This window comes from Phalacrocorax aristotelis, chromosome 11, assembly GCF_949628215.1.
Source record: "Phalacrocorax aristotelis chromosome 11, bGulAri2.1, whole genome shotgun sequence".
Classification (NCBI taxonomy): Eukaryota; Metazoa; Chordata; class Aves; order Suliformes; family Phalacrocoracidae; genus Phalacrocorax; species Phalacrocorax aristotelis.
Window position 1 is genome coordinate 15,735,270 of NC_134286.1, and position 70,642 is coordinate 15,805,911.

The window sequence follows — 70,642 nt, forward strand, 5'->3', positions numbered from 1 at the left end:
GTTTCATGAGAATCTGGTTCTTCTCCGTAGGGCACTTAAATACTGCAGCTCTGCTTTTTGACTCGTGCTTGTGTTGCTCGAAGTTCTGCTGGTGGGAATTAATCCCCGTTCTTAAGAGCCAATTGATTCTATGTGCGGATTGTGGTTTTTACTGTCTGTGAGTATTCGTTTATTACCGCACATTTGTTCTTAATACGCGGTGGCGCTTTCCTGGTTCTCTGCATTCACACGTCGCGTATAGTTAATGAGTAAGGTGAGCCGCTGGGCGCTTTTGCAACTTCAGCTGGAAAGGCTAATGTGCTGTAGCCAGCCTTACAAGTCCGCTGTGCAGTGCACGGTATTTCAACATGTCCTTTTTATTCTAGTGAATGCTTTTTATAGTAGGTACTCACCTACAAGAACAAAGTTTAGGAAGGCTTGCGATGTTGCATCTTGTAATCAACGTCAGGCTTTTTATAAATAGATGAAAGATGTTTTCCTGTAAAAATGGTTCTGCTGAACAGTTACGCAAGCAGTGAATTCTACATTGCCAAAATATGTTGAGCTGGTACTGAATTAAACTCTTCCATACTTTGGATTTCCTTGACATTTTAACTGTATATTAAAGCAAAGCACATTATCTCTAAAATGCAGTGCTAAAGAAAATCTTTTGAAGTTTTCCTCTTTATTGCTCCTAATAATCACAACATTTTCTCTATAATTATTGTAAAAGTGACGACTGGATTAGCTTGGGCATTCTGAGATTTTTAAAGCTTAGATTCCTAGAGCTAAACTCTGAGAATTCATTTTTACATAGAAGAATACCAGTTACTTCAACTGACTGGCTGTTTATCCACAAGTTTCAACATAGCTCAGTGCGTCGTCTTTGATCTGAAGGGGGAGCGCTGGGGGAGGGGTCCCGCCGCAATCTTTGTGAGCGCAAGGGATGGTTTTCTATGGACTTAGCATGGAAATTTCCAAAGGTATTATATAGCTCATATGTGCTAGCTAAAGCATAGTTTCATATTGAAGAGGTGGCTGTCTTTGTACTCAGTCTGACTCCTGATAATCAGATTTTTTCCTATTGATGTAACAACTAATTCTATCATTATTTTTTAATAAGACTGCATTGAGCTGGTTGAGCAGAAGCCTGTTCCCTGTCTGATGCACCTTGGACAGAACTATTAACTTCTGATTCAAATGCTGGATCTGCTTTTGCTTTGGTTTTTGGTTTTGACTCTGCTAAGTATAAAGACAATGTGCAAAGACAGCAAGCAGTTAAATTTGACCTGTAGGATTTTTCTGCTGTCCCAGAATGGGCTGAAGCCTTGGTAACCAACTGAAATATTTTTTGATTTTAAAGGAAGTTAAGTCAATCATCAGCATCAGGCACTTTGCCATTTTAGTCCTGTTTCAGAGCTGAATTATACTTTTTCCTTCCTTGTAAATAAAAGTAATTTTTTTGTTGTTTCATTAAAATGGAAGAAGGCTTTTAGAGCTGGTACACACTCCTATCTGCCTGGTTTTGATCCGCACAGAGGCAGCCTTCCTCACAAGGAGTCAAAGCTTTAAACAAGAAGTGTTTGATTTTTCTCTTATTTTCCAGAAAAGGTGTATTAATTCATATACTGTGTGCAGTGACACCAGCAATGGCTGGTTCTCTAAAAGCTGGAAATAAGGGATCACCAATGCCCAGTCACTGAGTCCCACAGCAGAGTAAAATGGGCAATTTAGAGTGTTCCCCATGTGAAATATTTATGTTAAAAAGCAAAAAGGAATGTCCATTTGCTGAGAGTTCACATCTGCTGAACTACGCGGGTGCCACATTAATCTTTTCACTGCCAGGTCTCGTGCAGTTGGGAAGAAAGAACTTTATTTCTACAAGATGTATGAGTCAGAATTAGCTAGTCTGAAGTATAAACTACTGTTTTTGACTGTGAGGCTATGCACCATCATTACACATTATACAAAGGTCAAAAGCTTAGTCTGCACGGCACAGGAGAGTCACCTACTGGATGTGAAAATCTGAAGAAAAGTGCAGGAAACCTAGGGCAGCGAAAAGGCCCAAACCCAGCCGGGCTGAGGGCAGCCAGGGGCGCGGGCGCTGCCTGGGGCCTAGCTGCCGAGTGACTTGCGGAGGGTGCGCGTGTGGGCAAATACTGCATTTTTACCCTAAAATTAAAGTGTTCATAATGATATTGTTTTCTCACAGAGTCCAGTTTGTTTTGTTTTTTAAAACAAAGTCTTTAGTGCAGTTACAGGAGAGGGGATGTACCATAAGGATATAGCCCACCCTTCGCAGTTTACTTTCAACGTGAACAAAACCCACAAAAACTCAAGTCTAAAATGTCTAACTAGTCTACTTGTTTTATTTGGTGTTTTCCAATGTTAGCCAGATTCTGATGTTTACCCCGCGATCCTTACATACACATCAGCAAAATGGACCTTATTTTCTTACAACAAAACATTCAGCATTTGGTACAAATCGCTTCTGCATCGGCAAACACTACGCCTTGCTTTTAAGTAAGGACTTCACTCGAAAGGATTCTCTAATTTCACAATACTGTTGTTTCTAACTTCATTTGTCCCTGAACCTCCTTTGTTGCAGAAGCAGATTTTTAAAGCCTTAGCCTCTCGACTCATCTTACTTTTTCAGAAGTTGAAATGGTATTATGGGCTAATTCCACTTTTGTCACAACAAATGAGTAGTTAAGAATGACAATATAGCACTTGTAAGGGTTCATTAGTGGGGCTGCGTGAAAATGACGGAGTTTATAAGCCAAAATATCTGAAATTCATGTCAGAGTATTCTCAACTGAAGAATCAAAAACAAAGAAACAGCTACAGTATTGCCAAATCTCAAAACAAGAAACTGCTACAGTATTGCCAAAGTAATTGATAGAATAAACAGCAGGAAAACAGCTAGTTAAATTCTTTTAAGTCTCTGTTTTCTCTGTAATTGAGAAACCTTTTCTGAATCATTTTATTAAAAATAGCTTAAGTTAAGCTGAAGAAGTGAGGTGTGATGAGAGCTCACGGCACAGGTACTACGTACACTCTCAGGGCAGTTGTATATACAGTTTTTGGACTCATTAAAAAAAATCCTAGTTTTCCAGTGTTTTATGGCCTTTTTTAATAAAGGATGAGAAAGTTCATACCACATATACAGAACCTAAAGTGCAGGATTTTAAAAAATTCCGTATCCAGATTTAAAGAGAACAGATACTAACCAAATGGAAGTAGAGAGTGCTGGGTCAGTTGTGCCAGAACTTGGATCACTGCTAAGGCAATGCACAGGAATCCTCGCAGTTTCTACAAATCCTAAAGGATAGCTGATGTATAAACGCCCTATTTCTCAGAGACTGGTCTGACAGTTCGGATGGAGGAGACAGACTGCAATAAAAAGCCATCTGAGCCTTTACTGCCATTTAGCACATTAAGACTTTGACTTTTGTCCAGTTTTGAAGAGAAAACCAAGTTTCACTTCTTTGCTGTGGTATTTGTCAATATTTTCCTATTTGAAATCCTAGAGAACGAGATCTTGAATTGCGTTACTGCAAATTTTTGAAAAAGTGCTCCCTTTCACTGTGCATTTATGGTTTTCCACATACCTAGAAATTACACGAAGGTGTAAGTATTCACCAAAGTCATAGAAAACGCCTTGGGGAAAGGAGCAACTCCTGACATCTAAAAAATGGGTGGTTTTTTTCAGTGAAACAGCTTTTTTTTAAACTGCAGTAAATTCAAATTAAACACATGTTTCTCATATGTTCTAGTGTAAGAGTTTCCCAAAGCAGAGGTAGGTGCTATATTCTTGAAGCAATGCTGGACACGCCATTGCACTGTCCACGAGACAACAGGGAGGGCACGGCAACAGAAACGCAATAAACCCAATGATCTGCATCTACAGGAAACGTGGTCGTCGGCAAAAGGAGAAATGGAACCACGGCCACTTGATCTAAGCGAGGAAAACGGCCCCTAGTTATCATCAATGCCGTGTTGCAACACTTCAGCTACAATAACTTTCTAAACAATTTCTCATGCTACGGCTTACAAATGGGTTTGGCTAAGAAAGAAAAACAGGCGACGGTGTTTGGGAATGGAGATGCACAAACTCAGCCGCGTGGCTTCATCGGCATCTGAGCTGCTGCACGTGATGGTCCGAATCCCGCAGCCCACGCTGCCGCCGTGAAAAGCCTTCTCCAGAAGTAAGCAAACACAGAGCGCCCCCCGCCCCGCTGTCCTCTGCTTCCACTCTCCGAGCAGCCAATAATTAAATATTGTTTTCTAATCCAAACACATTCATAAAACAAGGCAGCAGTAGTTCGTAGCAGTATTGGTGTAGCATAAATGTTCTTAATACACGTGAGGCACCACATAGCCCTAGAACTTGCCTCCCGTTATAAAACGCTGTAACTGTTCTGCTAGAGCTAGCATAAGGCTTTAAAAATGCAAGTGTTAAAAGGAGCATAAAGAATTGTGCAGCTATTGCAAAATACTTAACCATGTTACTAGGCAATTCCCTTCCAAATAGAGCTGTTAGGCAGCAATGCTCCTAGGCTGATTCACCTCCTGGCAAGGCCTCCTCTAAGTCGAGTCTACCTGAAAGCCGTGAATTTGTACATCAAACTAAAAAAGGTGCTTTTTTAATATACATTCACAAAATACGGGATTTGCAAAACAGTACAAAATGCACACATCTCGTGTTTATACATAAATAGTGAGTACCTCTTACACCACATAAAGTGAATTTCCCCTCATCTGAGAGCATGCCTTTTAAACAATCATTAATTTGGATAAAGGTATCAGAAAGTGGTAGCATCCACATTTTAGCAGTGATAAAAAAGGGTTGGGGAGGGATTAGAAATATAAATACAAATTCTTGGAACATAGTGAAGGTCAGGTCTTGACGCCAGTGCCACAACAACGACGGGGGTTGCGTGGGGTCGGGGCGCTGTCGTGGTGCTGGCCCAGTGTCCTGCTGAGCACTGCTCCCAGCCCGATGCTGCCCGGGAAGCTGCAGGAGCCCCGTGCAGGACCCATCCTCTCAGGAGATTCTGCCTTTTTTAAAGGTTAGTTGGTGACAGAACGGACAAAGCTTTAGATCCTTTTTCTCCCTTGGGTGCCAGGGAGCGCTCCCAATAGTTGCGTTAATGATTGGAGGAGAAGGTGGGGGACCACATCTTGCCAAGCTCGATGGCTGCTGTGGCAGTGAATGTTACAGGTTTCAACGGATGCCTACTTTGTTTATTTTCTTTTGGGTTAAATCTGTAATTTGTTCTAGTGTGAATGAGAGCTGAATCTGTCCTTGGAAGCACCCAAACACACAGTTTTCTTTTCAGTGACAATGTAGGTATCTCCTGTCACAGACAAACTATCGCTTGGCAGCTTCAGCTCCATTCTGATCGCTAGCATAGCCGAGCATTCAAATGCTATGTGCTAAAAGTGAACACTGCACACACTGCTATTACCTGTATTTATGACTTGGCATGAAAATCAGGTCCTTTTATGTGGTTAGAAGCCCAGCGCTGTGTGGCGGTGACAACCCAACTCTTCGGAGCAGGGAGTCACCTGCCTCAGCCTGAGGCCCCACCTGAGGACCTACCCATAGGCACTTTAGTTGTAGGTGTAGCTACGCGAAGGACCGCAATCTACCCTCAGGAAACGTGCAGTTTTCATCGCCGCCGTTGGAAGTGATGTGCCCACAGCTGATGGCAGAAGTTGGCTGGAGGTGCTTTACCAAGGGCTTTGAATGGTTTGCTTTGGATTGCTATTTACAGGCACTTCGCTTCCTCGTACATGAAAGCTCTTCTGCTCCTTGAAAAAGACCTTGTCCCTTAATTGAAAACTGACCACTACTGAAGCACCTTCTGTTGGTTTGCATACAACTGGACGTCAAACCTATAATATTACTTTGATGTAAACATATACCTCTTTTTACAAAAAAAAAAAACCACATACTACCACTCTAACCCTAAAGCCTAGAGCAATAAGAAGCCAGTTCAAGCCAAAGTACACATTACATAGCTCTGGAATCAAATTAAATAAAAAGTTAAATTACAAGCATGTAAGATCTCCGTTTGCTGCTGACTGATTCTTTTCCAGACCCCGGTCATGCTTTACATCTTTGCACTGTCTTGTTTTGGTGGTTCTGCTGACTGTGTTTCCAGTACTGAATATTTAACTACGGAGAAAGAAAAAAAAAACTCATGAGTCCAACAGCACACGATGACCAGAGCGCAAGCAATGGGTGCCCAGTACTGGCTGGCTGTATGTGACATTGGAACAGCCTTTGCAGCAGCCTTGATTATCTGTCACTGAAATAAGGATCATGCTTTTCTTGTGTAAGACGCTCTCGACAGCTGAAAACATGAAAGGTAAATATTAACTACCACCATTTCCAGCACGAGCTCCTTGGTCTCTTACTGTGGCTTTCTTTTGTGTGCAACAAAGGGGGAAAAACCACTCTGGTGGGTGTTTTACAAAAAGCTGCAGCATCACCTAAGTGGCGTCTTCATCAAAGAGACATGGCAGCTCAGTACAGCACGAGGGACTTTCTTGAAGTCCCTCAGTAAAGCTGCTTTTTGTGGCAAGACGCAGACAGAGTAAGGAATGCAAGGTTCTCACCTTGGGGTTCCTCGCTTACGACAGCTTCCATATTTTCTCCTTTCACATATTCTGCGTTAAGTCCCTCTGAGAAGTAACAATAAAGACAGTGAGATGGGAGGGTAGAAAGTAAAAATCATTTGCTTTGATGCATTAAAAACTCTGGTGATGGGCCCATCTGCCGAAAAAGCTACGGTGCCTTTTTGCAACCTCCTCTGCATTAACAGCAGTATAGAAACAGCAGTAAACCATAAATAGTGCGGAGAAAGCATTGCTGGATTTTGAAGTGACAACAGAGGCTTGCCTAGAAGGCACAGCTTCTAGCAGCAGCCCTTTTTTTCTGAGTCTCTTGCTTCATCTTTATCATGCGAGGCAGCAAGGCTAATTACTGTGCTAAGGCGCTCAGCTAGGAGAAGTGCATGGAGCAGGCACGGCTTCCGGACAGGACTGCTGTGCAGCAGGGCTGCGGTAAGCGTAGATAGATGGTATCGGTCTTATTAAAAGCTAAGTTATGCAGAGCTGCAAGAAGCAGTTTAGAGCAGGGCTGTGTTGATGAAGCAGCATCCCAGTGGGGTGTCAAATCCCGCATAAGTCCCTTATTTAAATGCAAAGAAGTTTCCAATGTTTGCAACAAGTGCAGCCCAGGCCAAGGGGCGAGGCTGGGCGCTGCCAGGCCGGCGGGTGGCTGCGAGGTGCAGCAAGAGGGTGTGCAAGGGAAGGGGGTGGCACCACTTGCCGTGGTCCAGCTCTGAGCTGCAGAAGATTAAGACTGGCTGGGGTGTGCCAAGGTCCTCAGTCATCCTCTACAGCTCTTCCAAAGGACCTCTTTGAAGGGCAGAGACAGGAGTGCTGCGCTAACTGCCGTGCCCGCCTGGGAGGGACCAGGGAAGGGGAGGGGGCCGTGCCGGTTTGCAAAGGAAGGCTGAGGCAATCCACACTGCGGCCATGCAACACACAATTTTTAGGCATCTAAACTTTATATGCACCTAAATGCAGCAGGAAGTGTGGCAGGAACCCACTGTGCCTCACCACCAGGTTTGATGGGGCTCATTTGTACCTCACGGGGAAGGAGGGAGGCAGGGAGCAGAGCCAGGGCCGAGGCAAAGCAGCGCGGTGGGAGCCCTCATGCAGCAATGGGGCAGCCGCAGCCTCCAAGGTGTACGAGAGAAGAAAAGTTCCTACAGCTGGCTGAAAAAACCCCATAAAACCGTGTTGCAGCACAGACGCTGCAGTCTGTGGCTGGTCAAGCCATGGAGAGGAGCTGCCGAGCAGCGCCGGCAGCCCCCGTCCCGCCCAGGCTCAGGGCAGAGGGACACAAAGAGAGCGAGCACTAGCCCAGGGCATAGCTAGCGAGTGGAGACGCAGTGTAAGAAAACAAAGTGCAATACAGAATATTAGGCAGCGTTGTACGCATCCTTTAGCAGAATCAGCAAATGCTCATCAGAAGGGGCTCACAACCGAGAAACAGAGCCGCAGCCTCACCACCACAGGACAGCTGGGCAAGCAAAAAAGCCGAGCCTCTAACCTCCGTTCTTCAAGCAAGTGGTCATTACACACCACCACTGCCTCCCCCAAGACATGTGTTTTGCTGGGATAACAGCAAATGCAATTTATGTTTTTCAATAAAAAGCCACTTTTGCAGTGGCTGACAGCTCTTAGATTTCTGTCATGCATTGCAATGCATCTAAGGCCTGACATTAGCCCAGCATGCCATGTCTGATGGCTTAAATTAATCCTCCTTTACAATTAACTTTAATTTCCTGCTGCCTTTCTGGGGCTTTGTGTCTCTCAGCTTCCCCCTCATCAAAGCCTTTACTCTTTCTTTTTTTAATTATTTATTCTTGCCAAAATATCATTTAAGTGGGGAGAATATACAAGGGTGTTTCATTCCATCACATTCATTTGACTTTTCCTGCTGATCTAATTTATAAAAATGCTCCTGTTTGTTTCAGGCACAACTGGGAAAATAGATGGATTCCAGCAGAAATTTCCAACCCCGAACACCCTTCCCCCAGAGCAAGGGAGACTCAGAGGAAATTTCATTTGATTAATTTAAAAAGAGCTTTTTCCAGCTGTTTGCAGCCTCCCCATAACAGGTTGCAGGAGCCCACCACAGCCAGGCCGGTGCCGTGGGGCGAGGCTGCTGGAACACCTCCTGCAATGCTTACACCAAGCAACTTTATGGGGCAGCTCATGCAAAAGGCACTTTCTGGGAATAGGAAGCTTTGCTGCTTAATTTGCAATTAATTGCAGTGATTGCTGCACGCCTGTGGGAGGGCAGGGTGGGCTGTATCGCCCATAGCTGTGGCTGCTCGTGGCCCCACAGCCACTGTTGCAGATGTTTGCTGTGCCTCCCTCGCTGCTGCCTGGTGAGGCTTTACCTCTTGCTGAGATTTGGGTGGGGTTTTGGTTCGTTTGTTTTGGGGTGTGGTGGCTTTTTTTCCATATTTACCGTTTGGTGTCTGTGTTTTGGGCTTGGCTGTGACTGTCAGCGGGTGCATGCAAGGGGCTATGCGCATCCCCCAGGACGGCAGCAGGTCCTGGGGCTCTCGTTGCCAGGGTGTTCCTGCCTGTGCAATGCCTTGTTGGGCCGGGGGAGCCTCAATAACCCATAGCTGGGGCTGGGGGAAGGAAGGGCTCTGCTCTGCCAGCTCCGGGTCACTGGATGTCTGATACCCCCTCCTGTCTCCAGGCTGGAAAACAGCAGCAGGGTTCAGGGAGCAAAGAGGGGGGTGCTTGCTCTGCACCCCCGAGGTGGCTGGGGGAGACTTACGCTGGATGCTGAAGCAGAACTTTTTCTGCTGGTAGGAGATGTAGCTGGAGACAGCCCCGATGAGCGCCATGGCCAGGGCGCTGGCGATGCCGGCGATCGTCCCCGTCTCTGCCACGGTGCCTGTGGGGCCCAAAGAGAGTGGGGTGCTGTCTGGTGGGAGCACATGCACCACCCATCCCACCCCATCCCACCCCAACCGATCCCATCCCACTATCCCACTGCCGGCCCCACGGCCCCATCAGTACCTACCTCCACCGTAGTTGTTGTCATTGCTGCCCCCAGCACCTGCAAGAGACACGAGCCCCTCAGCCGCCCCGCACCCTCTGCTCTCCCCCGCTGCCATACTGGGCAGCCTGGGAGGGCGCAGGCATGCAGGGGGAGGGGCGGCAGCGCAGCCCCAGGGGCCCCCCTGGGCCAGGGGCGAGTGTATGCCCTGTGGGGTGCAGGGTCTCTGCTGCCCCACACCTCCGCCCGGGCTGCCCAGGGCGGCTCGTCGTTGCTTCTCAGCGGGGTCTGAAGCTGCTCCTGTCTCCCACTGTGCGTGCTTGGGGGCAGCTGTGGGGAGCGCCGCGGTGGGGACTCCTCTGCCTGCGCAACAGTTAACCTCACCTCTGCCCCACGCTGCTCTCGGTGTAAAGTGTGGATAAATCAAATGTCGTCAGATAGTCGCCCAGCACACTTGTGCCGTCTCAGGGGGGTGACTGACTAAGCTCCATAACGTCGGGGAATCTTCACTTGGCTTGAAGTCTATTTTAACATCACCTTCCCTGGAGAAACTGGGCTGGGAGGAGAAGCCGCCCCTGCTGGAAGCTGCAGCCCTTACCAAGCCACTTGCATCCTGAATTTATGGAAGCAGGTCAGTATTGTATTAATGCCTCTTATGTGGTTTGTCCTTGGCACAGGGATTCATTAAATGTTGATTGGGCTTGTGGTGTTCATCTCTTTACTCAACTGCTTTTAATATTTAATGCTGTGGATCCTTGCAAATGTGCAGGCTTATCTGATTGTTGCTGGTTTTCCTCCTTTTTTCAACCATTGGTGGTCACATAGTGGAAGGCAAATGAAGGCTTGTGCCCTCTCACAGCACAGGGGCAGGTGTCTGCTTTCAAAGTGGGAGGGGAGATGTGGGTCCCATCTGCTGTGGTGGCAGCTGGAGCTGCAGAGTCTCCACGGGATCAAAAATAAGCAGCTCCAACAGCTGGCACAAGGTGTGACCATGGAGCCAAAAATTATGTGTTCCCCTGAGACACCCCCTTTCCCAGCATGCACACCCCCGTCGAGAAGGCAAGAGCTGCTCTGCACAAGGCAGTTTCTAGGAAGTTGGCTGATAGGGTGGTTATCACCCAAGATGCAACTGCTAAGGCAAATGAACGTACATGGGTCACCACTTACCGGTCTTTTCCGGGCTGTAGCCATCATCCATGATGCTGGCCAGGTCATCGTCTGAAAGTGCTTTCAAAATAATAAGAACAAATGGTGGTTGGCACCCGAAGGGAGACATGGCCCCACCAAGAGGTTGTGGCCACAGGCTTCCCGTGGAGAGCTGGCACGGGATTCACGTGTGCTCCGTGGCAGCGGGGGACCTCATCCTCTCAACCTGCAAAAGCCAAATTCACCCAGCAAAACACCAAAGCCGCCTTCCTGGGAGGGCGAATGCAGCCAGAGCTGCCTAGAAAAGAAAGTAACGGGAAGGAAAACTAGCACGTGTCTTGCTTGGGATGAGAGCGATCCCAAAAACTGAGTGCAGGGCCTGGAAATGGGACTTTTGGGGGACTCTAGGCCAGGGTCACCTGTGACCATCACGCACCCAGGGTAGGACTCCGCCTCCTCCAAACCCCTGCTCCTCAGGAAATGTTTCTCTGCCAGGCAGATGGAGGCTGCTTTATTAATTTGAATATTTTCTGTAAAACTGTCTATTTTGAAGAGCCGTGTGGGGCCTTCTGTGCAGCAGGGCCCAGAGCAGGGCTTTGCACACCCATTTAAACCAGCGACTCCCAGTCAGCCGGCTACTCCACCCCCAGCGAGAACATGGACCAGTTAATAAGCAGTTCTGCTTCTCTTGCAATTACCAAACGTGAACAAAACGTTTAACCCTATTTATTTTAAGCTCATAAAAGAGGTAATAATTGACTTTAAGTCTAGCTTGAAAGAAATACCCCTGAATCAAAGTTTAAATATGACTATATTTTTTTTAACCAAAATGACTGACATATTTACAAGTTCATGAAACGTTTTGGCTGCTCAGCCTCAGCTGGCAGAGGAGAAGGGAGGAAGAGGCAGTGTGCGCAGTGGCCGTGCTGCTGGGGACCGGGGTGCCCTTGCCCTGCCTCCAGCGGGCCCCTGGCAGCACCAGCCTGGCCCAGGCTGCGGGCAGGGAGCTGACTCTCCTCCTTGCTGGAGGGACAGAGCAGCTCCGGCGGAAGAACTGAGCACCGGCACGGCTTGGTACAGGTGAAAAGTTATCTTGGGCACAGTTGTAGTGGGACTGTTTAATTCGTGCAGGATAGGCGCAGAGAAGCACGGTCTGGGAATCAGCAGCTGAATGAGTGGAGCTGTTGAACCCTTCGGCTCTGGTCCCAGAGGGAGCCTTGGGGCACACCAAGGTGTGTGATGGGAGAAGAGACCCAAAGCCGAGCCAGCAAAAGGCTCCTTCTCCAACGCTGCACCTTGGGAATGGTTACCTTTGCCTTAACATCCTTGAAGAGACTGCCTCATTCACCAGCTTACCACAGAAACCAGATTTATGAGCTTAGTAATGAGTGTAAAAAGAAAAAAATCCTGACTAAGCCAGAACCCAGGCAGTCAGGGTGCAGCAATGCCGGGGGAACACATGTGCTGGTTTGTGACTGGTGCCACGTTCCAGCAGTTCAACACCTCAACCTTTCCTGCAGGAGTCTGAAAACCTCAACAAGCCCAGAATATCAAAGTGCAGACAAGTCACCTAGTTAATACAATCTAATAAAATATCTGACTATTAATTACACATGTGAGCAGGGTATACGGCCATCTCGACATCAATAAACTAGCCGTGCAAAGTCTGTTTTCTAGCTCAAGTGCTCAAGGGAACAATCCTTGTAGACAAATGATTCATTCACCAGAGTATTTTAGAGATGGAAAAAAAGTCTCCCAGCCCATAGCGTATGTTATGCCAGGACTTAAGCCTGCTCTAGATTTATGTCTTGGCAATGAGTGCGAACCCCAACAGCACATGCCCTCAGTTAAAGAGCTGTCAGGTACGGGGACGAGGAGGAACTTAACACAATCACCACAATTTAATGGGTCAGAAGAGACCCTGGGAAAGAAACCTGCAGACAGGCAACAGGTCATTAGGCAGAGCCCCTCTCTGCCAAGGACCACCGAGGCGGGGGCTCCTTACCTCCCCATGGCCCCGGAGGCAGGGGCTGCGCTGCCTGTGGAAACATCTCCCTCCTCTGCACAGGCAGGGCAGGGGTGGCGGGGTGCTGGCTGCTGGCAGGAGCCTCGGACAAGGCAGCACCTCTGTTTCTCCTTACCCCATCTCTTCGTAGGGATGGTGTCGGGCAGTGAGAGCCTGTTCTCGGGAGGGGCTGGGCAGGACCTCCCGCAGGTCCCAGGGGACAGCATGGCTGGTGGCAAGAAAGACAGGGAGGGGAAGTCAACGTACCTCCACCTGGCTTTATGGTGGGCATCCCAGCATGTTTCCCATCGTTAGTATTATCAATGGCATCGGCCAAGTCCAACTCCATAGGATCCTTTGCTAGAAAACAACACAGGAGTTAGCAGTGCTGCCCACAGGCTGGGGAACTCTGCAATTAATTAAGTAATCAAGAAAATGCTCAGCTTTGCCAGGGAAAAGTGCCAGTGAAAGAGATGAAGACGCTGACACAAGCATCTCTGGTTTTGCTACGCAGTGTCATGGCAGATCTTCCAAACCCATCCTGTTTCATGCCCCTGCGCACTGTGGTGAGACATGTCATGTTCTTCCTGCAGAATCAGTCTCAGGCCGTCCTTGAGCACCAGGCAATTGGATAAATCAAGCCAGGTAGAAAAGGTCAGAGCCAAACAGGCGCTCCCGAGGGCCCAGCCAGTGGGGGGGAAGGAGGCGGCTGCGCCGCGCTGGCGTGCCCGCTGGAGCAGCCTGCGACTTGATTGCTTGGTGTTATTTTCCTCTGTGAATCACCCAGTTGGAACCCTGAGCAGCCCAGGTCTGACAGAGCAGCTATTGCCTTTGCTAAACAGCAGCTAAAACCACGGCACAGAGCCAACCTGAGCTCCTCACCCCCCCACCAGCTCACACCTTAGTTTATTCTGATTTATTAGTTGGTTTGATTTGGGTTTCTTTTTTAAGCCCGGGAGCACCTTTTGCCCAAACTCTGCCTGAGCAGGCAGCAAAGCGCCCAGCTGACAGGGTGTCCTGAGCTTGTGGGATGGGAGGGCCGGTGGAGCCCGGCATGGCCCTGCTGCGCCGTGCCGCACCGTGCCATGCCGGGGAGGACAGCAAGCCCACAGCCTTAAAACAGGTGGAGGAACACAAAATGGTCCAGGAGCCACTGAGGTCCCCAGGGAAGTGCAGGGTAATGCCATGATACCCTGCCTGCCACGTGGTTTTTTTGGTTTTTGCCTAGGTGTCTCATGTGAACAAACAGACTGAGGGCTGGAAATACCGGGGCAAGGGGCAGTGCGGCTGTCGTGGCACATCCCAAAGCCTCTGCCTGCACCAATAGCAGAGCCGGGGTGAAGCCATGGGCGCTGGGGAGCTTGTGCTCACCTGGGTTATGCTTGGGGGGGGCCTTTGTGACTTTTGGCTGCTTGGTTGTGGTGGTGCGGATGACATCCCAAAAGCTGTTGTCTGAAGGGAGGGGACAAAAAGAGACCAAAATTATATTACTCCCCAAAACATGCATTCAGACAAGCACTGGGGGAGAACCCCCTCCCTGCAGGGAGACTGGGGCTGCACTGGGGCAGTAGAGTGCTCTGGTCTCTCCACAGCCTCAGATGCCCCTGACACTGGGGGACCCCCACACACATCGGTGCCCCGGGGATGCTCGATCCCTCGGTGTGGGTGGCGGGCACCTTTGCGGGGATCCCCTGTGCCAGTGCATGTGTCAGCAGGGCTTGAATTTGAGAAGGGGACGGGCAGGAGTGCCAGGATAATCCCCCCAAACACACTGCTGGTGGGACGCACGCTACCGCCCGCTCACGGGAGCTCTGCCACCGCGAGGGCAGCCCCACGCCACCCCGACAGCTACCCACGGCACGCAGGAGCAGGACCAGGCGCCACCGAAAAGAGACTTCAGGATGTGCTACTTCGTTGATGAAATCTCCCACCTACAACAGGTAACGGCTCCATCCTGGTTAAAAACTTTTACAAATGCTGTTTGGCGAAGCCTGCTAATACCGCTTGGGCAGGGGTGCATGGGCAGCGAGGGAGGGAGGACGATGAAATGCTGGTGCCCATCCTCCTGGCACATCAGCAAGAGCCTGGAGCATCCCCCCTGCTGTCTCCGCTACAACAGCGGAGCAGGCAGAGGTGGTCACGTTTTAAAGTCACCTGTTGGTGGTCACCAAAACTTGCCAGAGCTTATCTGTCAACACCCATTCTCAGCCTCCTGACTACCTCGGAGCATCTTCCCCTTTGGAGCCCCAAAGGCAAGCATGCATGCACCCTGCCCGGGGTGCGGTGAGCTCCGCAGTACCTGGCTTCCCCGGCCTGGGGAAGGGCTTCGGAGTCGGCTTGGCTGGTTTGGTGGTAGTCTCCGGAGGGGTGTCAAAGTAATCAGCCACATCAAAGTCTGTTGCAGGAGAGAAGGGATTGTTAAAACCCCCATCGTTTGTGGGGATGGTGCAAGGCTTTCGGCATGCATGCCCCATGTGGCAGCTCGCACTGGAGGCCAGCGCCTGCGTCAGCGTGGAGCTGAAAAGCGTGTCCAGCTGCTCTGCTGCTCAATTGCAACTGTATTGCAGAGCCTTCAGATCAGCGTGGCCATCGTTTAACTCCCCTCACCCAAGCTGTGGCTGCTGCCCACCCCTAGGCTGAGCAACCCCAAAATAATGTGGTTTCTGGGGAGACCCGCCAGTATGAGGTATGTCCTGAGAGATGGTGCAGATGAGAAGGTGCTGTGGGGATCAAGCTGGTGGCTGGGACCTGCTCTGCTCCCTGCACTGCTGCCCGTGAGTGACCCTTGGCTGAGCAGAGCATGCACAGGAGAGGGGCCAGGGCACAGGAACCCTCCAGGGAGCCCCTTGGTGCCATCACTCATCCAAAAAGCACCCCCTGAGGAATAAGAAACTCACTGAGACAAAGCCTCAGCCTCAGCATGCATCCATTGCCCGGGGAGAGTTTATTGGATCAAACAGCCTCTTGTTCGGGCTGCGATCCAAACACTGAAACCCTGCAAGTGCTTCTGGCACTTGGCTTCTCTTGTCCCTAGCAAAAGCCATGGTGGTCAAGGAGCTGGACAGCCAGCTTTGCTTAAATCTGTGCCAAGGTCCTCATGCAGGGGGCAGCAGGTTCACTTCTGAGCGCTCCCCAGCTGCAGTTTATTTCAGGCTCCTCTGGCGGGGTTGAGTAACCCTTGGCTCTTGTGACCACACTATATTTAAGTAGGTATGTCTGGCCAGAGGAACTGCCAGCAATGAAACTCGGGTAGATTTAAGGGAGCTTCCTCAACCAGGGCAGATGCTGTGGAGCCAGCCAGCCAGAACATCTGATGGGCATAAACAGCCAGAGAGACATTTTACCCTGAATGGGGAAACATCACCAGGCTGGACCTTTCTGTGCAGGCTGGGGATATCTTGGAGTAAAAAAAGGAAGGAAAATATCCTCTGGCCTCCCTCTGGAAGGAAAGCTAGCAGGGACCACACAGCCAGAAACAAAAGCCCTTGTGTAGCTGAGCAGTGATTTGTGTCTTTTCCATTAGGATACTGCAAAGTGTGCGAAATTCAGCCTTGGCCGTAAATGCTCCACTGCCACTTGCCTTCAGCATGGACAGAAATATCAATATTGCATTTACTTCGGCCATATGGGACCCATGCACACATGCATGCTGGCACCAGCTTTCCTAACGGGCAAGCGGAGGGGTCCCAAAGCCTCTGCTGAGGCAGCAGCACCCAGCCACACACATGCAGCCCATGGTGGGACTCACACGGTTCAAACCTCCATGGAAAGCAAACCCCACGCTGTGCTTAAATGATATGCACGCAAGAAAGTCTCACCTCTCCCACCTGCCGGCTTTCGAGGGCCGTTGGGAGTGGCTGTGACAAAACAGAAAGGGAGGAAAAGTTAGACATGGGCATCACTGAAAATATGTCACTTCTGGTTTGAGAATAAATGGCAGAGATTTCACCACACGCTTTCCAGCTGGCTATCGTGGGTCTGCATTTGGGAACTCGGAGCCCAGAGCCACGACACCCCCACGCACATGGCGCGTGGCCACAGGGAGCGGGACTGCCTGTGGGCGAGCGCGAGCGGCTGCAGCCCCGTGCAGGATCGAGCCCAGAGCTCTGCACCGCACAGCTGCGTCTGGGGCTGAGCGCTGCCTCCGTGCAGGCCAGCCTCCCGCCAAGCGGAAAGCAGAGAGCTGTAATAAACTGCTCCAAATTAAGACTCCCCGAGACAGCAGCAAACAGAACAAGGACAGACACTGTACAGAACAGCGTGGAGAACAAGAGTAAGCTGCCAATGTTGTGTTGTCTCCTGCCTGGTCGGTTAGTTAAATGACAGATAATTTCCAGTGCTGCATTATGTACGGGAGGTTCCCTGTCAGCTGGAGGAATTTTTGTGACACCCTGATGCTCAGATCCCAGCTCCCCTGGACACTCCTGGGCTAAAACAAGCTACAGTCAGCCTTCAGGGGGGGTTGATTATTTTGTTCACCCCCTGTAAACCACCATTTATTAGTAGTGGCTAGCATTACCAAGTATATGAATAAATTATGAGCAGGAGTTGTGGCTGCTTTATTCCCATTAATTTCCATTTCCACCTCTGAATACCAAAGTGCTTCTGCTGGGCTCCATTTCCAGTATGCTGGTATGATTTGATGTAGCCCAACTCCAGATCCTTCGTTTGCTTTTATTCCGGGGCTGATGCGATGAAGTCCAGAGTGGGATGCAGCAGCTGGGGGAGGCTGTGGGGACAGCACTGCCTCTCCCCCCCACTCACAGCTGGGGCTCCAGCCTGGGGAAAGGCTGCTTTCCCCTCTGCATGAGGTGGCCGTTAAGCATTTCTAACCAGGGCTCCCCACATAAAGGGCTTGCAAAATCCTAAACAAGATCCCTCAGACCCATGACCACATCTGATACGCCATGGTCTGTCCTATGCCCCTCCTGCTGAACCCCACACACCGCAGGAGAGATGCAAGACGCATCCTGATCCTTATTCCACATAAACTCCAACATAACACAGCACAAATGTCTGTGTGTTGTTAGACTATAAAGGAAGAGGTTTCAAAGTCTGTTATAGCTTTCACTTAAAAACTTGTAGCTGTATTTTGTGTGATCGCTGGGCGCTGGGTCTCGGGCCGGTCATTATGAACCACGTGGGGAGGGACGGGCAGCGAGGGGTCTAGGGTGCTGGCGGTTGCAACTCCGCCACGACACCTCCACAGCTGGGCAGTGAAGGGGAGCCAGCGACGTGTCCAGGTGCTGACCCCCCTTGGGCTCAGCCCTCAGTGCTGGGGGAAGGTGTGCAACATGCCTCTGGGAGGGAGACGAGCATCCTCCCATCAGCTGCTGTGTTGGCAGCTAGGTTATCTCTTTTGGGTGTAAAATGAGAGCTGCTCCACTGAATTTCCTCCCCACAGGGTGTTGCAACCCTCCCAACAGCCCCCTGACCTTGCCACTGTTCTGCCAGGCACTGCTGTCCCCTCGGTGACACAGCCTGGCCCTGACTTACATAAAAATTATATATTTCAAAGCCAAATATTAAATATCAGCACGCCAGCAGCAAGGCATCCCCTTCAGAAATGAGTTACACTCATTGTACTGATGTGCTCATTTTAGTCATTACTCATTTTACTGGGTTACTGATAGGTTACACTTGAAATTAAGTGAAGCAAAGCAACAACCCAACGCTGTTTGCTTTCCCTGAGCACTGTGTGCAGCGGGACCAGGGAAGGACCCGGCGCTGCCCCTGCCTGGCCAGGCTCAGCAGGTTGCCCTCACCGGCTGGAGGAGGAGAGCAGCTAAAGCATTATCTTCCAGGCAAACAGGGGCATATTTGATGGTAGGCATTACTAACGCAGGCAAGGAAGCCAAAAAGATGTGGTCAGTGCTGTTGCTACGTCAAAGCACTGGTGTGCCTCTGCAGTTTGCTCATGGGAATCAGAAAGCGAAGGGCACAAGGTCAGCAAAGAGTTTCTCCACGACTATCCCCAGTCCCACCTCTTAGCAAGCCTGGACATGGCATCTCCCCGGGCAGACGACGTATCCTCCACCACCGTCCCACCAGCATCAGATCCCAAAGAACAAATTGCATCTATTAACATCTGCTTGTTTTCTCCTCTTTAAAAGAATAAAGAAATGTGACTTACGTCGCTTGGTGCTGAGGTCGTACAGGGCATCTTCTAGGCTGAAGTCACTTGGGTCATCCCCGTGGCCTGGAGACAAAAAATCAGCACCGGTTGCATTCGCTCCGCACAACATAAATGAACTTTAAATACAGCACAGCTAGACTTGTTTGGACAAATTGCTTTAGTTTTTAGAGGGCTTTCTGCTTTTTTCTGAACCTGACCCATCATCAGTGATGAGGAAGACATCAGCCTTCTCCGAATGCTGTGACTGTTAAATTGCAGAGCAGTCATCTCTGGATTTTCCATTTGTCTGCCCTAATGGATGCAGTATAAAAACACATGCTACGCTTAAATTTGTCAAGGAGAGCCTACCAATTCATCTCTCGAGCTGCCACTCATCTGTGGCTGTGCTCACGATTATATGTTTGCTAAACACCATGAAAACATTGGGACAGCACAGACAAATTCGGTGAAAAACAAAAAAAAGCCCTATGCACCTCTTCTTTGCAAGTGCCTTCCAACATCAAAGGCTTCATATGAAAATGCTGCTGCTGGCTGCCAAGCACAACTTAGCACTTCCGAGACCGCCCGCATCATTCTGCCTTGGTAATGCAAACCGGGACCAAATCCCCATCCCAGGGATACACCTGACAGGCACAGGCAGATTTTTCTGTTAGAGGCGCCTCACCACAACTCCAGTCACTTTATAATATCCCGGGGATAACTCAGCGCTATGCTGTGTTCTCCTGTGATAGGGCCAGCTAATCCTTCCTTTCTCCGTCTCTTTTTTTTTGCATCGTGTTAATTACTGTTGACTTACCCTAGTTCTGAATGTATTTGTCTTGATAAATTCATGCTTTTACATCTCAGAGCATGCTGAGTAATTAATATCCTTTGGGTTTGCTAAGTACTGCAGCACTGCAAGAGAACATTAAAATGGCTTTCCTCTTATTCCTACTGCTAAATGGATTTAGCTATTGCCACCTGAGCTCCAGTGTGCTTCATGAATAAATTTAAAGCTTTACTGACAAGGACAATAACAACGGGAAGGCACCAGTCCATCAGAAAGCAGGTATCAGCATTTCGGTGAAAAACTTCTACCAAGAGTGGTCACTAAGTACTGCAACACCTCCAGCTCTGGTTTCACTTACTCACACATCACACCTCATTTCATTTGCCATATATTTAAACGTACACTCAGCAAACCTAAGGGTGATTTAAATGCAGGGTCTATGGCTGGAAAGTTACTATGGGCTTCTCTCCGCCAGCAAAGCGCTTGGCGTTAAGCTACTGCTGGGGTGTGTGTGTAATACATGTCCCAGCCCACAGCTACGTTTCTCATCAAGACGAAGGATGCCGATGCTTCCCCTGTGAACCCAGAGGGACGGCCAGGAGCAGGCGATGCCCCGTTGCAGGTGGAGCCCAGCTACCACCATGTGAAATCCGCAGAGCGAGGCACGCGGACAAGCCCCTTGCTCAGCGCAGCAGCGCAGCAGGGCTGTGCTTGGCAACCTCAGCCTCTCCACAAGCCCCTCCACTCCCTTGCCAAAATATTTGCCTCTTGGGTCCTCTTGTTGATGAAATATTGGCACTGTGAGACAGGCAACACTTTCTTGCTCTGACACCCTGGATGAAGCCACAGGGTTATCAAGTGGTCTGTCAGTGCAAAGAAGCAAAGTAAGGAACATGCAAGACCATCCGTGGTGCCGAAAAAACACCTGCCCAGCTCTAGTGCCTGCATGGGGTGCTGCCGAACCACCAGCATGTCCCTGCTGAGACCCCACAGGCGCGTTACTGCTGTGGCCGACTGCCCCAACCTCGCTACTCCAGCAATTTCAAGCAGGCTCCCTTTCCCAGCACAGCTTTTTCCCTAGCCTTTATTGGATTTTCAGGAACCGGTGGGGCTCTGTCATTCTTGTATTTCTATTTTAAACTGTGTTTAAAAAAAGGTGGAAGGGGAAAACTGTAGTGCACCTCTGTCGGGATGAGAAGTGCTACAAACCTGACTGGGGGAAATGCGCCGTCACCGTGTTTCATTTCAGTTCCCCCTGCCTCTGCAGCAGGCAGGGCGAGCTGGCAGGAGGGATGTGGTGGCAGCGCTGAGACTCGCATTGGTATGCCAGGAGCAGTCCCTTCCCTCTCGCCCTGCTCCCTCTGCTCTCCGTGATTAAGTAAATGTTAAGGGCGCTGAGCTGCTGCACGCCCAGCCCTGCTGCCAGCGCATCCTCCCCATGCTTCGCCTTTGATGTAGGAGCCCAAATACAAAGTGAGGGAGAGAGGGCGGCCGTGGAGGTGCGTGCAGGTCGCCCGCTCTTCTGCTGAAGGGCTACAGGGCTCCTGGGGCTGCATGGAGATGTCCCCCCAGCAGGGTCGCGAATGTGAGTGCCCCAAAAAACAAGCTCCCCCCACCTGGCTTTGGGGGTGCTCACTGGACCCACCAGCTGAGCAGCAATTACACCTCCCTGGATTTAGTGACAGCTCCCCTTGGCATCTCTCACCTCAGGACAAGAGGAGGGTGCTGCTCCCAAAATCACCCTCCAAAGAGCCAGCTGGCACACCAGTGGGTCCTGGGTGGTGAAGAGTGCTAAGAGCCCTCCATCCTCACAGGGCTGATATAAAACAGCAACCACTAACATGTCCTGGGCTGCAGCTGCATCCCCGGGGAATCCCCCCTGGCTGAGGAGAGGCATGCATGCAGCCCACGTGAAGGTTAGGAAAAGTGTCAACACACCGAATCACCTGGTAAAACCTTCCCTAGGAGCTGTGGCACTTGGCACAGCCCGTCTCCCAGGGCTTTCCCACCATTGCCCATGGCAAACCGACATAATTTTCCAGGGCAATTTAAACCCAGGAATCTCCTAGGCATTGGCAAGGATTAATAATAGATTGCCAGTTACCTGAAGCAGACAACATATTTATTTCATGCAAAGGGTGTTATAGAGACGTATTACCTTTTATGGATCAATAACTGAGCACTGCCATCAAAGGCATGCAAACTTGCCTGCTCACTCTGACAGATAGAACTGAACACCCTCCTCCTTATTCTTTTATTCAGTTATCAAGCGGTAACGAACCCAGCACTTCACAGCCAGATGCTTAAAACCCAACCAGCACTTGGTATGCATGTTCTCTTTGCACACGCATTTTTTCAGGAGGCAGCACTACTGCTGCCTGCACTGCCTCATGCAAATCCCTTTGCTCCCAGGGCCTTGGTCCTGCTCTGCAATCGCTGGAGGAGCGGGTCTCCTGGGCTCCCAAAACCCATCCTCTGATGGGAACCCAAGCACGGCACAGAGTATATTTATATTAAGGGTTTATACTCTCCAGGAGAAGCTGGGGCACGTTCCTGTGTGCTCCAGCTCACAACCTGCCTGCTGCTGAGTTGCGGAGGTGTGTGTCTGTAACACACACTCAGTGGTTCAGGTCCCGCACACCCTGACTTTTCACCTCCGCTGTAGGATGTACCTGTGCTGCCTGCAACCTGTTGCAGGGCTAGAAAACCACTGATAGGCAAAATCATGCTCCGCTGGTTGCTCGGTGTCAGGGAGCAGCGTGGGATCTTTGCCGGGGCTGACGACTAGACTAGTTTGGCTTTTTCTTTTTCCCCACCCTTGCACTGGGCCCTCAGCAGGACTCATCTCTGGCTGCTGGGACCAAACGCACATCCCCAGGGCAGCTGGGAGGCAAAGCAAGCCCCACGCACCGGCTGGCCAAGGAGCGGTGGCGTACCGATGCTGCATGGCATTGGAGCATCTGGAAGACTGCAGCTCTATGGCAGGGGGGAAAACGGACAAACGAGACACATTTTCCATATTTTTCTTTAAGATGGCAATAAACAGAAGCTGAGCTGGGACATCTCGTGGTTCCTAACAGGAATGCCCTGATGCCAGAGTGGGGAGGTGGGGGGACCCCAAAGCTGCAGCTGTGCCGAGTGGAGGCTATAAAACATAATTGAGAGTTATGGCCAAGGTGGTGCCACAGGCTCCCCCACCTCTTGCTGAGTCCCCTCACCTTGCCAGGGGTATTTTTAATCAGAGCTAGCTGCTCTTTGAAGGTAGAAGGGTTTTGTACCTTAATGTATTCTCTCCTCATTATTTTCTGCAGCAGGCAGCTCAAACGCGCAATTGTACTCGTCAGCTTTTTGGTTTTTACAATTATATATATATTCTAATTAAGCCCCACTGTTTGACAAAGCTTGAATTACAGTATCACAATTCACACCCGGTATATTGCTAGGCCGTCTGCAGCACTCGGAGTGAGGTGTGTTCCATTTTTAGTGCCAGCCCACAGATCTCTTTGTGCGATATATATGTGTTTAGCTTCCCTGGGAATTGAGACCCCGCGACAGTACGAGATTGACAGCCCGGGAGATTACGGGAGAATGCAAAGCAGGTACAAGGGCAGCGGAAAGTAATTCAAACTGCCTCAGCTTTATGCATCTACCTTAGGAGCGACACAGCAGGCAGCAGGTGAGAGAGCCGGAGGAAAGCACGTGCCAAGGTAACTGAAAGCACCAGGGTCTCCCCAGCAACTCACCTTGTCTTCTTGGCTCTGAGTTATGGTGTCGGCACATGCAGGTGCTTCCCTGCGCAGGGCACCCAAGGCTGCGCTGGCACCTCTGGCCGGGCACTGGGGATGGAGGGTTTTTGGGTGCAGGGCCATGTCATGCTGCTGGTGTGGGACGGCATCCTCGCAGCGGCACTTTCTGCTGTCTCAGCAAAGATACAGCCCCAAAGGTCTGCCAAACACGTGGGAAACTTACTTGCAAGTGCCTAGTTTCTTGCAAATGTCGAGTTCTTGCTGACTACTAAGACAGCACAGATCTATGCGTGTGGGGAGAGCAGAGCTCCTTGGAACTGGGGCATTTTGTATGGTCTCTGGGGGCTGCGCTCGTGGGCCAGGCAGGTAAGGTTAGCTTTACTGCGGCTGCACTTCTCTCCAGAGACATGCCCAGGCTGTCTCCTGAACACAGACCTCCTCCTGAAGTTAGTTCTGCCTTGAAAAGCAGACTCCGAACTCCCTCCAGCTCCTCGGCCGCTACCAGGGACGACAGACTGCCCAGGGACATGCCCCTGCACAAACATCCCTGTCAGCAGCCCGCGGGGGCGAGAGGAGGCAGGCCTCTGCCAGGAAGCAAAGTGGGGGAGAAACTCAGCCCCCTGCACCCCTGGCAGCAGGGGGACCGATGGCTGACGCTGGGGGTACATCGCCGCGCTGCAGGGCACGGCCAGCTGAGAGCGGTGGGACACAGCCCCCCGGCTGGGACGGGCCCTGCTCCTCGTGGGGGACGAGGTAACGCTGCCGTCCTCGTTCTCCATTCCCAGAGAAACATTCTGATTTCCAGAAGTACTAATCAAAATCACTCTTGATTATGGCAGAAGCAACCTCTGCTGAATTTTTTTTTTAATGCAATTAACAAGGGTATATGGTAATTCCAAGCAATCTTGCTCTTGAGATTAAAGGAAAGCCTGCCAGGAAGCACATGAATAAAGCTCTAAGATGAGAATTTGCATAATGAAGACTTTCTCTTTGTGGAGGGACTAATGGTGGTTATGTTTGAAACCTATTAACGGAAATGCCTAACAGCCTCCGCTACAGCCAGCTCGCTGCCACCGTGACCCACGCAGGCTCCGTCGCCCCCCCGCCCTCCGCACTGCCCGGTCCCTGCCAGCAATCTCAGCGCCGCACCACCCCGGTTTTGCCCTCTCCTTGGGCTGCTTGAGCAGCGGGGTGAGCCGGGCCGGCCATGCCGATGGGGCAGGACGGGCAGCACGGTGCCCACACAAGCACTGCTGTCTGCAGCTCGGGGCAACACGCCTCATTTGGGGTTTTAAGTCACAGGGTAATTCTGCGTTTCTGTGTGCTGGGGCAGCCGGATGAGAAGCAGCTGTCTGTTGCAATTTTATTTCAAGGCTTACTAGGAATAACTTAAATTATTTGGCAGCAGCACCTGATATGCTCCACGCCCAGCAAAAGTGATGGAGGTGGTGAGGAAAATGCGACCAGCAAAACCAGCCTGCTTCTGGTGGGCTCCGGGTTCCTTCCCAGCAGACACCGTTAGCACCATGGTGCGGGGCCAGGCCAGAAATGCCACCCTCCTGGTGAGCAGAAGGCAAGCCCTCGCTGGGAGCTGCCCTGCCAGGCACTGAACCCTTGAGGGATGGCAGTACCCATCCACCCTGTGCCATGCCGAGGGCCGCCCGAAGGTCTGAATGCATCTTGTCCCCACCTCGGGTGGAAGGAAAGATCTCCAGGTTGCTCCCAAAGCACCCGAAGAAGCAGTGCTGCCCCACACACCCTGCAGTGTCCCACAGCCCCAGGGAGCAGCCGGCGGCTCAGCCTCCAGCACCACGCCAGGAGCTGCCGCCAGGTCACTCTGCAGAGACCAGAGAAAAAACACATCAGGCAGGAGTTTCTCATCTGCTACCATCTCATGCAGCCCTTCTCACTCTTCCACAGCAAGACTTAAAAACCCCGGAGAGAAGCGCCCTTGTCTCCTCTTTCCCAACAGCTGCATCTGGTAACTGGCTTACAGAGAGCCCACAGAATTTAGCAGGTGAGGCTGCAAGGAAACCTCAAAAGCTGAGGGCTAAGGACAGGTGCCGGCCTCTTCCTCCTGAATTTTGGCGTGTGAGAAGAGCCCCTGCTCCAGACCTGTCTGCAGGAGGATGAGCTTTGCCACCAGGCAGCTCTTCCCCCAGCGCTGTCCTTGGAGCAATGGCAGCTCCCACCACCACCCAGCCTCCACTGCCAAACCCTCCAGCCTCCATGACCACCCAGCGGGCTCCCAAAGGGGCAGAAAGCATCCTCAAATCCAGAGGCGTTTCTTCTTGCTAACCTCTCATCCCAACTTTCTCCTTCTCCCCAACATTTCTCTTTCACCTGCTCTCACTCTCACTGATGCAAACCAGTGGTGATAACTGTATTTCCACGTTTTATAAAAAAATGAGATGAGAAGGGATATTAGCAGCGCGGCTCAGTTGCTGCCAGTTGATCTTGCTTTTCAGAAAAGCGCAGGGCTGCCAGCTTGGAGGCTGTAGGAGCACCGCAAAGGGGTCTTTCTCCGCACGCTTAGGGACTGAGATGCAAAGGAGGAAATTTGCTGTTGGAGGGAAACAAGTGTTTCCACACATTTCACTGCTCTGCCGGTATCAGTGTCGGCACATCGCCATGTTAAAGCAGCGAGTGGGAGGGGGCTAAAGTGCCAGCTGGCCCCGAGACGCCACGGCTCTGCTAGAGACAGCCTAAATCTGGGGGTGACATACCAAGCACCTGTGGGCAGCCACACAGGATCTTTGGGGGGGGAAGGACTCAGCACAGAGCCACGCACAAGGCTGGGTGGGGAGCGAGGGGCCCACGCCATGCGTCACATCGCATCGGCCGCTGCCACACAATGACAGAAGTTGGTGTAGCAGCAGTGAGGCCATGGAGGAGCCCTGGTGCCCGGGTGACTATGCTGTCCCTGCAGGCTGGCAGGGCACCAGCCACAGCCCCGGTGCTTGCAGCACAGCGAAGGGCCCCTGCGCCTCCCACCCCACGCTTTGGAGACAACCCTGAGGAGCAGTTTGGCTGCACAGCGCCATCACCCCAGCAGCAAGCTCGGTGCATGGACCACCGAGGGTTTGATCTGCTGAATGAAAGCATCTGGCTCCTGGGAGGCTGCAGAGCCTCAGGCTGGGCTGGAGCCCTCAGCTCTGCAGGACACCTGCAACTCCCCAAACCACTCGTGCACCCCAGCCTCCCCAAAAGCACTGGCCAGACCAGTACCCCCACCATGGACAGATGAACACCTCCAGGTGCCAGCAGCAACCCTCGACAGCTCGGAGTGAAAAGCAAAGCCCCGTCAAGGGCAGCGCTACCAGAGCTAGGAAAGGCTTCAAGTTGGGCTTTCCCATGGGATGCCTTGGACCTACAGCCACTGACCGGGTCTGCCCCATCTCTGGCTCCACAGCATCAGCCTCTTTCTGACCCCATGTGAAACAAATACTTCACCATGTCTTCTTCCACCCCAGTGTGGTCAGAAAGCAGGTAGCCCTGTTCTGGTAATACAAGATGCCAATGAAAACAGTTTTCTTCAGTATCAGTCTCGAAGTTTTCAAGGTTTCCAAGGCGCTCTGACATCTGTGCACATAGACCAGGTAATGTTTCCTAAGCAACTTTAATAAGATAATCATTCTTTGAGGTTTGTGTCAAAGAGGTCTCTGCTGCAGCATTGCCAAAACCTGCTTTCAATTAGTCCCAGATCAACTGCACCAGGAGCAAAAGGCTGCAAGGTTTTGAGTACAAGTATTTAAGGTTCCTCCCTTTCTGGGGGTGCCTGAGCCCAGCTGTACCTGAGATGGGGATGGGAACATTCATAGCTTTCCATGCCTGGGCTGGGTACAGGGACATTATGGCCCAGGGCTAATGAGGTCGGGGGTGCTCAGCCTGTCCCAGCTCTCTTCTGCCACCGAGCCTAGAAAGCAAATCTCTGGCCCTCCCTGGCACTCTGGGAAAATGCCCCAGGTAACCTTCAGTAATTCAAAGGTGCACCTGATGGGAAAGAGAGTTGTTTCTTCTTTCCACTCTTTTGCTGTTTGTTTGTTTGTGCATTTTTTAGGGAAGAAAGATTTATTATACCTAAAGGGAGAAAGGATGGGGATGGCATCATTTTTTTATTCCCAGACCACAATCACTTTGCAAGTGGCAGAGGGGAAATTAGCATTGACCCTGCTCCACAGGTTAGGGAATGGTTAAAGGTGACTTTCTCAGGTCACAGAAGAACCACCAGTGTCATCCAGGACTTGGGTTTGTCCCCCTCCAGATGCAATGTGCAGGGGTCTGCTGGAGAGCTGGATCACTGCTCCTGCAGCAAGGGAAGGGAAGATGTGGGGTGCCGTGACCCCACTCCTGAGCAGGGGCCAGCCTGGTTTCCCCGCAGCGGAGGGCAGAAGTTCATGGCCTGGTGCCACAGCGATGCTGAGAGCCAGCCCTGCCAGGGAAAGGCAGGCTGGGAGCAGTAGGCAGGATCTGAGCTGAGACCCCTTTGGGGGCAGCCTTGGCACCACTAGTGTCCAGGTGCACCGCCCTTGGCCTTCACCCACCCCAGCCTCACCAGGTGTAGGGTGGTGAGACACGGATCCCAACTCACTCGGTTCGCGATCCCTAGTGAAGTTCAGAAAACACTGCAAATTCCTTTTCCTCCTATGACTGTGGGTGCAGGGCTGAAAATTGAGGTGCTTTACTGTTTTCCTGCATGCTGTCCACCCTGAAACATTACGAGATACGGTCACATTAGCCACCTGATTTCTGTTTACACATGAAGTAATGACTATGAATTTACCTAGGGCCAAAAACGCCTGTTTATCCACCAAACATGGCATGAAAGCATTTTGTTCATAACCCAGCACGGAACAACTGATGACAAAACCAACTGTGCAGAAGCCCAGAGAAAACTGAAGTGGGAGATGAAATGCTTATCACCTGATTCCTGATGGAAAGAAATTGCCCTCATCAGACAAAGATCAAGAGAAGATGCTGTAGTTAAAAGTAGGTAAATAGGGAATTACATAGTAAAAATGCTGGCTCATCACTTGGGATGTGCTGCTCCTGTCATACTGTGCTATTTAAAATCAGAACCGGAGTGGCAGTGGAAATGAAGACGTGGGCAATGCTGACAGATGGAGTGAGGCCCTGGGAGAGCGTGGGGGGTTACAGCCCTCTCCTCTGGCTGAAGGCATTTGTCTGACCCTGTCACCACAGCCTGCAATGCAGGGCTCCTGCCTGGCTGCTGCTGCGGCGCAGCACCTGCTACAGCCTGCTTGCCTTTCCACGGCACCTCACTGAGCAAATATTGGGTATTTGATCAGGGTGGGAAGTTGTTTAGGATCCAGCCTCTGCTGCCCACTCCATGCACCCTCCCTGCATCAGGGGCGCTGGGACACACAGCGCTTGCCTGGCCGTGCTCCCGCTGCCCACTGCTTTGGGTGAGGCAGCTCTGCTGCTCCTCAGAGCATCGCAGACCCAGGCGGTGCTGCCAAGGGACCGCTCTGTCCAGCTGTCGGAAGGGTCTTCCAGCACGGAGAGACAAGAAAGTGAGGGGCTGCACCCCACAAGTAGGACGCAGCAGCAGAGATCTGCTGGAGGCAATTTTGAGCAGGTGGTGCAGAAACAGGCAGTGATTTTTAACCACTGACTGTGGCCAGATGGGCCAGGGCACCCCCACCCAGCTTGGCAGCTGCAAGACCACCCCCTTGGCTCTCAGCAAGGGAAGCTACTGGTCAAGCCTATGGCAGGAAGCCGTGCCACATCCCTCAGCCTTTTGCCCCAGCTCTTTTTCAATAAGGTGGGTTTAGCCCCTTACTTTCAAAGGAGTTTGGAGAAGCCTCCTGGGAAGCAGAGTGTGGGGTGTGCATCCACAACCTGCTGCTTCCCGCACCCAGCACAGATTGTATCTGCAACCAGGGAGGTAAAGCCATCTTCACCCAGAGCCTGCTCCCTCATCCCACCGGTGAGCACCCGCTGTGCTCCCATCACCTACGAAATGCCCTACTAAGAGGCAAAAGCAGAGTCCTGTTATGCAGGTAGGAAAGGTCTGCCGAAATACTCTGCCAAAATACTTCTGCCAGGGAAAAAAAAGTGTTTCGTTAAGTCAATGGCAACTTATCAGGACAAATTCTGGATGTTTTTGTTACAGAATTTCATGGGTTTGTTTTAAAAAACTATTTCATGACTGTAATTTAAAATGCAATTTTTTTTAAGTCATGAAAGACAGCTGTTTGATCCTGAGATAAAACACTTCTCTAGATGAAGGAGGTGCATAGCTACCTGGTTTTGCCTCCCATCACCAGGGGAACAGGTGCCTTATAACCAGAGCACCATTTGCTATTGATGTGGCATGAAATAATTTAAACATAAAAACAGGAGCTCTCTGGGTTCAAAGAGAAGCCCACCAACAGGTCTCTTGGTCTCTCTGACCCTACCTGTGGAGGAAATATCACCAACATTTACAAAACCAACAGTTTGTAAACAGTTATTTTAATTCAAATGTTAGAGCTCTGAGATTTCCTCTGCAAAAGTATCTAAATCATTCACTCAGTTAAGACCATCATTACAAAAGAGAAAGAATATACTTTTTTTTTTTAAAACATATGCTGTAACCTCACTGAAAGGTGCTCTATTTTCTGCATGAGGCCAAAGACGTGTATTGGGTTCTGTGCGCAGTTTTAAAAACACGCATAGGCTCAAAATTCACTGCTGTCCTATGGATTTTTGGAAGTAACAAATTCTGGTTTCCTGGCAAATAATTGCACGCAAACTGCGCGGCATCCGCTCAGTGTCTCTGACAGTGCGTGAGACAGTCTGTCACCAGGAGCAGTAGCTGATGCCCGGCGAGCAAGGCGAGGCTGAACACCTGCCCCAGCGAAGCACCTCGGTTAGAAACCAGCCTGTTTCTGGGTCAGAAAGCAGGGCTTTGCCCTGGAGGCCAGGGGGTTGCTCAGGGCAGGCTTACACCAGCCGGGAAGATTTGCCCTGGTTAGTTTGGCTTTGACGGGCTGCAACCTTTTCAGCCCGGTATTGCGTTGCCATCAACTTGCATGGGGATTTCTCTGGCCAAAAGAACTGCCAGGGTGGGAAAACGTGCTGTGCAAGGGGGAAGTTTTGCCAATTCTTGGTCTTTCTTCTTTGTCACGGCATGAGAGCGTACCCCGGGAGCAAATCTCTGAGAGGAACCAGATGGCAGGTTTCCATCTGGTTTTTACTCCAAATGAGGTAGACAGGGTCTGACATTAGCTTTGCTCAGATAACATTGTCTGGAAAGATGACCCAAGTCCTGCAGTAGCGGGGACACCTGAATGGAGGTGGCTAGTCATCATGGAGACACGTGCTCCACCAAGCTGCTTGCTTTCATCCCATGCGGGTCATATACAGATATGATACAGACTTTTCCCTAAGCTCCTACTCCTAAAAGCACATGTTTGTCAGCAGACAATGTTCTATGGTCACAGATTAATGCGCTGTTCAAAATCTCATCACACACCTAATACCCCTTCTGCATCACAAGCACCTCCTTTGTCACCCACGGCTGGGACTGGAAACCCCTTCTGCTTGTTTAGCTTTTGCCTCCTACCCTCCTGGAGCCCATGCTGCAGTTACCCCTAAACACCCAACCGGGAGCACGTCCTTCTGAAGCGGGATTTCAGTAAGATTCTTCCAACTCTGACAAGTTCCTTCTATCCAGATTTCTTTCTGCATGGGCAAAGAGTGTGTTTCAAAGGGCAAGCAAAATGCTGAGCAATTCTCTTTTCCGAGCACCTTCTTTGCTGGAGAGAACCGCATGCCAGCCTGCGGAGCCTTCCAACAGCAGAATGATGCGGTTCACAGCATCCCTTCTCCCTGTCTGAGCCGCTGCCTCCAAAATCCTACCAATGCCTCTGGTTTTGCTTTCTTTGGCTCTTCTGCACATATACGCTGTGCCAGCACTGAATCCCTACAGCAGAGCTGGCCCCTCCTTCCCTGAAGGTGCTGCTCAAGAGGAGCCTGCACTCAGCACCAGCTTTCTGCCTGTGGCCCCAGTACTCCTACTGCAATAATTTGCTGTGTTTCCTAGACAAGGTTGGAAAGCAATTAAAAAGGACTCTGGAGTGACAGGAAGGCAGTTTTGTAAACATGTATTAGCATTAACTTTATCCACGTCGCCCCAGTAGGCTGAGATTCAGAAAATCAAAACCAAACCTGTCCCTGTGCGGCTCCCCTGAAACCCCTGCAAGCGTACAGAAAGTGTTCGCCTCTCGCTTTGCGACAGCAAACGGGCTTCTATTAGGGCTCTCTGTTTTCTTCTCAAAAGCATCATTCACTCAGTAGACGTGCTTTTGTGCTCGCATCCCAAATCACAGCTAGTGACTCCAGCATCTGGACCCCCAACTTTGAAGTTTCCTTTTCAAAAAAAGTCCTTTCATTTTCTGCATTTCGATATGCCACCTTCATCTTCTCCCATTTTCCTCTGTTCAAATTCTTCCACCGGTTATGAACTATATCAGTCAACCAGATTACAAAGGAATTATTGCAAAGGTTTTCCCTTTGCCATCAGTGTTATGTAGTTTATTAAACATATGTTTTGTTATGAGTGGCTTCAGAAGCACTGTCTAAAAAAGCCCCAGTTTTTTCCTTTAGTTAATTGTAAAGTCAATGCCTTAAACCTCCAGGAGATATTTTTCCAAGGAGAAACAGATTTGTTTTTAAACTGAGCAGTCCTAAAAGTTTATTCTAGTCAACACTGGAGATCAATAGACTCTTCTGTTTTATGTGCTTTAAGGGCTGAAACAGTTGCAACAGATGTACGGGAAAAATTACATTTTTGTAGACGGGAAAAAACCCCAAGAGATAAATGGCCATTTCCAAGCAGAGATATCACTAGGCTGATAGGAGAAAACTCAAATTAGGTGATACAAGCAGAATTATGGAAATAAATTATTTCCAAAGCTATGTACATAAATATCTGGACATGGCACACTTAATTAATGCATACTTGTTCAAAGATCAGAGATAACTTGTAAGAAAACTGATTTAGTTTCTCCCGCTTTGTCATACGTGCTAAAGGCACTATCAAAGTAAAAATTATTCCTTAAACGTATTATGTTGACTCACTGCTGATACCTAGTAATTATAAATTTAATAGCATAATAATGTATTATAACTAAGATTCTTAGCACAGGTAAACACTTTGCGCAACTCCACTATCTACTTCAGTTTCGACAGCAGTGCCAAACCAAGGCTTTCACTTCTACTCCAAATAATTCCTCCCAGCAACAATCCCAGCACAACCGTGGCAAGCAACCCTGCCAAGCGATGGACGCAGAGCCGGCGGGTCACCTGCCACCGGCACCCCCTTTTCTGCCAGCTGCATCCACCGCTGCCCGCCGCAAAGCGGAGCCCAGGCACCTGGAAAAACATCTGGAAACGAGCTGGCTCCTTTCTGCTTTCTCTGCGCTCTCGGTTGGGCACTGTTGTGCAGAGGCTGTGCAGAGGAGCCGCCTGCAGTGACTGCAGCCATCTGTGCAACAGTTATAAATAGCTAATTACACCGTCTAATATTACTTTCACATTTAAGTAATTATTGTAATTGCTGGTGGGATATTGTAGTCACACTTGAGAGGAGAGGTGATCTGTGAGACGCTGTCTATTAAGACACGGGATGACAACAAGAAGAGTCGCCCATCGCTGTTGATATTGCAACTTTGGAGGGCATGCCCAACTATTCCTATTGCCTGTTTGTAGCCATGAAATTTTTCTTCAAGCTTTTCTTACACAACGTAAAGCAGAAAACCTAGACATGCTCCTTCTGCCTGGCCTGTAAGAGGTAACTGCACTCCCTGAAGAACACTGACCTCATATGTCAAATTTGCCATCCTGCCATGAAAACTCACCAGTTCATTTCTGTACTGGCTTACCATGAGAGCAGGGACAGGAGAGGGGAGTGGGAAAATGACTCTGGAAAGTTCCTTATTGGACTGTTTTCCTTACTATTTTGCACAAACATGTGGCCAACCCTGGATGACTCAAACATTACTCTCTGGAAAAGCCACAGATCTGTACATTTAAACCATCATGCAACATGCTAGCATAGGGAACACTCGCCTCTGGCTGCTGCTCCGAAAAGGCTTTGCAGGGTGTTTGGTTTCCTCCACCACCTCAAAATACGGTAACGCTTCTGCCCTCGACTGCACTGTGGGAACACGCTGGAGTTTAGCAGCACTGGAAAACGGCTTGGTGCCCTGTGAGCAATTCCTATTTCCAGCATTGCACCCGCGGCCAGACGGGTGCTGAGGGAGGGGGAGGACAGCAGCTCGGATACACGGATGGACGTGGCACGGCTATGTCCGATAGCCCACTGGACACTGAAGCACACAGTCACATACGAAGGGAACCACGGTGGAAGTTGACCAAAGAGAAATCCAAAACCTACCGTATTTTTTCAATTAAAAAGTGGGGGTTTGTTCCTGCTTTACTGGACAGCCACAGCCAAGACACACGTTATCCTTGTGTCCATGGCGGATCCGGACTTCAGCTGCAGGAATCATGCTAAGTACCAATTTCGTTGTCTAGTTTGCTATCCTTGGTTCTCAGTAGTTTGTAAATCTCCAAGTTTGCAAGACATTGGGCTGTCTGCGACCTGCTGCTGGCAGTGCTGGAAAGACTGTTTCAGAGCAAGAAGCCAAAAGAAAGAAGCCAGCAAATAGAGGCAATGAAGACATTTGATTTCTATTGCTGCTGTACTGAGGAGCTGGGGTAGAAAGCCCTGCCTCGGAAACCCTCTTCATTGCCACCACCTGACATTTTCTTGCGGGCACAGGATGATGGTGGGCAGGCTGTCCTGGTACCGGAAAGGTCAGTCCAGGGCTCAGGTGGGGAAGGGCTCTCCGAGCCTCTCTCAGGGTGCTCCAAAAGCTCCAAAGCTGCTCCAAAACATTTGGGAGAGAGACAGAGGGAGGGGCAGGCACCCACCCATGGGCCAGGAGAGCCACTACCTAAATACTGAAACACCCGGGGAGGAACTGGAGGCCACGGGGAAAGGCTGAAGCTGTGCACCAGTACCTCACCTCTACACGTCCGGTGTCGGCGGGGCTCTGCGCAGAAGGGGTTGCAAGTGCAGAGCCCGCTTACCTTTATATAGTTATTTCCACAGAGAGGCAATTTAAAGCAGCTCAGATAGGAGCTGAACTTAATGTTGTTCAATTACCTGTGAAGCCTCGTGCTGGCAGGAGTGATTTATGGTTCATTGTGATACAAACACAGCCAAGGATATTTAAGAGCTGGACCCTGCAGCCCAGTGCTCCAAAATGAAACAGAACAGCATTTTTCTTTGCCCATATTGCAAACAACACAGAATGCAAATAGCTTTACTGCTGACTAATCACATTTTTAAAAATTTTAATCTAAAATCAGGACTTTATGCAGTCTCTTAGCTCAGCCTGTCAAACCGTTATCCGGCAATTAAAAACGTAGCTGCCAAACTGGTGAGCAGAAGCAACTCTGTACCATGCAGTCACCCTTCCAGGTGCACAAGCAGGTAAGTACATAAAGCAAACGGGGACTAATTCCAGGCTGACTCATGATAAACCTAATCTCTTCCAACAGCAAAAGCTGCTCGGGGCCCAGTTCACTCTTTGTTTTGATGATAATATCCTCTAACCGATCTGTGTTTGATGGGTGCCTCCTAGCTCAGAGCAGATTTTTTTTTTGAAAAACTTTCCCAAGGCCTTTTACATAATTGTTATTTTCTCCATACAACCTTTAAGAGGACTTTTTCTTCTATTCAAACAAACACACAGCTTTTTAAGAGCACTTTTTTTTAAAGAAATAAGGAGTTGTGGTAAGGTTTGCATTGATTTCAGTCCCCCCCCCCCAAAAAAAAAGAAGTATGTCTGTTTTCCCTCCCTTCCTCACTACTGTCCTGCTGGGACTGATTTCTGGGTTAGACTATACTCATCTGCAAATATAGCAGCAGGACTAAAAAAGAGCGAGGATACAACCAGCAGCCAGAGAAATTTGGGTCATACAGAGAATCCACTAATCCAACAGCTCAGTAAGCAGAGAGACAAAACCAAACTCCCTTCTTGACCACTCGGTGACTCCAGATTCATTTATCCGAGACCCGGGCCGCCACGGAGCTTTATACCTGCAGCATCGCGCATTTTGTTTAAACACCGTTGTGACACTTTCCCACAAAGAGGCATCCGCTGCATTCCGAGATGCTTTAATCACCCGTATTTCCATCCAATGACGGGTATAGAGCCATCATATCTGCCAGGCGCGTGTGCAGGAGCATCCCCAGCCGCCGAGCCGGGGGGGCGGGCAGGGAGAGGAGGGAGAGGCGCTACCGGGGGACCGTGGGGGACCGTGGGGGCAGAGGGGGCGACTCGCGGGTGGCTTTGGCCGTGCCGTGCCCTGGTGCACAGGCTGGCGTCCCGCCATCCGCTGCAGTGGCAGGGTGCTCTGCGCAGGGTGGGGCCCCGGGGGGTGCCGCCTTCCCCCCCCCCCCAAGCGGTGCATCCTCCTGAGGGTCCCTGCTAGGGACCGCCCTCGGGGGTGCCCCTCCCCGGCCCCGTGAGTCCCCCCGGGGAAGGCTGCACGCTACCGCGGGCCGCGTCCAACCCGGGGAGGCCCCACAGCAACGGCGGGTGCTGCAACCTCCGCGGGATCTCCCCGGGGGTGCCTCCCGCGGGGTGACCCCGGCCGGACGGGGAGGGGGTTTCCGCCGTGCCTGGGCCGGGCCCGCCGCCGCGATCATGCGCAAAACGGCGCCGCGCCCCCCGCCGGACCCCCCCCAACCCACCCCCTACCGCCGGGCCGCCCCCTCCCGCTGCCGCCCCGCGGTGCCGCGGCCGGGCCGCCCTACCTGCGCCCAGCAGCGCGGCGAGGGCGAGGAGCAGCCCCGGGAGGCGGCGGCCGTCCATGTCGCGGCCGGGCTGCGCCTCTGCGGCGGGCGCGGCCGCCGCCTGCGCCGGGGCGGGACGGGGCGGGACGGGGCGGGACGGGGCGGGGGCACGCCGCCACACCGCCACACCGCCCCCCGCCCTCGGCCGGCCCCCGGCGGGGCGGGGGGCCCGGGCAGCGCTGAGCCCCGGCACCGGAGGCTGCCGCGCTGGGCGGCTCCGTGCTCTGCCCCCCGCCTCGGCGAAAACGCCTCCCGGCAACGGCGCGCATCCTCCCGCCGGGCTGGTCGGCCCCGTGTTTGCTCACCCGAGTGGGGAAAACCCGCGTTGCGAACAGCGATGAGGAGATGCGCAGGAAACCTGTGCGGGGGGTTGGGTTGCTGCTGCTGCCTGGATGTGATGAGCTGTAGCGGCGGGAGGGGTGCGGGGGGGCCCAGCGGGCAGGACCCCCGGGGGGCTGTGGGACCCGCGTGTAGTGGCGGGCAGGACCCTCAGAGGCTATGAGACCCCTGGGGGCTGTGGGACTCGCATGTGGCCGCGGACAGGACCCCCGGGGGCTGTGGGGTCCCCTGGGGCTGTGGGACCCGGGTGTGGCGGCGTGGGGGCAGCTGTGGATGGAGCCATGGTGCAGGCGTGGGTGCTCGGCCCCGCTCCTGGGAAAGGGCTCCGCAGAAGTGCAGGGGAGGGAGCTGCTGCAATTTCACCCTTTAATGCCAAGTCGTTAATGTGGAGGTTATGGAGCTATAGATATGTTGGCTGGAAGCGACCTCTGGAGGTCTCTAGCCCAAACGCCCCCTCGGAGCGGGACCCACGGACAGCAGGTCACCTCAGCCGTGGCTTTGTCTGATGGGGAGTTGGAAATCTGCAGGGATGGAGGCTCCCTCGCCTCCCTGGGTGACCTGCAGCAGTGCTGCCCTGCTGCCTAGTGAAGGAGACTCTCCTGGGTCCAGTCTGACCCTCCCACTGACCCTGACCACATCTTTGGCCATCGCTCTCTGTTGCGTCGCCTGCCACTGCCAAGCAGAGTTTGGCTCTGTCATCTTAATAACTGCCCTCAAGTAGCTGTAAACTGCGATTATATCTGCTCTCAGCCATCTCCTTGACGAAGCAAACAACCTGCCCCTCATCGTTCATGTGCACCAGGTGCTGGACCTTCTTCTCCACGTCTTTTAAATAGGGGGAGGGAATTATTCATAATACAATAAATATCTTCTTCGTTGATATTTATAGTTTTTCTTCGCTACAGAAAAGGGGGAGAGGGTGCAGCCTATATTTAGGAGGAATTCCTAAAGCCTTAGTGGCGATTGGAAGCCTGAAGAAGCGTCTGGGTTGTCCTAGTCCCAGCCCACCTTACAGCCGTTGGGAGATACCGCTGCCCCCGGCTGCTCCAGCCAAGTGTCGGGGCTGCCTCGGGTACAGACAGTGCTTTTTGTCGTTGGTGGGAACCTCACTTGGAAAGAGTGAGCAAACATACCGTGGAGGAGCTGCAGTCCTCTAAAAGTGCCGGGGTTGGAGGACGTGGTGGGATAGGAGGGGAAGGGACGCTCTATTGATGATTTTCATCCATGGCCACGCAGAAGATTGCAGGCTCGGCGGCTCCCAGCGCCTCGCCTTCCACAAACCTTCGGGGGAAGGTCTCTCAAACCCACACCCGAGCGGGTTTCAGTAAGCGTGGTTCAGCCTGCTTGTATCACGCCATCGGGGCTGCAGACGCTTCTGTACTGTGCAATTCTCTCTGCTGCTGCAGCAACTAATGGGAGTGACAGGGGTCCCAGATTACAGAGAAGCTGAGGTGGAAAAGATGCTGTTCAGCTGCTATACAAGGCCATCCGTGCATTCACAATAGTGCCTCTCTTCGTATTTATACAAAGAGGAATTCAGGATTACAGTCCTGTTCTAGTCAAACTAAAGGAAACCAGCAGGACAACGTTTGTACCTTCCCAGCCCGGTTCCCCAGTAACCTCTCCACCAGCTATCTGCATTTCAATGGTTTTCCAAGCCTCTGGTAATTGTTGGGGGAGGAGGCGGGTAAAAGGGCTATTATATTAGAGTTAGATCAGCTTTAGCAAGCCTGAAGGCATGAGAGAGCATCGCAGCAGCTGATGCAACCCGTGACAGTATATTGTTTGCTGTTCTGTGCGAGCCTGGGGTGCGCACCAATGCTTGTGAGCTGATTCATAATTGCAAAGAAATGTATGAATGTAGCGTTTAATTGGCAGGAAGGCAGCAGCAGCGGTGGGAACTCATGTTGGAAACACTGGTCTGGCTAAACCCCCGCCGTCCAAGGGTGTCGTCCCTGGCCGGTCATGCCCAGCCAGAGCTGGGGCTGTGCGCGGCCGGCACAAGTTGTGCCTTTAAGGGAGGCCGAGCCCAAGGCAGCTGGAGAGCCTGGGGACTGGCCAGCAAGTGACTCAGCATCGCCTGACCTGTGCCCGGGAGTCCAGCCTATTCTTGGCTTGGAGTGTGCTTAAGGCAGGCAGCCCAGGCTTAAACGCTTCCAGTTGCTCCGCAGAGGACGTGCCCGCGCGGAGGCTGGAGCCGTGCGCACGTTGTGCTGTCCCCGAGTGCGGTGCTGCCTGCCCGCCGGATCGCTTTCCTCCAAGCTCGGGGGGGCTACGACCTTTTCACTTTCTTCTCTTGAGCTAGATCAAAGCTGTAATCTTTAAAAAGCGGAATCAGCAGCCATCGGAGAAACTTCCAGCGGGAAAATATACTTGCTTCCTGTTATGTTTTAACAGGTATCATGCTTAAGTCTTCTTGCTGCCTTTGAAAATCTGCTCCCTGGGCTTAGCATGCTTTTGTCTCTCTGAGCAAAACTGTGTTTAAAGGGAAGGAGAAACACTGATCAGGAAAGGTAATGCTGGGTCAGACAAAAATCTGATTTAGAATCTTTTTCGTCCTAAATCTATTCAAATAATTTAGCAGGCTCAGAACATGTAATCTGTTAGATCTCAGAGCCCCTCGCAGGCACTAATCAATTACCCTTGATAAGTGATGGGCACATAAAAAGCATCAATTTAGCCGCTACTGAAGTGCTGCTGTTTTAAAAGCAGAATGAGCTGTCATGTAGCAATGCATAGCCTTGCCACACAGTTGTCTGTGATGGAAAGTGAAAATACTATACACAATTTAAAATGAGCAATTTCAGAGGCTGAATTACATTTCCACCTGTGTCCATCTCCTGCCTGAGGTATTGTTGTTTTACGGCCCTGTTTCCAAACACAACCATTCTTTTTTTAAGTAAAAAATTTGCTAATTTGGGGGTCTCTTAAATTCTGTTATGAAGCTGGAACATATCTGGTCAAATTTTCTAAATGCCTTGTTTTCTAAAGTCTTGATTAAGGTTATGATCTAAGTGGTTCCTTTAAAAAAAAAAAAGCAAGCGGTAGTACGAGGTGGCAAGGCTACAAGCAGCCCTTAGCCTGCGCCACCCCAGCAGCGCTGTGGTTAGGCTCAGGGATATTCCAAGTCTCTTCCGTCACAGCTGCATCACCGTGGGGAAGGAAGGAGTACATTTCCCTGGGCAATGGGCCGGTGGGTCGCCAGCTCTGGTCCTGTGCCAGAGCTGAGATCCAACAGACTTTCCTCCTTCAGCGCCCGCAGCTGAGCTGAGGGAAGCAGCTGGGGGTCTTCGGGCTGGGTTCCCCCCCGGCCCGTGGCGTGCTGTAGCTGGCTGCAGTGGCTCGCCTGCTGGAAGTCACGGCTGAGTAGAGCTCCCTGTAAACAGGCTTTGCTTCCCAGCGCTTGCCAAGTGCCGAGTACTACTCGCTGTAACCGCCTTCCCAGAGAGCCTCCAGCCTGGTCCCTTGCAAAACTGATGCACTGGGGGTATTTGTACAAGCTAATTTTAAGTATGTCATTTCTGTCTAAATTAGATGTCTAGACTCCTGCCATAATCAAAAGTGAGAGGTAGATGCCTAATTACAGTGCTCTGAATCACATCCTAAAAGATCCCTTGTCTGTACAGGGAGCATGGGTACCTTACATAGGTGCTTAAAATGGGTCTGAATATTCCCTGTTGTGTGCTGGGTCTGCTACTGCAAACACAGAACCTCCTCACCTTGTGTAAATCAAATGCTTTAGCTGCACTCTTAAAGGAGAAATGTTAGTAGTGCTCAGATGGAAATTAACTGGAGAGTGCATTTATTTTTGGCCAGCCCCCTGGGAGCACCTGCCAAGCATTACATCCCATTTCAAGCCTGGCTGTTCCTGCTGAGAAAGTCTGATGGAGCTTCGAGTCTGGGTCAAGGTGAGTGCCTGGCTCTCCATCAGCTGTCTGTGCCATTTAAAAGGGGAAGAGGAAAGTAAGTTAAGCAGCAGATAGGGTGTGAGGAATGATGTGCTCGTGCTAGAGAGTGCAGGAATGAGAAGAAACAGGACTGCTTGGGTATGGTTTATGTACTGATTAAATGCACCTGCTGGTCCCCAAGCACCAGTGTACAGTTTTACAATAAAAACGTTGAATCGTAAATTAAGTAGAGAAAATTAATTCTGGCCTTGTCTACTCTGGGACGATAGCCAATTGCTTAAAACAAGGCTTACGTACACCTGCTTGAAACTGGAGTAACTGCCACAAGCCATGGTGCCTATGTAAAAGGTTTCCGAGAGTCATTAAAGCTGTCATGTGGACACGCTCAAGTGTCGGCAATGAGGACTTCGGCATCAGGTGGACCACGGTCTCTGCTTCCGTGGAAGCACGACTGGAGCGTGCACGGGGATGTGCCTTGCAGGGTGCCTGGAGGTCCCCAGTGCTGAGCAGGAGCTGGTGCAGCCAGGCTGCCTGCGCTCCCACTTCCCAGCATCGTGCTGCTGGGAGCGCGCTAGTCCAGCACTGGGCACTGGGCTGCTCTTCTGACGGCAGGGCTCGCAGGCAGAGGAGTTCAGGACTTCATTTTCTCAGAATAACTGTGATCTCAAATGGAAGGACACTGGGGCAGTGGGGTCAATCCACATCTTTCACAAAGGCATTAGAAACTCATGTTTGTTCTTTAGATTCCTGAAAAGCAGAAAAACTTGGCAGTTTCTTTTTTTTTTTTTTTTTTTTTTTTTTTTAAAAAAATTTTCCACCAGGGACAGAAATCGCTGGCTGAGAATCTGAGGCTTGAACCCAAAGAAAACATGTCTCAAGAAGCAGCATAACTGCTCTGGCCAGGGTTTTTATTTTTTTCTCAGCCTACTCCAGAAGTCTGCAGAATCCAAAAGGGGCTACAGAGTGTGAGGTGACATTCAGTGGATCAATGAACAGCTGTAAAAGAGCTTTCCTGCCTTTCCCAGCAGTTAATAACTTTGTTGCACAGAACTTAGTTTTTCAGAAAGACCTCATGTGTTTTTTGGCTGACTGAGGACTCGTGAGGAATGTTCGTAGTTACAAATGGGAAGAATTTATTATTTTTTAACAGAAAAAAAAAAAACCAAACTCTCAAACAAACAAACTTGCTTTCACCAAAATCTTTGTTCCTGTTGCTGAGAGTGTGCAGTATTACCTGCAGTAATAAAATGGTGCATAAAGCAGCCTTATTCAGACTGAGTGGAAACTTGAGTGCAGAACAGGTAGTGTCAGGCAATCAAGGTGTCTGCTTGCCTTTTTTTCCCTTCGCACTGGACAGGCGTGATCTATGTGGCTGGGTTAGTATAATGGTGGGGTGGGCATTGGCAAAGAGCAGGTGAGACTCAGGGCTGATGCTGCCTGGGAGGAAAGTGGTCCTGTGGCCAAATCCTGGATGCTGGCCCTTGGAGAAGAGAGGTGACTCTATCTTCTTGGCTCCTGAACTGAAGGAGACTTTGAGCACAGCTAAATTGTACATGTCCCTTGGGAAAGGTTTTGAGGCCAAAACCACTAAAAAACCCAGACTCTTTCATCTAAATACAGTCCTAGGAAATTACTGTGGTCTCAATCTAATATGCACTCTGTCTTGTACCATGTTAGCCTTTTTCTGTAAATAAGGTTTTGCCTGTTTACTCATCATTCGACCTGTAATGGAAAAGTTCCAAGTGTAACAGAAGTTGTGTACAAAAAACGAAACTAATGCTTATAAAATCCAAAAATATTGGGATTGTTCTTAAGTTATTGTGTGTGGGTTGTTTTTTTTTTTTAACCATGCCATAAAATTTTGTAATTGGGCAGTGATTTTATATTAAATTTTGTTACAGGTTCAAAACCCTATCAAAAAGGGCTCATGTGTCTGGTACTTTCTCTGTGACTCTCCTGGAAATGTGGGAGAGAGTTAGAAACCCTAAATGTTGGAGACGGACAAGTTCTTCTCAGACAGTTGTTCCCCTGTTGGGAACCAGCTTGTAATCTCTACCACATTAGCTGGATAGACATGAATTTGATGTTTTTAACTTAGTATTATGGGGGTAATTTTCTTTTTATCAAACCCCGGGGACATATATTAAGTGCTATTATGTGTGGCTTAAAAACAGTAAAATCTATACTATTCAGGCCCCTTTTCCATGGTTTTTGTTGTGCCCTGATTGTGACTCTTGGGCTGGTCTCCACCGAATGGAGTATGTGACCTGACCCCTACTGGTGGACCTCATGATAACATGAGTCAGTCTGGAAGAGTTCGCTCAATGTGCTCTTAAATGAGCCTATTTGCCTACAAACCCCGTTGTTTCTACTGATGATGCCATAGAACGGATCTCTAGGTGTAGCAAAACTCCAGGGCTAGCAAGAAGCAGAGCTTGTGGGTGTTTAACTGCTGACTTAATGAACAGAAAAAGATCTGACACTATTTTGACATATGCCTGAAGTAATTCCATCTTACGCTCATACAACTTTGAATTTTTTTCCTGTCTTAATTTTAATTCTTTTCCTTTCCCTCTTACTGCTGCTGTGATCATAATGCTTTCCTTCCCCTCTTCCTTCCCTCCTCACCTCTTATATTCTTTAACATCTTGCTGAGTTTGGGGGAATTTAACAGGCTTGTTTTGCCCAGTCCTGGTCTGCGTTCAAGTGGGACGCATGCAGCAGTAACAAGCCCGCTCAGATGCAAAGAGCAAACGCTACCCAGCAGAGAGGGCTGACATGGCGGGCAGGCTTCTGGCTGCCGGCAGGTGATTGCAAAGTATAAACCCTGCCCGTAGCAAAGACAGAACTGAGTCTCTGCTAGCACGGGCATTGGCAGAAAGCATGTGTGTGCATGGATGTGTGCAGGTCTAATGCAATTCGAGCAAAGTTCTTTCCTCTGCTTGCCAGTCCAGGTGCTCTGGGGAGGCATAGAGAGGAACTATCTTTGTGCTAAAGATCCTGCCATCAAAATAGACCCTTGTTGCTAGACAGTAATGTAACAACCAACTTCCATGCCCGGACAGAATTCCCACTGATGTCAAAGGTTTTATTTCCACTGAGAAATTAGTAAGCACTGCAGATTTTGGAATATTATCAACATTAAAACAACAGTCTGGACTGTGTTTTCCCTGCTGTTGTCATGTGAAACACTTAGGGGTGACTATAAGTGTAAGTCTCTGTTATTCTTTCGTTTTGTTCATTTGATGGCAGAATTGCTGTCTGCTCAGTTAATTAATTTCTCCTGCTGTGCTCTGGTCTTTCACACAACACGGAAAAAAAACCAAGTCTTTGAGAGTGAGACAGTGTAGCACGAACCCACAAAAGTCGTTAGAGGGACCCAGGGGAGGTGAGAGGTTCTGAAAGTTGGTTTTGTTGTTTAGAAATGTTTTTTCTGTAGAACACAAGTGCATGTGCCCCTGCAGAGCCAGCGGCAGAGCAGCTGAACAGGAAGGAGTTTGGTTGACCCCCTTGAAAACCCATGATGAAATTCTGTGATAACTCACCGAAAGCAAGTTCATAAGTTATGGGGAAGCTGTTTCTTTCCCATTCAAAGCTGTCAGACCTTTTTGCTGCTGGGGTGAGGTTTTTGCTATCTCCTGCAGCTCTGCTCTGGGAGCTCAGCCTGCTCTTTGGACTCCGTTGCCGTTCCTGCCACAGACAGGCCATGAGCCGTTCCTCGGTGAGCAGCACTGATGATAATTAAGTTTTCATTCCCCCATCCTGAGCCAACTGCAGAAGTGTAAATACTGTTACTGCTGTTTTGCAGGTGAGGGGAAGAAGGGTGGGGAGAAGTGTGATTTGCCCAGAGAGCTCAGCCTCGTGGCCGCGCTGTGAACTGAGCAGCTTGCACTGATGGGGCAGCCTGGGAGAGGCTGGAGAAGGAGACCCCGTGCATTGTTGCTGCTCTGGGAAAAGCCCAGGGACCCCAAAATGCCACCTGCCTGGGTCTGTGCAGAACAACACCAGCTTTGACTCAGGTGGCTTTAAGCAGTTGCATTGCTGGTGGTAGGAGCGGCTGTGGTCTGCCTTGAGCTGAGGCACACAGGCTGCGTGCGTCTGGAGCCCAGCCTGGTGGGGCTCTCACGCTGCTCTTGCCAGGTGTTAGAGCCAACACTCACCATGCTTCTTCCCTTCTTAGCGTCTCTCTGTGGCCTGGGACAGTGCTTGGCGCCTTGCTGCTGGTTGCATAAAGGCTATAAAATGGTACATGGCATCTGGCGTGTTTCTGCGTGTTGTGACTCCTTGGGAGAGCTCGCTGCTGTGAGCCTACTGTCTTCCAGATGCAACGTCTACCATCCCTACTCCTCCCGGCGGAGCCAGTGCTGTCCCTGGTGGGAGTGTTTGCTACATCAAAGCCCTGGTTTGTGCTGCAAGCGGATGATTTCTCTGGTATATTTACACTTGTAAGGGAAGATTTTTTTTCCACCCTTGTAAATATCACGGCACTTCTGTTGTTTCTGTGCTGGCCCATCTGTGCACCATTTTCACTTGTACTGACTCATGTTCACAGAGTAGTAAGAACTGTCTCTAAGTGTTTCAGTTTCTGTGTTAGAGTGGGCCCATTTTGCTTCTCCAGTTAGCTCCGAGGCAGTTGAGCACTGGGTTTTCTTTTTTCTTAATGACATCTCTGAACTCTATAGGGCTGGTATAGATTTTAGTAAAGTAGTTTGCATTTTTTCATTCTGGTTTTTGAAGACTACCCTTCCTGTGTTTCTGGGGTTTGTTCTCTGTTGAGATGTGCTTTCTGCTTGTTTTCTGCATGACCAGAAGTCACTGGGAGTATACCCCTTCTGAAAGTGGGTACATCATCTTTAGTCTGTCATAAGGCTTTGAGTTCAGATATTCCAGAAGCAGGAAATGTTAGGTTAAGGCTGTTCACACAGATTGCATTCAGGCCTGTTGAGTTGTGCTGTGTTCTTTTTAATGAGTGATCACATACTCATTTTCTCCACCTGTGCCTCTTTGGGTACCCAGAGTAGACAGCAGCTGTTTACTGAACAGCTCCTGTAGATTTTGCCTTGTCTTCACTGCTCCAAGTGCACCCAGGGTCATCTTCGTTGTCTACAGGTCAGACCTTGCTCTGGAGGTAGGCTGATCACAGGCTCTTTTTAGTAGGTACTTCCCCAATGTTCACTGAGATGTCACGTCCGTATCCTCGCTCAACTTGGACTGTCTCCCAGCTCTCTTCTAGCCTGGTACCACAGAGGCCCTGCAACCAAAGGGCACATTTGCGATGGAAGCCCTACCAAACCCTGCAGCCACAGGAGCGTCCTTGGTCACGGCTGGATGCTGCATGTGTTGTCTGGCACAGTAAAGCACTGAGGATAGTGAAACTAGCTGCTGAATCTCTGCTGCACATGTGTAAACAGCAGATATATATGTGTGTGTGTGTGTGCGCGCGCGTACATACATACATACACACATATATAAAACCTGAGGCTGAAAACAGCCAAATTACGATTCTTTTCCCCCTGAGAATGTGAAAAGACATGTATTTCACAGCAGTCGAGTCTGCCAGTATTTCAAGGAACTGCTTTTAGAAGCATGGAGATGTGAGAGCATTTCAGTAAATGATAAAATGATCATTTTAACAGGGGCAAAGCAAAAGAGAGTCTTTTTCCTTAAACATATTCTTGGGAAAGACTTGAGCCGTTTCAGCTGAAATGAAAGAGTTTAGCCTGAGGCCAAACCCAGCTGGAGAAATTTTCAGCCCAAACAATTAATTATAGATGAAGGTATGGGCAACCAAAACTGGAGTTATACAATAGTCAACTGTAATTATAGAGGTGCTTTCAACTCTGCCTGTAACATTGGCATGTGTCAATGTAAGTCCTTGGGTCACTCTCTCAGGAACAGCCTTCTTGCAGAGCTGTATATAAATCCCAGCTTGCTGATTTGAGGGGATGGGAGCAAGAGTTTTGCATGAGAAATAATCTGCTTCTGAAAGACAAATTAACTGGTGACTTTCAAAGCAGTGTCTCGTCTGTGTTCAGTGGTTACCCAGGGTCACGTTTCGCAGGGCTATTATGTTTCTGTTGCACGTGGGAGGAAGGGTGTAATGAAGAGGGAGCCTCCTATGATGGAGAACAGCTCAGGCATGAGGAAGATGGGATGGCAGAGATTAATGGGGCTGCATCCTGTCTGCAGTATCTCCATTTTAGCAAGGCTTTCCTGGGAAACTGGAAGGTAACCTCCCGATGATGGAGTGGTCTGTTGTAAAAGCAGTTCCTTGCTTAGCAGGGAGAACGCACCAACACTGTAGTGTGTCCCGAACGAACAGTTCCTCCTGGAGATGTTCATGCCACACACAATCACGGGCGAGCATTTTAGAAGCTTGCACATGGGGGAATATTCCCACCTCCATCAGCTGCTAAATTGAGCTGCTTGTGAACTCTCTCAGCAGTAGAGGTAGTGCTGACAAACAGTCATCTTCAGTGATGAAATGAGTGCAGGTGTGAGGGAATTTTGTGGGAGGAGATCCTGCTCTGAATTTCTTGTGGAAATCGTAATTGTGTGATTCAGTGTAGAGAGGTATGAGGGTTTCAAGTGTAAGCTATAAAAAATGCTTAGGGAAGCAGCCTACGGATGAGGCTGCTCATTCAGACCTTATCTACTCATGTGGGCGCATGGAAATCTTAGCACTCCACCTTATCTCTTCTCCCTCAGGAGATCAGTGTTGAGAGAGTTTGACCTCTCGCTTACCGTTTCAAATCGAACCCAGTGTAATAGTGGCTTTGGGCATGCAGTGCCTCAATCACTTAATGAAATAATCTTGTTCCCTGCCCTTGTGGGTAGAAATAGGTCTTGCCAAAATACCACTTAAGTGATACCTGGAGGATAGTTGTAACGGAGCAGAGCAATGGCAGAAACGTCTTCCCTTCCTCCAGGCTTTCCCTGCAGATGCAGAAGTTAGGATGTTCGAGGTAGTGGAATTTTGTCCCTCTGCTTTGGGGCAGCTGCTATTTTGTATATGCAGAGGATCCCTGTTTCTGTGCTTGCTCCTGGGCTTTTGCAGTTCCCTGCAGATTTAAATGCTTTGATTCAAAGCATTCAGATCATGGAGATCCCAGATCTGGAATGGATGTTCTCCAAAAGCACAGGAGTATCCACAGAAAGAGCTCCCAGCTAGAGCGGACGCAGAATCTGTTTTGCTTTCTCACACTTGGAGCTGGTATACTTTAAAGGATATCAAGCGGCAAATGTGACAAAGGGGAAAAATTGTTACAGACTGTATTTGGCAGAAAACCAGCAAAGATAAAATACCATACGTTCTGTGCAATGAGCTCCTACATAAATGATTCATTCACTAGAACACAGCTGGGGTCAACACCTTCTATCTGAATAGCCCAAAGTTATGCAAATATTTTTATGTGGATTTTCTTAAAAAAAAAAAATCCCCAATATATTCTGTTCCAATAAAAAAAGCTTTTTATTTATGTAACTTTTAAGAATCAAAATCCCACAAGACTGGTGTCACCGTGTTATACACATATATACAGCAGCTGAATAGCTAGAAAATGACAAGATATGCCCTAGAGATGCAAATTCTGAAAAGATTGCTTGTTTTCCTCTGTATTGCCAGCCGAGTCTGTTCTACAAATTGTGTGTGGTGGAGATCACACTATTTCAAAATATCAAATTGCTAATTAAAGAAACTACTCAAGGAAACTTTCCAGTAGAACAATATATGCAGTGGGATAATAGTAGTCACTATTTCTTTAATGAGTTTCTTTCCTAACCAGAATTTCTTACAGTACATTCAGTGCAGCCATTCAGTTAGATTATTATGAATCACATGTGTATTATTTCTGATTCGGTATTAACATAAAAACTTCTGATGAACCATAGTATTACAAAAACAGGTCTAGTGTACAGAATGGCAGTATCATTCCTGCAGATAAAAGACTGGAAATGAAGGCCCTTATGCAGCAATACAATTTAATGTGTTAGTTTCTAGGCTTAATTTGAAAAGGTGCTGAGAAACTACAGGTCCAGCTGAAGCCAAGAAGGGCAGGGCATCTCTGGACGGTCAGGTATGTTGATCCACAGCATGAGCATTGCTCTGCAGTGCAGCATTGCATTCTGTAGGATCTGAGTCACCAAAAGGTAATGGGAGGGAGAAATCTTTCTTGGTGGGTGTTCTCATAACATGGTTGGTTGGAGATTTTCCTAAATACTTATGTTTTGTTGTAGTGCAGTAATTTAGCAATGTCATCCCAGGGACAGTGTGTACAAGCCCCCATGAAACGATGCAGGTAGATCAAGTCAAGCAAAAAGTAGTTTAGACATGTAGCAGAGAGAAGAGCAGAGAACTCAAGAGATCTCTTAAATCCTTTCTTCCCTGTTCTGTGGGAGGATGGTGGTGAAAATATTCCCTTCAGGTTCTGAATAGAAGTTGACATAATGAGGTGGATTTTCAAAAATATTCCAAGAAGGTGGACAGCTTTCTCGGTGGCTTGGTGGTGGCAACTAGGTGCCTCATTTGGTATTCTTGAAGATCCTTCATTCCTACTAAAGAGGTTAATGTCTATTTAACTTTCTCTGGTGAACAAGAATGACTTCTTGATCTTAGGTTTTGCATTCCCAAATAGCCATTCTTCATATTCCCCTCAAGTAAAGAGAGCAAACAACCATTTAAAGCAAAGAATGAAAGAGCTTCCTAAGTATGAAGGTAAGGCTTTTCCTTCTTGTATGTTTGGATTTGTTACTGGGCTTTAGATAAGTAGTCCTTGATGAGTCCTTGGTTTGAATCATATTATCTCACTACACAGTTAGACAGAGACCTGTGGAATGACTGTTCTTCAGCTGCCTTAAAAATCTCTCTTGGTGCCTCTTGTGCTCTGAATGACTTAGCCTCTTCTTTATCTTTGGACTCTATGATAATGGTAGTGTTGGGATAATGGCTTTGGATGGGTCTTCCATAGCTGCTCCTCACTCTGGCTGTGGTTGCCTTGACTCTTCTGCATTTCCTTGCACTGATTGGCTCCCATTCCTTCCCAAATAAGAACTGAAACAAACCCCATGGGAACGAATCTCTTGGAGGCAGACAGCAGCTTGGTTTGGCCATTATTTGAAGACAGTGGAGCCAAAGCCTTCAGGTGGGAGCTCAGCACTTCACTGTGCTGTGTTCTACACAAACTCATAATAGAAAGATTAGAGAACTTAAATACATGTCTTAATGTAGTTCTCTGCCCATTTTGGCCAGCAGAACTGGTCCAGGGTGCTTTCCTTTGTGTTGGTTGCAGATGGGCCAGTCTGTTAAGAAATTAATTTGTTGCTAAACATCAGTAGGATGGCACTGTGGTCAGGCTATGTGTGCCATTGTTTTCTTGGCATCTAAGCTTCACTTGGATGTTTGCCATGAGAGTTAGTGACTCACCAGGTCACTATTTCCAAATACGACCTGTGGCATATGACTGAGGTCAGGGAATATGGATAAGCTTAATTCCCATGTGTCCGAAGCACCCTGTCAAATACTGAGAAAAATATTGGAGGATCTAACAGGTCAGACTTCTCTCATCAGGTCCAGACTTGGCTCTTTTGTCTCTAATGTCTAATAGGCAAGCCAAAATCTCAGTCCAATCACTGCTCTCCTCAGCATCTCCAAAACGTGGGTTGGATGTGGATTCTGTCTACTGGGCAAATCATTAGTCAGTATTTTAAGAAGCAAATAAATGTTGATGGTGGGAGTCCTTCAGCTCAGGAAGAAGTCAGAAAAGAAAAGAAATATGCAAAGGATCAAAGGCCAGTGTACTTGTCTGTCCTCATCAGAGCAATCTTCGGGTGACTTCTTTCCTCTCAGTCCAGAAGGCATCATATTGGATCTGAGAGTTACTGGTCCGGGAAGCTGTTGACACCTGAAAGGTGGAAAACATAGAGAGAAAGAGAAGTTGATGAAGGGCAGCAAGTGACCACATAGTCCCTCACCATTGACCATGGACCCTTTGTTTTTCGTTGTTTGGTGATGGCTATTCCCACACCGCCTCAGATGCTCTCCCCTTTCCTGCCTTGCCCTACATTGCTCTTTGCATCTCAGTGGATTTCTTCTCCTCCTTATCTAATTTTAAGTGAAGCTCTTTTATCCCCTCCCCCCCCCCCCCATAATCAACTGAAGAAAAATGAGCTGGTAAGTCATTGTTTTTACCACTTTGGCAGCAAACGAATGTTATGTCTGGCACGCTGGGCACCAAGTCAGAAAATGAATCAGCAGCTGTTGTGACAGAAGCTTTTTCCTGAATGGGGAAACAGAGACAAAAAGAAAACAGGCCAAGGAGAGGTTTCTGCAGTGGGCATTGCCAGCCCCCCACCACCATGAGGAACATCTTTGCCCTTCACAGGGGAAGGCAGCCCGGCTGCCAGCAGGGCCTCCTCTCTCGCCCCCCGGCATGGCGGCGGGGCCAGGAGGCACCATTTTGTGGCTGGTGTCAGCCAGGGGCTGCTGCCCGTGGCTGCGCGTGGGAGGGGCGCAGCAGGATGAGGTGCCCCGGCGCCTTGGCGCGGAGCTGGCAGTTTAGGCAAAGCAAGAGCGACCCAAATCCCTGCAGGTCTTCCTGAAAGCCCCATCTTGGCCAGGCGGTCGGTGGGGTGTTTATGCAGATGCATCAATCAGGGAACACTTATTTGTCCCAGGACTGCACTATGGTGTGGTTTGCTTTGTGCCCATCCATGGGAAAACAATGAATTATTTCTTTGTGTCTTGATGGACTTGGGCCCGTATTTAGTTTTTTAAGGGGTAACTGCATGTATTATACACAGCATGCTGTGAGCTGCAAGGTCCTGGAGGAAAGAGTGGTTTATGGTACCCCCAGACCATCCTTATCCTTTTTCGTTATCTAATGGTTAACTTCTCATAAGGACTCAATTTGCTTTGTGACCTTTGGCAACTCTGCTTCTTTTATGCCAAACATTTGAGGGCACACGAGAAATGCTTTTGACTAATATTATGGCGGTCTTATTATATTGCAAACTATTTCTACAGGAGCAGCATCAAAGTTTTATCTGCTAAATAAATATTGCTGGGCTAAGCTAATACGCAGAGTAGGTGTGGAGGCGTTACCACGCTGGAGCAGGCACAATGTCAAGCTGGAGAACAACACTGTACAACTGGGCAACGAGTGAAACAGGAGCTTCGGCAGGTTTGTGTGAGACAGAGAACCAGCCTCTGTATCTCTTTGGAAAAGGCTGCTTTTGCTAGAGTAGTTTTAATGGGGAGAACAGACAATTGAGTCAGCTGAGCTGGTGACTTGCAACCTGAATAGCTTCAGTAAAGTCCAAAGGGACAGTGTGTGGTTGCGAGTCAGGGCAGAGGTTGTCCTGGGTTCCTGGAGACAATTATCACAGTATTTATAGCTCCTTTCATGCCAAATGGACAAGCAACATGTTTGTCCTTTCCCTGTCCTGTAAATTCCCTCCTCACCTCTACAAAACAGTGTGTGCTTTAACGCCTGCCCTGTCAGGACAATACAGGTTGGAGCAGGGGTTTCTTCTGTGGCACGGCTGGAGGGACTCTCTCTCTCCCTGGTTTTCTCTTGCTGAGCATGCAGTGGTGTTCACAGGCCAGCCCATGGCCTCGCCATGCCAGAAACCCCTCCTGGTTTTGTTTGGGTTTTGTGCGGGGTGGGATGGGTTGTTTTGAGTTAGTAGGACAGTGTACGACAATTACGGGAAGAATAAAGCTGGGGGTCAGGTGCAGTTGACATTTTGTGTATCGACTGACAAGTTTTTTAGTGAAGTTGCATGCTCCGTATTTCCCTTTCAGCTCCTTTTGCTCCAGTGCCAGCTCCCTCATTCCAATCCAATAAAATGCTGGTTCGTCTGAGCCATAAAAACCTGCACTCCTGTGGAAATGCTGGGCACAAAGCACCTGCGACTCCACATGGCTGCCCAGCTGGAGGAGGTGAACGTGGTACTGACAGCCTGGCCCCCCCCCGAAAGGTGTTTTGATAGAGATTTGCTATTCGCTGATCAAAGCACTGACGTGACAAACAGTCACAACCTCAGACATATTAGTCCTCTGAGTCCTCAATTAACTGGTTTATATAGGAAAAAAACTTGAGGAAGAGAAAGATTGCTCCAATAGGTGTGCGGTTACTTTGTCTTTTAGTTGTTTTTTTTACGACTTGTATGACTGGTGGGTTTAAAATCCATCAAGAAGAACTCATTCGACATCACTTTCTAGGAACAGTGCTTTTTATTATCTTATTGCATCATTTATTTTCTCATCCTGACCCTGATCCTGCAAAGCCTTTCCATTGCGTGTAGATGAAGTGGTGCTCTTGTCGCTTGTGTGGTGGCAGCTCAAGGGACCTCAGCCCTTCTGGAGCCTGGACAGGGCCCAGCAACAGCCCAACGTTGCTGCAGAGGCTTCTTTAGCTCCAGAGTAGCTTCATCCTGAGCTGCTGAAGTCAATGGGAGATAGGCCAGTCCTTCGAAGTAACTTCATGTGAATCATTCCTGAGTGGACTTTAAGTTAATTGATTCTGTTTGCAAACGTGAAAAGGAGGAAATGGTGTGCTATTGGTGAGCACATGCCATGCCTGTTGAGGCGGCATGGAGGGACCTTTTCCAACCAGCCTCAGGTATGTAAAAGGTATTGCTAAGGTGTGCATGCAGCTTGCTTTGCAGGATTTACTGCAGTCGCTCCTGATTTGCTCCAGGCTGCAGTTATGCGACAGGAAAACAAAGTTAATTGATTGTCTGAAGAATCAAAATCAAAGCTGGAGGAGGGAAAGGCGCAGAGGAATTTCAGGACCGACTGGCCATCTGTGCAAGGATCAGCTATCTCCTAACCAACAGGCAGAGCCCATCTCCTTCAAACACTTACTGCCGAGCTTGTCGGCTGTGCTGACAGAACCAGCTTCTCTGCAGCAGCACCCGGAGGCACAGCTCTGCTGTTTTGAAGGCTTTCAGGATTAGGCCAGGGCTTGTGCACAGCTGAGGTGCCTTGCCCCTATATTACATCCACTGAAAAGATTTTTCAATGGGCTTCAGAAGCCATTAGGAACCCAAATGTCAACTTGTGCTTGCAAAATGTCTCTGGTTAGTGTTTTCCTACTGACGCTCTGCTTTGCTTCCCGCCTGCCAGAGTTTCCTGTGACCTATTTGAAATATCACTCTCCTAAGTGAAAATGTGCCTCTCTTTTTCAAACTTGCAAAACTCACAAAAATAAATAGCCTAATTTGGCCAGTTAATAGCCCTCTCCTGGGGCTCCTCTCAGCAACTAAGAGGCCTTTTAAATACAACATTTGTGACTGCGTCATTAAAGCTCTGCATGATCCAAGCAGACTAAACCAAAAAGAAAGAAATGCCTTATTTGATCTAAGTTTTCTTTTCTTTTAAATAGTGACACTAGAGACCCATTTATTTTTAATTACACAATTGCTTTATTAAAAGCCTAAATCCTGCAGTCCCTAGTCATTGCTCAGGCAAAACTGCTATCATTGAAGGAAGGACCTGTAGGAGTCAATCCTAAAAATAGGGCAGCTGACAAAGTCTGCCTTTCAAAATGGGTTTGCTTTATTTTTGAAGGATTTCCCAAGTCAAAGACAGCTTGCCTCTGCTTTGCTTTTCAGTTTTGCAGCAATTTGAAAGCTGAATGTACGAAAGCAGTTGCTCCAGAAAGAAAGACCAACCTCAGTTTTCCTTTCAGGTTGGCTGTGCTGCACTTTCCACCCTTAGATGCCACCCTCTACATAGCCACGTTAGTATTTACTGGCACAACGAGGTATGCATGAGAGTTAGCTCTGGCTCTGTCCAAACATATCTCTAAGCCTGAGCCAGTGTTACCCCGGGGGCCCTGAGCAGAGGTGTCCCTCGCACCCACCCATGGGATGACTTGCACTGTCCCCAAATGAGCTGTGTGAAGCCCCAAAGCTATCGGCCAGGTTGCCAGCCCCTAAACACCCGCCCTGTGCTCCCACCAAGCACAGAGACTCCTGCAAAACCTCCCTGGGATGGGGTTTGTTCTGCTGTGCAGTTATGTGTACTGCTGGAGCAGCTGGCAAGCCCACCTCGAGTCCTGCAGCACCTCTCTGCAGCCTGCCTCGCACATGGGGAACAAAACCAGCTGCTGGGAGACTGACAGAGGGCAGGACCGATCCTGCACCTCTGATCCTGTGCTAGTACTCGGGCTGTGCTACCCCAGTGTATTTTTGTCTTTGGACCCGTTGTGAAGGGCTTGCTAGGTTAAGATGGTGCTGTAGCAGTGGGAGAGAGAGCAGGCTAGCCAGCCACATCTACTGGATTATATTCCTGGGCTAAACTCCAGAGCCTTCAATTTTATTATCTAATTACCCAACCAAACTCATTTATCTTTATTTTTCAGTCTTACCCACAGACCCCAGTTTAAATGCAGCTCTGCTATGTGAAGTGCTGCCCAGGCACTCTTCATTTGGAAAAGTTCAGTTTCTTAGCTTTATTTGCTTAAACTGTGTTTTCTTAGTGTAAAGGATGCATGGCAGGAATCCCAGCCCCAGTCAGTGGCAGAGGTCTACATTAGGCTGTGCTGAGATGGAGATGGCTGCATTATCACAGGCAACTGTACCAGGGGAACAAGAGAAAGAAAAATAAACCTCTAATTTTATATGAAGGTGGTGTAGCTAGATGTAGTCTTCATCACCAGTGTGACGTGTCATTAGATTGCCTACAGGGCTTTGTGGTGTGGCTCACTGAGATATACGGCTTTATTACCAAGTATAAACGCCAAGAGTTAATAAATAAAAAACACAAGGGGAAAAAACTCCCCCCCCCCCCCCCCCAAGAGTTAATGAGACATCAGGAATATATCCCTGGAAACTCTGGAAACTGAAGCCCATGGGGGCACCAATCCTGGTGTCCCATCCTTTTCCTCTTCAGGTCAAAGCAGGAGCTTGGCCTTGCCCCTCTGTTCTTTAGTGCCCATGGCTAACATGTGGCATGAGACCCTCCAGCCGTGCGTGCCGGGGAGGGCAGCAGCGTGCCGAACATGACCCCTCCTCTCCATATGTTGCTATCATGTATATGTAAGCCATGTATCATGCTGGGACAGAGGCTCCCTGATTAGCATAACCCTGCCCCTGGGAGGGGCTTAACTTATAAATATGCCGCTTTTTCTATGCTCCTTGCCTTTATTTCCTAAGGGAATGCAGATACTGGCAGGTTCAGTGGGCATCCAGAGCACGTAAATGGCTTTAAAAGAGCTAAAGTAGAAAACTTTCCTCCAGATCTAGCACTGTTCATGTTTGCTTTCCAGTTCGAAGGGGCTGGGAAGGGGAGGAGGGAAGGGAGAGGTGGCAGATGCTGCAGAGCATGAGGCTGCTGTCTTGCCAGCTTGCTTTCATCTTAGAGAGGGGAGAGGCGTGGGAGAGAAGCCCTCATACAGTCTTTCTCCCTTAGAGGCCTCTTGCAGAAGGAGCCCTGCTGGTGCTGCTTTCCCAGCCCCACCGTGTAGCCTGCTGGAGTTGAGGGGCTCTGTTTAGTAGGAGGCTGGGCCAGAAACACAGATGATTTGGGGAGTTGTTTGCCCTCCAGGCAATCAACTGCTCCCACTTCTCCACGGACAGTGCAGCCGGGACAAGCGCGGAGCAGGAGCAGCCAGGGAGATGATGTGTGCCGTGCCGCACGAGGAGCCTGACAGCACGAGCTGCTCAGCAGGGCAATGAAGTCGTGTTGCAAGAGGTAGGTATGTGACAGGGAGGGTGCTCCATCCTGGCCTGCTCCAGTGCAGGAAATGCTCTGCAGAGAGGTCGTGGCACCTTCTGCAGGACAGGCCTCAAATCATGCTGAATAGCACGTGGGAAGGAGCCTCCCGGAGCACAGCACACGGAAACCCCAGGACACGGAGCAGACAGGGAAACGGAGGCAGGTCTAGTCGGGAGGAAGGAATGAGTGGTGGCAGGAAAAGCTGCTGCATCTGGTGGTGGAGGTGCTGAACTCTGAGCGTGCCTGGTAAAAACCTGTCAGGCTCCCAGAAGTCTGTTGTGCTCTCAGAGGCTTCGCTCAGGGATGCTTTCACACGTGGCCACATTTCAGTTCATTCTGCTCCTCTGGTGGCAGTGTTATTTCTCCTCGTCTTGTCTCTCTACTTGCTGTTGTCTAGGCTTTCTCCAAGCAGAGACCAGCTGACTTTATCTTCCCAGATGTTTCTCATGATCTTTCCCATTCTAGCTTTTATCCCTGACCACAAGCAGCACTTGGAACAATTAACACCTTGTGCTCCTAACATCTTACGGTTTACAAGGCAGCTGGTTACTAGGGCAACAACTGCACTATTTTCTTTCAGTGTATTGACTGAAAATCAACATTTTATATTAAAGGAAAAGAAAAATAATATTCTCTCTAGCCACAGTGAGTTACAACACCATCTTTCCTGTAATCAAGATATTGCTGAATTATGGTGCTATAAACAAACACTTCTGATATAACCACAAACACTGTGGGACATGTAACACATTGGCAGTATATTTCAAGTGACAAACTCATTTATTGTGGGGAATGGAGGGAGGAAAAACACCTTTCCAGAAGCTGCTGCAAGGAATTACAGCAAAGAATGACCAGAGCTTAAGGATACAGAAGCAAAGCAATTCTACCAATCTGACCAGAATAAAGCACTTCAAAGTCTGAAGATCAGAGCAGTACCAGTAGCTCAGAAGGTGAGGACACAGGACTTGATTATTCTCTCCCTCCCACTGGCATAAATCAAGATTAATCCATAACACTTAATAGAATCACCATGCTGTGAGACTGGTGTAACGAAGTAGCTCCCAGGAGGTTGGGGAATTGAGCCCACAGCTATCCCGTAACGTTAGCAGGCTGGTGTGGAGGCTTCCTTGCTTGCAGGTGGGACTTGAGTAACAATCATGAATCATTAAGCTACATAACTTTCTGAGAGATCAAAGTGATTAAGAGCTCTAGATGTGAAACTAGCTTGTGCCAGATGCTGTGGAGGCAGAGAACAGGCTGGGAGAGGCTTGCCAAAGGGGTTTCGTCTCTTGCTGTGTTCCAGGTGGCTGCTGGGTCGCTTTGGTCAGCAAGATTGGAATAGAGCCATCATCTGCTTCCTTGATGGTCTGCTAGCCCTTGTGTTTGGTGAGTTTCAGGTCATGAGACTTCCTTGCCTAAACAGAGTGATTTTGTATGTGGTTTTATTATGCCACAATGTGCTAGTCTGTCTCGGTAGTGATCTGCTGCCCAAGTTGTTAAATACATGTGAGCTGTCAGTAGTGGCTCACTCTCAGCTGTAAACAGGACCATGGATGGAGCAGTGGAAGCAAGATGGGCTGGGCAGCTGTTCAGTAGTTCCCCAGCCACATACAAAAGGACATCCATGCCATGTAGTGGTAATGAGAGAAAGGACAGAGGGATATTGCCTCCCTACATCCCCTAAGTAAACCTTCCCCTGGAAAAGATAATGTGTATAACCATCTACATGCATACATGAATTTGATGATTGAGTACTTGTGATCAGGAAGTACCTGTGCTTAAAGTTCATTGACTGTGTCTCATAACTTATGTATTTATGTCAACACATAGAGTATGAAGAGGTTGTCCAAAGCTTGCATGGGGTTTGTAGGGCTGACTTGGAAGTAAAAAACCCAAGTGTATGATATGTAAGGTGACCTAGCCAACATTGTGGGTGAGGATGATTAGGGTGTCATTGCTTCTGGAAGGCTGAGTTTCCAAACATGCCATTACAACAACATTGGGGTTATCTGCCTTTAGTTTTAAGTGTTTGGGGTTGAGGGGCATAAAGATCCAAGCAATCCCACCGTACAGTTTGCAAACGAGCACAAAAGTGCATTGAATGGGGGCTGTTCAGCTTACAGACTTCTGATAGTTTTGACAGTGGAGCTCAAAAGTTCCTTGAATAATAAGTCTGTGATTTCTGGCAGCCTCTAAGCACTGAACTTGTTCGGATTTCAAAGCAAACAGATACATCTTAATAAAGACCACCTTGTGTCAGCTATCCTTAAAATTATAACACACAGATTAAAATAAAACCTGTGTAGTTGTCCCTCCTGGGACACTGGGGAAGGGAAAAGCATTATCAGAATCCTTTAAACTCATCTTAACAGTATTGAACCAATTATTTTGTTAAATCTGGGTTTGTTTTCTGCCTCTCAATGAGAACATTTGAAGTCTATCATCTCCACCATTTACCAGTTACCAGTATGCAAGTGTGAAATTTCCAATTGGAACATATGGTATCAGAGGGAACGAGGGGGAAATATCTGATTGCTCGTGCTCCCCAAACTCCAAATCTACTGCATTTAGTATTTTGCTCACAGTTCCTGCAGGGGGAAATAAAAGAAATCATCTCTGAGCTGAGACCAAGCACTGAACATTTCACCCTGAATAGGAATCTGTTTGGGAAACTTATAAGTAGCTGAAAAGGGAATAGAATAGAAACTACATTTGTTTCTTCACGGGGGTTGCAGCTACGGGCAGAACTTCCCACCAGTAACAAAAATCCTCTGAACCTTCTTCTCTAAGTTCTGACACCTGGTTTGGGGATGTGCCTGAAGCCCATGAAAGACCAATTTTCCCTATGAAAGGAGGGACTCTCAGTGATGGCACTAATAAAGGAACCGACCACTTCACCTGCATTAACTCAAGTGGTTTGTGACCAGCTGCACCATTTGTTCAGAGGCTTGCCACAGATATGGAGCAGCCTCGGGCACTTGCATGTGGTGCGCCTGGTGAATGAGAACATGTTGGCAATTGATACTCAGCCCATGGGGATGGTGGAGCTGAGGTGTCAAGGGAGCCGTTGCTGGCATGATGGTGGATGTATAGCGTGGGCTTGCAGTCCTCCCTCTGCCTAGGAGCAGAGGATCTCTAGGTGAAGTGTGACTGGAGACCCCTGACAGCTCCAGTCGCTGCCTCTGCTGAGTGACACCAAATGTTTTGGAGAAAGACAGATGAACCCAAGGATTCGAATGTCATTTTCTACCCTGAGGTTTTACACAGAACTAGATTTTGGGTTTCTGTCTGTTTGTGCATGGAGACAAAATAACGCTGCTGAGGCATGTTGCTCCTGCACATTGGCCTTGCCTCCAGCCAGTGCGTGGGGACAGAGCAAGAAGGAGGCCAGAGACCAGTTGTTCTTCCCCCCATGATTGCTCCCCCACCTCTCCATGGTGTCGGTGAGGCTGGGCAGTTCAAGGGCTGCTAGCAGAGCTGGGCATGCAGGCAGTAGGGCTGCTGTGGCCTGCTGCAGAGACCTGGAAACACACTCTGCCTCCGAGCCCTGAGATGCTCGCAGACTGTGCAGGACATCTTGCTGGGCACACAGCCTGGGTTAACCCCTACGTCTGTATTCAGCATTGGCCTGAGTCTTGCCGTGCAATGGTGCAAGCCCTTTGAGACCTTTGGGCAGCGCTAGCTATTAGGCGCTGTGTAGTGACTTTGCTCCTGTAAATGTTTGGCTCCTTGCTGGCATTGTGAAGTGCATGGCCTCCCCGTGCCACCACTGAGTTGAGTCATTCTTGCAGGGGCATCCATTTACCCTGTTACAGAAAACAATCATGCAGACCTTCCTTCTATGGGGGGTAGCAAGTATCCCTCTCCTTTGCTTCCCTGCACAGTAGAGGTTGTTGGATACAAGAAACAGGCTTCTCACTTTTCATCCTGGCAGAATAAGGAGGAACTGAGCCTGTAGCCCTGGGAATTGATGTGACCAGATCGTGGAAAAGGAGCCTTTCACTCAGTGGCACGGATGGTTGTGTAGCACCAAATGTACAACCAAATCTATTCTTCCTGCCATTCAGACAGAAAGCAGCATGTTTTGGAGTAACTTCCCGGGGAGGGGAAGGAACAGATGTTTGAACCAGAAGCGTATGTGACAGTTGGGAGAGACAGCGTGGAAACGCACAGTTGAAAGGAGAAGTCTGATGGGAGTGTGATGACAGCAGCAGGACTCCAGTGACAAGGAGTGGGAAGGAGAACAAGCAGGGAGGAGTGTTACTTCGAAAGCTGAGCAAAGTGCACAAGAAGATGTGTCAGGAAAGTGTCAGGGAAAGGAAGAGAGGAAACATGAGAGTAGAGGCAGGCTTTGGGATCTGTCTGCAAGCATGTGTGACCTGTTGCCTGACAAACAAAGGAAGGCCTTTTATTCCTCTGCCTTCTTCCACCAAGTTAACTCTTCTTGCGGCCAAGCTAGCTGGCCATCTCTGGTGGAGCTCTTCAAGCATCCAGTCAGCACTTGTGAAAGGTAAAGCTACCTATGCTGCTCCAAAGCACTGAGGTCTGGGAGAACCCTGTGGCAGGGACTGTAGCAGGGAAGCCTGGGCCTTTCTTCTGCCTGGTGCTTTCGCGGGGTAGCACAGTAGCCACATGCCTTGGGATTTCTGGATGCTGCAAAAGGAGGAGGAATGGTGACAATCTCATAACAGGCTTCCCCTCTGCAACTGTGCAACGATCGCAAGGACAGGGTGTGTGAGGAGAGAAAGAGAAGTGAGTGCATATTCCTCCTGCAGCAGGGAGGGACTTCTCCAGCAGCGCCTTACCCTGGTGATATAAATCACAGCTCTGCAGTGTCCGGTTTTACCTTAGTTCAGCAGATGTGCAAGGCACACTGGGAGCGTGCCACTGGAGTGTAAAGCCCCTGGCGCTAGAGATCCAGTAAGCAGGGGGAGGGGGGACTATAACTTCTCCCACTGAGGAATTTACAAATGCAGTTTTGCAGACCCCTTCCTGCACTCAGATTCACCGCTGATCCCCCCAGGATGCCTTGAGAGATGCAAACTGACCGATTCTGCTTTGTGCCCTCTTGTAGGGAGGGGAGAATTTCTCTAAGTGTGGGGTGAGTCTTGAAACGCATTAACAAAGTGATTGTCAGGTAGACGGCAGCCACGGCTGGCTACGCCAGGAGATGGGATCTGTCACTGGATGTTGCGTGGCTGGTGACTCTCTCCCCCTTCATACAAACATTGGCATCCATTTCCTGCTGTGAAATCCCAACAAATGAGGGGACAGGCAGTATCCCCTTTGTGGGTGTACAAGGGGAAAGGCTGCACCAGGGCTAGAGAGCAGGAATGATTCACCCCACACCAATGTAATGGGATCCAGTTGTGTGCACTCATTGTGCCAGCTGCCATGGGAGGGCTGCAGCAGAACCTGGGGGGTGCTCCAGTAACCCTGCTGCCCTGGAGAGAGTGGCCCCTGGGTGGATGATGGTTCTTAGTCCTCTTGGTTGCACCACGTCAGAGAGGTGGTAAGAGGAGGCAGGAGAGGCCGGCATCTCCCCTGACCTGCCATGGTCAGGAGCAGCTTCAGACAAAAACAAGGGGTTTGGGACCTATTGCAGGTGCTAGGAAAAACTAGTGGAAAACTGAGCTTCCTGGGACCAAAGACACTGGTTCTCTCTCCCAGCCAGTACTTATGGACTCCTCAACTCGCCTCTGGCTCCTTGTCAATGAGCCAGTCCTTGTTGGCCCACGTGCCACTCCATAACATCACAGGATGTCTTGGGAGAGAGAATTGTCTTCCCCACCATCTGCTGACCTGCTCCTGAGCTCTCACATGAGCTGGGGGCTCTGCTGAGTGGATCCTGGTGGCCAGGCTCCATGTAGGGGCAGTTTCCAAGACATCCCATCCAGCAGCTGTAGCCAGTCTGGGTGGTGGACCCCTTTGGGAAGTGCCCCTGGTCAAGACACTGTGACACTGCAAAGGTGTTGAGAGCCATTGGAGAAGCAGCTTGATGAAGGTGTGAAAAACTGAAGGGTCTGCCCTCCTTCCTCACCAGTAGCAGAGATGGCGGGCTCATGACAAGGGAGGCAGGTCTGGGCAGCATAAAGGCAATGCAGGCAATGTAAAGGTGATGTAAGGGGTGTAAAGATGATGTAGACTTCTCTGGTGCCTGTACTGATTGGCTCAGCTGCAGAACGCTTCTCGGACCTGGTCTGGGGGGAGTAGCCATGGGCGGTTCTCACCGATCAGTACTTCCAAAGCCTTCCACATATGCAATGAATTGCAGAGGGTGTGGCTTGTACTGGCTGTTCTTCCCCCCGAGGCTGTGGTGTGGAGTCTCATGGTGAGGGGCAGAAGGGTCCTGCGGGCTGCCAGGGTGGCTTCAGCATGGAGGAGCAGGCACCTTGGTGTTTTAGCCCAGGGGTTATGAACTTCGCAGCAGGATAGGGCTGAGCATCCCCCAGGTGCTTGGCTTTGTGTAGCAGAATCACACCTTTCTTCCCATTAACTTGCACTCAATCTTGGCCCTTGGCTTCAGTAAGAGCCAGGATCAGACCCAAGGTGTATTTTCTAAAGTAACTTGTGCAGCTACTGAAATTAAAATCTCATGAGTGAAGACCTGTCCTCCCTGCAGTCTAAATTAAGAACAACATAGAGGCCTTTAGTCTCTGGAGATAGTTTAAAAACCTTCTCAAGGTCTGTACTACTTGTGGAAAAAAATAATTCAGACGATACTCACCACATCTGACAGAGTTGCAAGCCTTTGTTCAATACGGTAAGGGCACTGTGTATCGAATTAATCAGGATTCAACTCCACGCTGCCATGTACCTGGGAAATGGTGCATTGCTAAACCCTGAAAAGATGCTGGCATGTACTGGGAAAGCAGGCTGCGGGAGAGCATGGGTGATTTCTGCCCTGGCCCTTCCAGCCCAGATTCATGGAGAAGGTTTCCTTAGGACCAGCAGCCTGAGTTCCTCTGGCTTTTGCTGCAGCTGCGCTCCTCGCAGAGCAGAGCCGTATATCACCCGGCATTTTATGCATGCCTAGGAAAGGGAGCCTGAATCCCCTTCCTGCCCAGAAGGCTGACAGACTGGGGGCCAACACAGAGCCCTCAGCATTTTTTTATTTACTATAAACCTCTTGAATGAAGGCTGGGGGATTTTTTCATTTACCATGTTACTGTATGGAACCAATCACTATAAATTTAAATGGAGAGCTGGTAGGAGCGTACTTACCTTTTATATAATAATTGCGCAAGTACCACTGCTGAACTGCTATTAGGATTATTCAGACCTTCTCAAATTTCATTGTAAAACATTAGGCTGCAAGAGGTACTGTAAGGGTGTGATTATCCGACGAGGCTAAGTAGTACTGAGTGTTGTTGGCCAGAATTACTACAACAGGGGAGAAATGCTGAGTAGCTGGGAGCAGAGGAAGCTGAGGAGCATAATCGACTATTCAGAAATACAGTGGTCGGTGCATGGAGAAATCCCACCTGATTTCTATCTGGATTGCATGGGCTTGACAAGTTTGTCCTTAAATTGTCATCGGATGCGATCTGAATCCTCAGCTGAGTTTAGGCATTAGCCCCCACGTTCCTCTCTGGAAACCATAATGCGGTGTACAAGTCATGCTGGCACTCAAGCCATGCTGCAAAATACTGCCAGTGTGGCCACACTGCCTTGAGGCATCAGGAAGTTGTGCCCTTCCTTTGATGGGATTGTCTGGTAAGCTGTGTCATAGGTCCAGCTCTGCTGGCAGAGGAGGTCTTCTGTGAGCTTGAGGCTGGAAGGCGCTGCTGGCTGCCGCCCTGGTGGAAGGGGTGACCTCTTCCGCTTGCTGCCCCTGCTGCAGATGCAGTCCGAGCTCCTTCCGAGTGGTGACAAACAGTTTGTCAGGTGGGCAATAGCCAGTCTAGATTTGCAGACCTGACAGGACCAGGGGCACAGGCAGGTCTCGGTGCAGTGGAGCTAACTGGTGACTGGAGAGTCACTGCTCTCCTGCTCTAAACAGAGCCCAAAGCTACCCTGCGCTGAGAACGGCTGCGGCGCTGGGAGGGTGCTTACCTACTCTGCTTTAGGCATTGGCCATCTTACAGTATCACCTCAGTAAGGACAAGGCATTTGCAACTTTTTCTAGGAGGCAGGAAGAAAAGAGCAATGCTGTATATACACCCCTCTGCTGCCTTGATTTTTCACCTGTGATTGAGATTTTAATTTTGCATCCCATATGATTTTCCTGTTGTAACACACGCCTCTTGACTGTCACTGAAACAATGCCTTTTTTTGGCAGGGAAGGCAAATCTGAAAGGAAGCTCTTGAGCACTCTACTGTGTGAGTTCCTCAAAGCATGGCTGTGTTTCTCCCCCTCGTTCCACCCGTTTTCAAATAATTTTAATGAAAATAAGAAAAGGGAATAAATCTGAGCACGTAACAATCATGTTCAGCATATGATAACCAGAGACAATTGTATATACACAAGCAGCCACATGGAAAACAAATGAGCTGATGGAAAGACGGAAAGAGCACAAGATGACCCAGAGACCGCAGTTACCATGTTCACAGTAAGACTAAATAACTTTGCCATTTCCATATAATTACACTTTTTTTTTTTTTCCCCCAGGAAAATGGGATTCTGAAAAACATTTTTAGTTACTAAATTTTTATCTCATCGGTTTATGCAGTGGTGGGAAAAAACCATCTCCCACCACCCAATATACTATAGGCCAATTATACTTAAGCAGTTCAAAGCTGAATTCTGTCCTGAATTTCATCTATGAAATTCCAGTGAATTCAGTGGGGTTTTGTAACTGGAGGTCAGGGTTTGGACATTAGTTTATAAATCAAAGAACAGCAAAGGCTGTGCAGGGTCTAAGCTATTTGGGTATTTTTAGATGCCAGATACACTGGGCTGCTGCTGACATCCTGTAAATGTGCTGTCTCTAATGATACAGGTAAGGAATTTTGGCAGGTTTTTTATTTTTATTTTGTTTTAATCTTTTCAGAACATTTGTCTTTTGTGATTGAAGCTGTTTTTCTTTGAAAGGCATCTACTTTTAGTTGGGGAAAAGCACAAAGCTGAGACATTTTGGAAGAATTTTGTCAAACAACTTTGTCTTGATATGGAAGTTGTATTAAAAAGAAAGTTAATTGACTTCGTTGGGATATCTGATGATAGGTATACAACACACACCCTGATCTCAATAGACAATGTCTTTTAAACTTGGAATGGGTTAACAAACCTAAAAGAAAATTGAAACAGTTACAAATTTTTCTAAGGGGAAGTTCACCTTCCTTTAACTGTAAAGTGATTCTTAATGTACGTACGTATACATATGTGTGTATAAAGAATATGTGCATACATAAATTACACAATTTTAAAAACAATTTCAAAAACAATTTCACTGTAAATATATTTGCTATTCACTCATTGTAATGTCCCTACACCCCTATGCAAAACAGGGATAAAAAATGTTAACAAAGCAGATGTTCAACGAATGTAAAGCAAGAAGGTAAATTCAGGAGCCCTTGGCAGAAATCTGTACCCTTTATTATTAAATTTTCCCCAGAATAGGTTGTTCCTTCCACATCATCAAGGATAGATGTAAGCGCCTGGTGGTCGCAGCCTGAGCTGGATACCTTGCCACAGCCTATGCTCCTATGTTTTTCAGTAATGTAAAGATATTTGCATAAGTCCCAACTGTGCGTTGCAGCACTCCCCTTCCTCTCTTTCATTGCTTCATCTTCCTGTTGGCTTCTTTATCGCGCTGCTGTCCTGCTGAGTGTAACACCTCCATGGTCTAGCAGCAGGACTGAGCCTCACCTGCTTCGGTTTGTGCTCTGGTGTCTTAGCTCAGATCAGTCCTCCTTGCTGGGCATTGCTTGGGGGTGACCTGGACTTTTGGTCTTTCACAAAACCTCTCCCCAGGCTCTGGTAGCTCAGGCACCGCTGGCAGATTACCCGTGCCAGCACGGAGGTGTATCCAGGGGAACTGCCTGGGGTGGACCCAGCTGCCCTGGTGGGGTCTGTGGTCCGTGTCTGTCTCCAGGACTTGAAGTATTTACTTTAAAAGTAGTTTGGTGTGTCTTCAGGAGCTGCTGTCATGCCTTGATTACAGTGTAGCTGCATACAAAGTGCTGTGACTGAAAATATTCCTGCCTTTTTTATAGTTTAATTGGTGGCATTTAGTTAATGGTGTATATTCTCTTTTAGTGGAATTAAATCTAGAATTATGCAACTAATCATTTTTCCAAAAGCAGAGAGTCACTCAAGCTTGATGCTGCAGGAGAGCCTACCTGAGTCAGCCAACAACTTCCAGTTGTTTGAGCTGCTGTTTGCTGTCTGTTGCTATGGTGAAGTGATAGCACCAAACTGGTACCAAAAAGGAAATGATATTTTCTGAACAGATTTATGAGCAGAAAAAGTGTATAGGGGACAGAGAGGTCATGGGGGAGAGTGGGTGAAGCTTAAGGGAGTTTGAGGGCTTTCCTGAGTCAGTGTTGCTTGCTCCCTTTTTAACTGAAGGCCCACCTAACCCTCTGAAGGCAATCCAAGAATCATCCTGTGCATTGTCACCCTGGTAGGGTTTTTTCACAACCAAATAAATGTTCTCCTAAACTGTAAATGCTTATATCTTCAATTTGCATTTTTCCCTGGCTTTTTGGGAGTCTGCGTGCATATGGGCAATGTATTAATTTCCTAGCTTTACAGTCAGTTTTGGAGACCTTACGTCCCAGCAGTGTAGCACAGGTCACAGATCAAAAAAACCTGCTTTAGTCTCTGCCTTTGCGAGACCTATATAATTCATGTCTTTTCTGACAATTAGATTTCTACCCCCCTTAAAGCCCTGTTGTGCTAGCAGCGTGTTTCCCCACCAGGCTGGAATCACCCAATGCTCCCCCTGTTTTCTTACACACAGACCTTCAACCTACTTAAGATGCCAGCTGGAACAGCTGGTCTGTGCAATGCACTCCCGCAGCTGATCGCCCCGGCAGCATGACCAGGCAGGGAAGGGACCGAGCACTTGGTTCACAGTTCCTGCAGAGAAAACTTGTTTCTTCTTCTCTCTAGCCAAGGACTTTGTACGTCACTCCCCATCTCAGCAGTGACGCAGGCATCTGGAGACAGGCAGCCTGTCTTTAAAAGTTACAAAACATGGCCAGATCCAAAGCTTCATTCAGAAACCTGCTGTGAGTTAGTGTAGCACCAGGGTTATGCTTCTTGCAGAACATTTTCCTCTTTCATTAATTCATTTCAACGTGAGTGGTTTTAAAGTATCACCTTGTCTTTGCCATGTGCTGCCCTAGTCCTGTTTTGAAGTGTGGACAGTGGCAGGATGGCCAAAGAGAAAAGGATACACACTTGTGTTTAGATATTGCTGAGTGAGGAGGGGTATTGATGGTCTTGGAAACAGTTGTCTGATGATCTGAAAGCGACTCTGACCATAGCAACGTTTCAGGACTGTGAAATAAGTATCCAGTGGCAGCTTTCTTGTTGCAGCGCCAGCCTTTCTGATTGCTTCCGTTAGTGTCACTTCAGCGGTGTCTGAACTGCACCTTAGCCGTATCATCACCAGCTTCTTTCTAATGTGAGGTCATGCCTCCCTTTATATCTAGTCCTTTGCTGGACTGCTGTTGGGTTGTAATTGCATTGGATTCCTAATAGAGTTTCTTGGTCTGCTGTCACAGCGTGATTGCAAGAACTTGTGTTGCATTGAATGTGGTCTTGATTACTTGCCAATTAAAGTGCAAGAAAAACACTTACAATCTTCTCCTTTAAAATTACATCTAGATTCCATCTCCTCTGAAGGCTATGGGAAACTTGCAGAGATTTTTTCCAATTGTCCTGTCTTCCTGCTTTTAGTATTTGGCTTGGTGGGATAGGTAGATAAATGTGGGGGTGTTTATTTTTCAGTGTCTCTAATTTTTTTGAGTGTGGTCCTTTGCACGAAAAATGGAAGGAGAAACGCCCTTCTGAGGTTGAATTTTGCCATTGCTTATATGCCAGGTCGCTTGGGGTTTACAGGGTTTGGGACAGTGCCTCTTTAGAAAGAAGATACGTGAAAGCAGATGGTCCTGTGGTAGCTGAGCATGGAAGGAGATGCCTGATTAAAGTGTGTTGCGGCAGGAAAGATGTGTTAGATGAGGGAACAGAGATGAGCCGGGAATGCAAGGAGGCAGTATGCAGGGGGCACGCGATTTCCAGGAGCCTGGTAGCGTGGGAGGTGCTATACTGCGGTGGCAAATCTTTTGGAGCAGGTGTGCAGGGGCAAACTGCCTGCCTGCAACCCCCTGGGCAGCTTGGCAGTGTGTGCTGGGAAAGAGCCAGGGCCGAGGTGTGAAGGGAAGCAAAAAGAGGAGGGGGAGAAGGGAGAGAAAGGAAGAAAAAGCCAACAGGAGCAGGGACAACGTGACAAGAAGCGGGGGGAGCCCACCTGTGAAGGTAACCATGAGTTTCTGTTTATCTTGCCTGTGGTTATGCTGCAAGGAGGTTTTGAACTGCTGCCTAATATGACTGTCAATTATTTTAACTTGTATTTCTCACCTCAGTCCCCATGAAGTGCATTTGACAATAATTAATTTTGTGTGTGCAACTGGGAGTGTATCCTACTCCTGCAGAGGTGTCAGCTTAATGGGATATGGCTACAGGGGATAACAGGCTGTGCCACCCCATCAGGGGATTAGGGGGGGTCACCTGTTCATCTGGACTAATATTTTAATTGTTGGAACATTAGGTTTCCCATAGTTGAATTGGGATCAGATTAACCTCTGTCTCTCTGAACTTGCATGCTGTCAAGCTGCTTAAACACCATTGCTAATTTTATTTTCTATTTTCAGCACGTATTTAAGATAACTCTTTTTGTTTCATAGGTTAAAGAGGAAATATTCTCACTGGCTGAGATCCCAGCGAGCAATTACAAATATTTTACTATAGTTACAGGACTTGGAATTCAGCCTCAGGCCGTGGGCATCAGAAAATCCGTGCATGGAAATCCCAAGTGTTGTAAGACTGGGAGGGTTTCATATGGAGGGATTCCTCCTCATCTTTACTGAAGTCAAACTCTTGATTTAAAAAATAAAATAAATAAATGCTCTTGTACTTGTAAAGGAAACCTCTGCAGACAGCTTTCAACTGTACCAGTTAGAGAAGGGTTAATTGAGCCTCTTCGTCTCTATTGCATGTTAACACAGAAGGTCAGTGATGGGAGAAGCTAGGTCCAAACTGAAGGCTTTTGAAACAGCCCCCTAACTAGCCTAATGAATATGCTGTTGAGATGAACAGGTCATTTAACACTTTTCATGTCGCTATTGTCCATCCAACCTTAAATGTCAACTCTGTCACTCTGATAGGCTGGTTCTGCTTAAAAAGGTTTCCTGGCTTTGTTAGATTCCTAGGAGGGATTTCCCCCCGCCCTTATTCCTAATTGCTGGCAGAACCCTACTGATGTATTTATATCAGCCTTTTCATTCGGGTCAAGTCTTCACTAGAGAATTTTGCCAGTGGGTAAGGACTGTGGAGAGATGCGATCCAGACAGAAGTGGAAGCGGCAAATGCAGTTGTAATTATACTGCTTAAACTGCAGCTTGCCGACCACAATGGAATAACTGGCTTTGCTAAGGGCATGATGCTTTGATACGCCGCTGTGAGGAACGCATGACGAAGTGCTGGGATTGCTGTGTCTACACTAGGACCGTTTCACAGAGGTGGTGTGCTGGAGTTCAGCTGCCTGCGGATTGTCCGAGCCCGGTGCGGTCCCAGCCTCGGGGAAGGGCTGTGAATGGGGCTGGTGGAAGGGACCCTGCTGCTGATACCTGCCTTGTAGCTAACCCCTCGCGACAGAGGTGGGTAGCTTCCTCTCCAGGGTTTCTACCGGGGCCTTGAACACATCTTCATCATGCTGACATTGGATGTCCAGGTGGCTTGAAAAACCTTTCATGGGAAGCGAGTGCCATATCTGGTAGAACTGAATGTTTATCAGAAATGTTTTCCTGAGCTTACTCACCCTGTGAATAGCAAGCGTGTTTATTCTTGGGAGACTTCTATTTTTCCTGTGACCCATGGCATTCTGTGGCCTAGGAGGCTTCAGAAAATTATTTCTTAGCTCAGAAGGATAGCAGGCAGATGGTCCCAAGCTTTCCAGTGAGATTTCTCAATGCCTCCTGTACTCCTGCCTCAAATAGACTCCCCAGCGCAGTGGTCAGGAGCACAACAATGTGGGTGCTCCTGATTTAACCACACAGTCATGGGCTCAACATATTCCAAAGCTGGGTAAAGGGCAAAAGGACCAATGCTGTATCCATATCCAGCACCTCATTGCAGTTATTTGCCCTGCAGACTTTCTTGGCTTTCTGATACCTGTATCAGCTGGCAGATAGAAAGGTGGCAACTCGGGTATCAGCACTGGAAAATAAAGGCTGATGGGG

General features: G+C 49.1%; 1 protein-coding gene across 2 annotated transcripts; it reads right to left on the reverse strand.

Moving 5' to 3' along the window:
• Window positions 1-2,321: 2,321 nt before the first annotated feature.
• CD99L2 (CD99 molecule like 2) lies at window positions 2,322-36,340 on the reverse strand. 2 transcript variants are annotated; one of them, XM_075107058.1, is made up of 11 exons: window positions 36,224-36,340; window positions 18,868-18,933; window positions 16,553-16,591; window positions 15,034-15,129; window positions 14,106-14,186; window positions 13,002-13,094; window positions 10,751-10,810; window positions 9,608-9,643; window positions 9,359-9,478; window positions 6,607-6,672; window positions 2,322-6,163 (listed from the first exon to the last, which is right to left on the reverse strand). In XM_075107058.1, the coding sequence occupies exons 1-11, from the start codon at window positions 36,279-36,281 to the stop codon at window positions 6,099-6,101; spliced, it is 780 nt and encodes a 259-aa protein (XP_074963159.1). In that variant the 5' UTR covers window positions 36,282-36,340; the 3' UTR covers window positions 2,322-6,098. The 2 variants fall into 2 exon arrangements, with proteins under 2 accessions (XP_074963159.1, XP_074963158.1); XM_075107057.1 differs by lacking the exons at window positions 2,322-6,163; window positions 6,607-6,672; window positions 9,359-9,478; window positions 9,608-9,643; window positions 10,751-10,810 and adding an exon at window positions 11,531-12,024.
• Window positions 36,341-70,642: the final 34,302 nt, after the last annotated feature.

Bases quoted from the DNA above. Each gene is read 5' to 3' on its own strand.
- CD99L2 (XM_075107057.1), bottom strand. From the start codon at position 36,281: ATGGACGGCCGCCGCCTCCCGGGGCTGCTCCTCGCCCTCGCCGCGCTG. The intron at 16,592-18,867 runs GTAAGTCACATT...GTTTTGTCACAG, and splicing joins CGACCTCAGCACCAAGCGAC to CCACTCCCAACGGCCCTCGA. The intron at 14,187-15,033 runs GTACTGCGGAGC...CCCTCCCTTCAG, and splicing joins CCCCAGGCCGGGGAAGCCAG to ACAACAGCTTTTGGGATGTC.